At 44.7% G+C, this 72,089-nt stretch overlaps 1 protein-coding gene and 2 long non-coding RNA genes across 3 annotated transcripts; 2 read left to right on the top strand and 1 right to left on the bottom strand.

Annotated features, from left to right (window-relative positions):
- Positions 1-24,631: 24,631 nt before the first annotated feature.
- LOC135896772 (uncharacterized) lies at positions 24,632-38,933 on the top strand. Its single transcript, XM_070534695.1, has 7 exons — positions 24,632-24,775; positions 25,366-25,463; positions 25,654-25,833; positions 33,821-33,905; positions 36,430-36,582; positions 36,667-36,879; positions 38,928-38,933. Exons 1-7 carry the CDS (start codon positions 24,632-24,634, stop codon positions 38,931-38,933), a joined length of 879 nt encoding a protein of 292 aa, XP_070390796.1.
- Positions 38,934-40,442: 1,509 nt separating this feature from the next.
- Positions 40,443-45,787, top strand: LOC135904305 (uncharacterized). The gene is made up of 3 exons (XR_010565083.1): positions 40,443-40,560; positions 42,139-42,215; positions 45,654-45,787. It is a non-coding gene; the product is annotated as an uncharacterized lncRNA (long non-coding RNA).
- A 12,836-nt stretch (positions 45,788-58,623) lies between these two features.
- Positions 58,624-60,179, bottom strand: LOC135904304 (uncharacterized). Its single transcript, XR_010565082.1, has 4 exons — positions 60,073-60,179; positions 59,855-59,954; positions 59,520-59,695; positions 58,624-58,934 (listed from the first exon to the last, which is right to left on the bottom strand). It is a non-coding gene; the product is annotated as an uncharacterized lncRNA (long non-coding RNA).
- Between the last annotated feature and the right edge of the window lie 11,910 nt (positions 60,180-72,089).

Raw genomic sequence — 72,089 nt, 5'->3', positions numbered from 1 at the left:
TTCTGCTGTACCCACATTGGTAGACCAGAACGATAACTCTAACCTGTAGGTCTATCTTTGCTTTCAGCACAGAGGCTATCCACAGATTGAAGAAATAAAGAAGTTTAATAATCCTGCATAACTTATGGTATATATCATTGATAAGCAATTTGCATAACTACACAAGGCAGACGTATAGCATATCCATAGGCTAAATCATAAAGCATAACCATAAGCTAAACCGTAAGCATCCATAGGCTAAATCATAAATCATAACCATACGCATCACCGAACCTTTTCGCTTCGAGATATCCAGGTTTAACCTTAGCTAAGCCCCAACCAATTTTTTATTGCCTCTTTATCACTGCCATTCAGCGTGTGAGCCGTTTCGCCGGCTGCGATGCACCGTGGTCACCGCGACATTCGAGCTATGTTCTTGCTGTTACAAAATATGTTCGCAAGCTACAAACCGCGATATATATCCGCGATGTGTCGCAGCGTTGCTGCGTGTAGAAGTGCTCGTTCTACGCGATGTGCGTGTGCTCAGAAGTGAAATGTGCAGAAGTGTTTCCGATCGCGTTTTCATATTAAGTACCCTGAACCTGTTTGCCCTATCATACCGGCCTTTTATGCTTCGTGCATGTATCGCTTGTTTCAGAAGTTGTTACTGCACTTTTGAACGTCGTTCTATTGTGTGTGTGGGGGGGGGGGGTGGGGGGTAGGTAACATCATAATAGCTGCGTGCGTCAAGACGTACAGCCTTGTCCTGAAATGTGGACATGCCTGACAGCACTAATGTCGTGAATGAAAATTTCGGGCAGCCTTGCTTTTTATCATTTCGGCATTGGTGTGAATAGCAAGAATTTCTACATTTCGTGAAGCAAACTGCTTCATATTTTGTGATGCAAGTAGCTTACATATAGGAGGTATTCACTTGACGTCATCCGCAAGGGGCGCCTGCCGCGACGATCGCCGTTTTCGGATGGTTAGAGTGTCCTTTCGTGCCACGTGCTCCCACACGTGCAGACGGATGGGACGTTGAGTGTTTGTAGTCTTTAAATGGTAGCTTGGAAGTGGCAAGACAAATAGCTATTAAGGTTTTACTGTGCATGCTTTGGTAGGAAAGTGAGGGCGTGGCCGCATGGTTGAGCGCATGCGAGAGCGTGTCATACCTTCGGTCTCCGCGGCATTGATTGTTGTTGAAACAGTGGTTAGAGTTGCTTTGCGACATTTTGAGAATTTGAATCCTGTGCGTATCAGTCTTTGCTAAAAGCTACGCGTTCCGCATTGATATAGTATTATACTATTTGCATCAGTTGTAGCATTATTGTAGTATCGTATTATTTGCAAAAAGCCGTGAAATAAATGGACAGAAAGACGGGAAAGCAAGCATTGCGCGGCGGGTCCCTCAAGGCAGATGAGGAGACGGATGAGAATGGAGGGGGGCATCGAATCGATATTATTCGAATCGAATGTCGATATTAGGCTGCAGAAAATGGAGGCTTTCCAGGAAGAGCTTCTCAAACAGGTGCAAGAGCTAAAAAATGAGCTAAACAGGGAGCATGATGCACGGAAGGTAGTTGAAAAGAGACTTGGAGCAGCCGAGGAAAAGCTGAACAGGTCCGCCATTGTGAACGAGAAGGTGCGTGACAATGGAATGCAGACCCCCGACGCGACAGGCGAGGGAGTGTCAGGGAAATACGTGGAATGCATGCAGCGTGAAGGGTTAGCTGTAGAGCGGCAGCTACCTTGACGCCGCCACGCAGAAAAAGCAGGAGCCCAGGGGACAATGCCCCTTCTTGAGTCCGCATCCCGCCGAAAAGGACAAAGGGAAGCAGGGCGAGGTAGGAGAGAGTGGAAGGGTGATTATCGATGAGGATAGCAATAGGGGCTTGTTGGTACGGCATATCGCCAGCCGTTGGTACGGCTGGCGATACGGATGGTACGGCTGGCGATACCAACCGTTGTTGGTACGGATTATCGCCAGCCACTCAAACCTGGCTAGGTGCTCAGAAACAATTGTGGAGAGGGTTAAAGGCGACAAAAGTGGCGGTAGGGACATTTCGAGGGCGGATACTGAGTTCTGTCATGGAGCGAGTAAAAGAAAAGCTCGCGGAAAATGGCCTCAAAATGCCTTGTTGAGTTTCGAGAGAAGATCGTCGTTCATTTCGGCGGGTCATTGACACGGCAAGAGCTTATCGGAAACCTGCAGGCATCCAGCGTCCTGGCGAATGTCGATACAGCGCAGCTAAAGCTCATGGTACGTATACACAATGCGCTTGATCATACATATTTTTCTCATTGTGGTAAGAATTCTTCATAGTATCTTTTTTTTATTATGGGGTTTTACATGCCAAAATTACTTTCTGATTATGAGGCACGCCGTAGTGGAGGACTCCGGAAATTTCGACCACCTGGGGTTCTTTAACGTGCACCTTATCTAAGTACACGAGTGTTTTCGCATTTCGCCCCCATCGAAATGCGGCCGCCGTGGCCGGGATTTGATCCCGCTACTTCGTGCTCATAGTATCTTCTCGCTCAGTGTACATAATTATTGACCAGCACAGGAACAAAGACGACTACGAACGGTTTTTGCACCATCCGTTGTCATCGTCTTTGTTCCCGTCTTCGTCATAAGTACACAGCGCAAGAAGAAACTATGAACAACCAGCAATTAGCCTAATTCATCGCTCTTTCAACGTATTTTTGCACTTGGTCTGGGAGGAGCGCCGTGTTGAGTTTGTGTGCGTGCAGTGTCGCGGTCATAATCGAAGAAGCGTCATATAATCAAAACGCATGCATGTATATAACCGCGCTCCAGCCTGTAACCTTCATTGAAGCCGATTCCAATGAAATTTGTTGCAGTGAGATGAAAAAAGAGAGTCCTGTAGTAGCCATAAAAGGAACTTGAACCATAATGTAGTGCTGAAGGGTAACACTGAGCTTAGTGTCACACACACGGAGGAAACACTTCCCCCCTCTCCTTTGGCTTCTGAATTGAATTGGCGCGGCTCGCTACGTACTTGCGCGCGCTTTTCCGAGCGCAGCTTGGTTCAGATACTGGTGCAAGGAAAATTAAAAGGTGACAGTGAACGTTGGTTCTCAGAAATACGCGAGAAAAAGAAGGCCGCACCTACAATATTTTGGAATCACATAAAATAATTAGGCAGGAAGTCAACAACAATACAACAACATATCCTAGACGAAGATGAAAACAGACTGGTAGGAGGAGCGGCAATAAATTACATCAAAAAAGTAACAGCCGAATCTTTCCAAGGCAAGGACGAGGTTGTATTTGAAGAAAAAAAGAGCATGAAAGAGACCCAAGTGGAAAAGGAGCTGGTGCTGAAAAATTTAGACTGGAAGAAAGCAGAAGAGAGAATTCCTAAGCGCACAGCCACAGGGCTAGACGAGGTTCCCGTTAGGCTGATAAATGAACTGGGACCAAACAGTAAGGAAGCTCTGGTGAAATCAGTGGAAAAAACTTTAAAAGATGGACAAATACCAGACAGTTTGTGGACGACAAAGTAGAATTAATTTAATTTATAGAGGTAAAGGGGAGAAAGACAGAATTCACTTGTGTAGACTGTTGACCATTACATCGGTAATATACAGGCTAGCAATGCAGGCAATCGAATTAAAGCTTCAAGCATGGACAGAGAATAATGGCATATTAGGAGAGCTTCAGAATAGGTAGGCATTTGGATAACTTGTTTGTTCTTCCTCAGTGTATTGAAATATCAAAAGCAGAAAGCAGATCGTTGTATGTGGCCTTTTTAGACATTACAGGAGCCAACGACAACGTAGACCGCAACATTTTGTGCGATATTCTTGAAGGGGAAGGCTTAGGGAACGATTTTCTACAGCTTTTAAGAGAAATTTACCATGAAAATACTGTTTGCGTTGAATGGGAAGGGATGAGGAGCAAGGAGAAAGTTCAAATCAACAAGGGACTGAGGCAGGGGTGCCCTTTATCCCCGCTGCTGTTTATGATGTACATGGTGAGGATGGAGAGGACACTAGAAGGAATTAATATCGGGTTTAATCTCTCATACACACAGGCGGGTACAGTAGTAGAGCAGCAACTCCCAGGTTTATTTTATGTGGACGACATTGTGTTGCTAGCTAACAAGCAAAGTGATTTGCAACGTCTGGCTAATATCTGTGGACAGGAAGGCAACAATTTAGGTTTGAAATTTAGTGTTATGGTATTCAACGAAAACAGTCAACAGACAGTGGAGATACAGGTAACAGAATAGAAATACCTTGGTATATGGATAAACGGAAGCAATAGATATATGGAAACAGGAAAAAACCATAACAGTAAAGGGGAAGAGAAATGCAGCCATAATGAAGCACAGACCGCTATGGGGATACAATAGGTACGAGGTCCTCCGAGGTATGTAGAAAGGTGTAATGGTTACAGGACTTACTTTTGTAAATGCGGTTGTTTGCTTTAAATCAGGGGTACAATCAGGGCTCGACCGGAACCAAAGGTCAGTGGGTCGCCTCGCATTGGGCGCTCACGGGAAGCCTACAAATGAAGCTGTGCAGGGCGATATGGGCTGGACTAGTTCTGAAGTGAGGGAAGCTCGCAGTAAAATTGAGTATGAAGAACGGCTGAGGAATATAGAAGAAAGTAAATGGGCTGGGAGATTGTTCAGGTATCTGTACATGAAAAACATTGATTAACAGTGGAGGAAAAGAACCAGGAAGCTTACCACCAAGTATGCGGTCTGTAGGGTGGGCAACACAGCAACAAAGGTCAAGTGGAAAGTCGGAGAGGCTGAAATAATCACATGGGTGGCGGCAATGGAAAAGAAACCCGCCATGAGCAACTACTTAATAGGAAAAAACGAAATCAGGAAAGAAACCATTTATGATAACTCAAAGGGAAGCTTATTACTTTTCGAAGCGAGATCGGGATGCCTTAGAACACGCACCTATAAAGCGAGATATAAGAAGGAAGAAGAAGCATGTGCTTGCTGCGGTAAAGCTAGGGAAACGACGGAGCATGTTTTCATTAGAATGTAAAGACGTCTACCCAGCGGTCAATTTAGGCACCACTGGCCTCCTTGAAGTCCTTGGGTTCAGTGGGAGCAGTGGTAAAGCAAGCATGTCCGCAATAGGCAATTAGTAAGAGGCGATTGGAGGATTGGTGAAAGTAGGAAAACAAAAGACGGAAACGTACAAAAGCACAGTTCGCATTAGGGGATCAGAAAATTTGGGCGTGGTAGTTCATAGCGTTTTTTTTTTCATTGTTTAACCTAGATAGGACATTATGCAGTATAATAGCAAGAGCTTTATGGTGAAACCCACCGCCCCGTTCCGAAGGGGACGCTCATAACATCCATACTCGTGGTTGCGAGCGCGTACGCCACGGTACGACTACCACCAGTGTACTAGGCTGTGCATATTGTTTTCATCTTTTTTTGCCAGTGGACGGCGCAATGGGGTGTTCAGAAGATTTGCTTCCATCGTGGTTCGCTCAGTATGCGGTAAAGCGCGTAGGCCCGTGGACTGAAAGAGCCTGAAAAGTCACGCTATGAAGAAAAGGTTAAGACAGATGTTTGTGCGAGTTGGTAAGCCATATTTGAAACAGAACAGCGCCGTTTTCACTGGGAGAAGCAGGGAGAAACGACTCAGCAGCGCTCGTCCATGTCGTTTCTCCCTGCTTTTCCCAGTGAAAACCGCGCTGTTCTGTTTCCAAAAAAAAAGAAGAGGTGCACCCGTGCGGCGGTATTGACCCTCTTGACTTGAACGAATCAGAAGTGCGACGTTAACCTGTTGCCACGTGTAGATTTCACAGACATTCAGGATTACCTCGTCCATGCAACGAGCTTCATAACTCGAGAGCAGCTGAAATCTTACAAGGCATCTTACCAGCGGTTGGGTGCAGGTACCGTGCCTCAAAGCCCTCGCCGAGAGCCGAGTGGTCATCGTTGGCAGGGTAAGCTCATTTATTTTCTTGCAACACCGTCAAGTGTTGTGTATTGAAGTAGTGGCGTGATGTCGAGCGCTGGTGTATTTCGAGATCGTCGCGTTACCAGAACGATTTCATTACTCTGTGTAGCGTCATAGGCAGCAACGCAAATGTGTACGCACTCTTCGATCAAAAAACACGCAATCTCTTCGCATTTCTTTGCTGATTTAAGCACTGTGTACCGCAGCGGTCGCGCAATGTTGAGAACTGATGTTTTTTTTTTTCAATTTTCTCCTTAAATTAGCGACTTTTGACTGAGCATCGGCAGCGGAGTAAATGTGTCGATTGTTCGATCGCAAAACGAGCAATCTCTAATCATAAAATTTACCTGCCGAGACATTAATACTCATGCATTATACCAACATGTTCGTTTTAGCATTCCTCACTCTAAGAAGAACGCCGGGGAAAATGGGAGCAACTGGACAGTTACTCCTAAAAAGGGCGCTTTCCTCCCACACGGGACGAACTGCAGAGGTATGCGTGCCGTGTGCAAATTTCGGGGGGTAAGTGTTTAGTCCCTCGTCAGAAAGAGAGCAACGGGAGGATGAACGGCCGCACTTACTCCCCGTGCACCTCGAGGAAGAAAGAGTGAGAGAGAGGAGGAAATTTGTTTTCATTACTACGCACTTCTTTACTAGAAGCGATAGATAAAACACTGCGTGTTTATTTCTTCTTTAAATTATATATATATATATATATATATATATATATATATATATATATATATATATATATATATATATATATATTTTCCAAATAACGAACGTTTTATAGACATTTCTTCTATTTATTATGCAATTGTACAGCAAAAAAACGAGACGGTTATCAGAGAGATTATCTTTAACGAACACTGGAGGTGGGCTAGGTTTGCCTACTGTCGGTGTATGACATGAAATAGAACGTTCAACTAGCCCATTATTACGTAAGCACACAAATACGTGATCCGTGTTCATAGCGTGATACGAGATTTGGGCCCACTCTCGATCGATTGATCTGTGCCCGCTTTGTTTCCTTGATTTTCACTTGCGCTGCAGTCGCGTTATATCTGTCTGCTGTAACATTGTCTATATTTCATATCAAAAACCATCCGAAATGCCGACTCGGCGGCTTTATTTTATGGCTCACATACGCCCCTGTGAAACAAGATATGCTACCCTCGCTATACAAGTGGCCGAGGCTTCTCGTGTTGTGTAATCATGTACGCGATGCATGCCTTCGTGTCTGTGCTTATGTGTGCATGCCAAACGGACATGCGCACATGACGAATAGGCAGTGTCTCTGTAATTCCGGTTGCACAGGGAAAACACGCTATCCCTCTACTGGAAGCCTGCTGGCTCCCAACTTAATCAAACAGATGCCGCAAAGATCGAGGGTGGAAATGTCTGCCAGGTACAGGTTGGAATATGCCACAGAATCGGCACTCTTGCAATTACATACGTTACTGTATTTTCGCCGCTGCTACAGTCAGTGCACCCGCCGCGTTAACGCAGGCGTATACGTTGCGCTGCTGAAGTCACGCAGGTAAATCCCGGCGGCGGCCGCCGCCGCATTCCAATGGGGGCGGAATGCGAAAAAACTCGTCAACTTAGGTTTACGTGCACGTTAAGAACACCAGGTGGTCAAGATTATTCTGAAGTCACCCTCTGCAATGTGCATCATAAATAAATCGTGTTTAATTTTGACACATTATCTCTCCGTTTTTTTTTAATGCAGTCAGTCGTGCTGTTGTTTTCAGCAGTATGCACATTGACATACCAGCAGCCTGCAGTGGCGAAGCCAGAAGAGAGAGAGGTGGACACGTGCTTCAATCACCCCCTCCCCTTCTCAATTAATCTGTGTACATGTAGCACACAGCCGCCTGCCCAGCCCAGCCCCCCCCCCCCCCTCTCTCCAAGGGAAGAAAAATTTCTAGATTCATCCCAAGAACCTTCAGTATGGCTTGATCCATCCAGTAAAGAGCCAATACCAACTTCATGTGAACAGGAAATGTATGCAGAGCATTCAGGACATACAAAGCACACTTTTGCACATACTTACCTGTTCAAGTTTTTGTTTTCTTTCCTGAAGGCCATGCATGAATGGAACTGTTTTACTGAATCAGATGGTCAGACTTCGAATTACTATTATTGTGCTTACATTGCTGTTGTTTATTTTGTTGTTTCTTGATGTTTATCTTTATTTGTATAGTCTGCTCTACTTGGGCCTTGAGTCTGCAGTATCTAATAAATAAACTACTCACAACAATCCATTTAACACTTGCATACTTAGTAATGTGCAGTGAAAAATGCTCACAAAGAACATAGATACCAAGAGAGAGAGAGAGAATGAAGAGGAAAGGCAGGGAGGTTAATAGATACCAAAAATGTAATGTAGGTAGTGCTCTGGGACATTCCATGGTGATTTGATGAATACTAACTTTAACTTTTCAAGCAATGCATTCGAAATATATCAGGAGATTTACAATTAAAGACCTACAGCAAGATCTTGGAGTATTGATGTAGGCCTAGCTTGCAAGATGCTCTGTACAGGTACCTACACACTGTTTCAGCATAGTGAGCATTTATATTGATGACAGCTCGTTATAGTTGACCATGAAATATCCAGTGGGGGGCTTCGTTCAGCCCTCGCTGGATATTGCCACACTCCAAGCAACCTAACACACAGTTGCCTTGGAGTATGGCGATATCGTCATTTCTTTCTATTTTAGAGCAGTCAGTTTTTGGGTGAATTTTCCTCCTGATTTATGTGTCTCGTGTAAAACATGCCTGCCGCAATGCTTAAACAATAGACATGCTATTGCTAGATGAGAATTAGCAGAATATGACCCCCTGAGGCACTGCATCTAAGAGCTCACACAGTAATAGTGAAGACAGCAGCCATTGTCATCTGATATACATTGCTCTTAACATGGCTTTCCCTCGCCAAGGCCCAGTATGTCTAGGAAGTGTTTCTGATAGGGGTACTGGTCTTCTGTAGGCCACTTTATTTTGGTATGAACAGGTCAGTTAGGCTTAACATAGAAGCAGTCATGCAGTTAATCATTATGGCTAGCCATGTGTGAACCCTGGATCACCAATACATGACAGGTGCAAGAGTGAATGACTATGGAGACCAAAAGACCCTCTACTTACTGAAGTGCTGCTAAATTCACATACTGTTCACAGAACCAGATTTCCCTCTGTGCTTTTGTAGGCACCACATGAGGGCCCTGGATCCTACTTAATTATCAATGCAGCAACACATTTCATGACTCAGACTACGCATGAGCACTCAACAAGCAGGGGGAGAAAATGGCAGGATGTAGTGCAGTCATGTCCATCCAGAAGGCACAAGTCTGCAAGACATCTAAGAAGGGCTTCAAATGAAGCACTGGTTGAAGATGCGAGCAGCGTTCTCAGCATCACCACAAATTGACCAGTAAAGCTTGACCCCCAGAAATTGTGGTCCGAGTAAACATATTACTGTGAATGGAGCAGCAACCCCAAACAAAACGGTACATGAATCCTGCTCTCTTAGCGCTATATTAGTGGAGCAGGGAGGTTCACCTTTGGCTCATTCACACCTCTCTCTCTTAACATTAGCAGTGTTATTTATTGCTTTCTAACTTAGTCAGAAAGAGAAACATCTCACCAGAGGTAACTGCAGACAGACAATGAATTAAACTATTGACGAGGTTATCAATGGAGAAAAAAGTACATCGATTAGGTGTAAACCTGCTCGAGATGTACCAGCGAATTAGCCACCTTAACATAGAATAGAGAAGGAGATTCTGCATAAGGGCCAATAATGAGGGAGTCTGCTCTGTGAAAAAAGTCAAAGGGGCTGCATATGATAGGAAGTTACAAGTGAGAGACTTGTGCGCGTTCAACACCACCTGCTTCAACTTGACATGTAGCACTCCGACCTGAATGCCCAGGTTGGATATGCGCAGGCCTTTTTGTTTGGGCAGTTCGAGAATTGGCCAAGCCACAAAATTTATAGTTCGTTTCCAAAAGAGGTAGAAAAGCATCCATTTGAGGAGGAACGTCGAATGGAGTCGGCACAAGCATTAAGTGAAGTCACAGCGCAAGTGACCAGAGCACGGACAAGACAAGCACTCATCCAGCTTATATGTCTTTATGTTGAACTCATTTACTCAGCAAATTCCTTTACACCGATAACACAGAAACTATCTGAACAAGTCACAGGTGTGAAGTAGGTAGTGCACATCAAGAACGAGAACTGGAGGGAATGAAGGATATAGTGGTTTGAGTTGTCAACAGACATGTCAATGTTGCATAATATCGGACCATGGCTTCATCTTTTTGCTAGCTTGCAGCCAGCCAGCCATACAGCGGCCATCTAGATCAAAGCATGACCCAAAGAGTCTGACTTGTTTATTTCATAAATGCACGATAAATGGGCTGTAGGCCACCGGGTTCACTGTTAATGTTGAAGCACTCTAAAGCAAGCTTAGGCTTCATATCCATATCCGTGATCCCCAACACCTCTCTTCCTGCATAACAATGATTAGTGACTGCAGGAGATACTGGTGGAAAACAAAATATCTGTGCTGACACTATATCACTTGATGGCTTAGCTGTGCAGTAGAGGCCTCATTGCAACTACACTGAGTGCAGAGCAGGGGACCTCCCTGCTGAGTCCCCATGAACCACACTGTTCAGCTCAAGCAGCATTTTGTGTTCACATATTTCAATTAGACTGGATATCAATGCAAATAATAAACATAGACTGTGTATGTATGCCATGAGACACTGCAGCAAAAATTGGTACAGTACATGACAAAACACGAGGTGAAGTATGTTTGCTCACAAACTCTGACATCCCGTCATGAAGCCTCAGATGTCTACTGCAAGGATGAACCCATCAAAAGGTATTTCCATCACTAATGTAAGGATGGATTACATCATTGTGTTAGGTAGAAAAAGAATATTTTTCTACCTACTGAAGAACAGTTATGACTTGTGGAGAATGCATTCTTAAGTGCAGAGATTTTTGGCAATGTTTACACCATGTAAGTGTGTGGGTATGTTTATTGAACAGTACTGAATACACAACCTTTCCATGAACATCTTAATCACTAACTTTCAGTAGCAGATGCTTTTTTAAACCATGTATCTTTAATGTTAAAAGCTTTTACCTTTCATAAAACATGTTTTTCACAGTTGCTTAATTTATGATTCCAGCTAAACCATACAATCTAAGAGCGAAATCTCTGTGCTCAATGTTGCTTTGCAGAACAATGTGCTCTCACTGGAAGCAGATATCTCAATGAGAACACAAGAATCCTACATGTCACCACTGCTACCCTTGCTGAATTGACTCAGGAGCATGAGGACACCACATACGTTGCTCATCAAGCCCATGCTAAAATGAAAGCCCATCTGAAACCAGATCTCCAATAGATTATATAGTGGGTGTCCATGCAAAATACTACAACCACCATGATGCCAGTCAATCCATAAAGCTGCACTGGGTGCTTCAGTAATTGCAACATATAGTACATGACAGTATCAAATGAGGGATAACACAAATGTGCACTACAAGAATTGTGGAAGTGTGTTCATTCTAATGCTAGGAATAAAAAAATGTAATCAATTAAGACGTGTGCCGCGCTCAGAACTACTAACCTATTGTATGTTTTGCTTCATTGTCCTTGATTAATGTGCCTTAGTGTTTAACACAGTTTGAGGACAAGTGCAGACATACTTCCTTTCTTTGGTGTCATGTGGGAAATGTAAAATTGAAAGTATGTTCAAAAACTTGTTTAGGGTTACTTTATGAAGGCATAATGAACAGAACTGCCTGCATTTTAACAATGCAAGTGGCGTAGGAGAGAGACAGGAGCTCCGTGCACATTTTATACTACAAGAATAAATCCCCGGCCTGTTATGTAGAACTACCAACCAAATAAACTGTGAACGTAGCGAAGTAAAAGCAAGACTGCATTGTGCTATAGCTAACAAGAGAGAACACAAACAGGAAATGATAAATATATGTACACATCAGGTGCTATAATCCTCTGTTTAATGACCTTTCACCAATTTCATGAAAGTGCAGTGTGTCATCCTTATTCTGAAGTTCTTGTACTGTCTCTTTCATGTAACGATGCATTGGAGGTAATGCTTATGTTTGCTTGCATAGGGACATTAAAGAGGGACTGTAGGAATTTTATGAAAAATTGACAACACTGCTAAAGAAGATACATTTCATAAGTGTTAGTATTTTAAGGACACCATCAGATGAACTTCTAGAAGCTCATTATACAATGCTCATTAGTCTCTAGGTGGGCCTAAACAAAGCTTTGCCACCTGTGATCACAGATAATCTTGCTGCATATGTTCACTTGAAAGGTAGGCATGTATAAGTGAAATTTTCTATAATGAAACAATGTATTATGGATACTAAGAAAGATCGGGCCCTGTCCATCAAATAAAAACAAATAACTGCTGCATTTAACAAGAGAATAAATAAAAGAATAAGAAAAAATGTAAACAACCATTCACATATGTACAATTAGAAACACAACACATCAGCATCTAGCCAACATGGTAAGTGAGCATTGTGAAAGGTCAAGAGGTTTATGACTATTATAATGGCAATAACGAATCAGAGAAACAAGAAAGCTTGTTTTGATATATGTACTGCTTGAAAATTTATTCTGAAAACAAAAGGGTAGCAGATATAATTGCACTGCACAACAAGTTTATAGGAGTAACACACAAACTTTGATTAAGTTAGAATGGTTTCTGTTGTCTGATGTAGGCATGGCATGCAAGCTTGTAATTTTCCTTCACATAACTGATCAGTTGCAAGTCTTGTGTCCACCATGCCACCTTTTTTATCCCTGTCAATGTATTTTCTGGGTTAGCTTTACAAATTTGCACATACTGTGCCGGTCACACAGACACAGAGGGCTTCTACAATTATCTGTCCCTGACAGTCTTCGACTGTCCGACACACTGCATATATGCCACACTCATTGGCTGAAAGCACCACCTCGGGTAGTCTGGGACTGTCAGGGGTGGATAATCGAAGAAGCTCGCTGAGTTAGGTAAAGTCTCAACTTCGCAGCAAAATTCAAAATAACTTTTGGTTTGGTCCCTGTATTTATTATGCCAAAATGAGTGCACTGTGTCCGCTAAGAACTCCCTGTGCACATATGATGGCATCTGCAGCAAAAAATGTTTTTGTAATCAGGACAAATGCTACACTAATCGCCAAGTTCTTCTGAGTGACTTGGCGGGACAATGGTGCTCTTTCATTATACATGCCCAACAATCCTGGACTGCTCGAGGTGGTGTTTTTAGCCAATGAGCATCGTATATGCAGTGTTTCGGACGGTCCTGAACATTTCAAGATAACAAATTGAAAAGGCCCAGAGAGTACCTAAAGAAGCTGGTAAATATTTGCAACATTCATCAGCATCTACTCCATTGACCCTATAATTGCATACATCACTGATATTCTATACCTACAAACACAGAAATATTCAGCTTGTAGTATAACTTCATTACAACACATCTGGTTGCAACATATATTTGGATATAACATACCAAATTGCACTGTTTGTTTGGTATTCCTATCTCTGTGACTGATTAGGCTTTATTTTGAGCACATTCTGGTACAAGATGCATTCATTCATAATGGACTGAATTGGAAGGCTAATAATTTAGTTTGCTATCTTTTTCAGTGAGTTTTTGTCAACACATGCCTCAGTTTCAAACATAATAAGGCATACATTCATGATGGCAAAAACACCAATATCAGTAATAAAAGATGATGGCTACTTTTATTATCATGAATATATAATTAAGTCTCTCTGTATATGTAGCCATATGCATGACTTGTGAGGAACACCAGATATATAACTGACTTGCACTCTTGTGAACAGGTCAATATCTTTGGTAATAGTACTTCAACCCTGCATACTTATTTTATGGTACACTAAAATATTGGTCATAATTAGGGTATGCCTTAACAATTTATTTGACATTTCAATTATTCACTCAGCTTTACCGAAAATTATCCATTTGGTGACCCAACACTCTTGCATCAAATAAGCAAGCGAGCCTCATGTTTCACAAACGAGTTTAACATGGCCTAACGCAGCACAACTCACAGTGATTTGCCAAAGCCTGGTGATTCAGCTACCCTATATAAGTTGATCCCAGTCTGCCCTAGGCAACCTTTTTTAAGTTGGCTTTACCAGGCGCGTGAACATACCTGAATTTTACAAAAGTAAATCCCAGAATAAATCAATATAATGTCGCTTAACCACAGATCAGCTAGTGCTAGTGAGACCTGGCATCACTTATGCTGAGCTAGCCTAAACCAGCTAGAGCTGATATACGGTAACTGTAACTAAGGTAAGCTGCTGAAACATTTTACAAACATTGATTATAACCGCATAAACTCAACCTAGCACAATGTACAGTGGGCCCACCTAACTGAATCAACTCTGAAATGATTCATAATTAACTAAAAAAATTCGGTCACATCAGGATGCCTTACTTTATGTATGTGTGCACATTAGACTTACCATAGTGAGATTTTAGCTTTAGAGAATTCATGCAGAATGATAAGTGACAATGTTTGGCCTCCAAAGTAAGCACTACGTCCATAAGGGGTCCCCAAGTGCGCGGCTGTGGAATAATTATGATCACCTGTGGTTCGTTAATGCTTAGTGCACCTGAATATAAACATGTCAGCATTCTTGCATTACGCCTTTATCGAAATGCAGCTGCTGTTTAGATTTGATCGCATGGCCTCATACTAAGCAGCAGAATTTCATGACCACAGAGTTACTGTGGTGGTTAAATTCATACATAAAAGTAGCAAACAATGAGCAGAGCTATTTTCTAGTAACCATAATTATGAGCAGCACTGTACATTGTTTATCTTCAAAAGGAGCAAATTGTGTGAGTTTTTTTCACTGCAGTGTTCAGTAAAAAGATGGCAATATGCAGCATTGATTATATCCGTTTCAGTGAATTTGACTTTACTGCCCAACTGAATGGATGCTGTAAGTGAAATCTTCATAAAACCACATGCTATATAGAGGTAAAAAAATGTGTTCATAGAAACAAGGAACTGCAACTAGCTTATCTGCTGTATGTTTGAATGTAGCTTGAATATGCATAATCCATATGACATTCACCTTAATCCTATCTCAGTTTCGATATAGGAGACAAACAAAAATGTGCAGCATGTTTTATATATATCCTCTCAGTATTCCAGACATGTCAGTATTACTGAACTGAAACAGACCCCCTTCCTCCCAACACTTGAATCCTGTCGCATAAAAAATAGCTTGTCTCTGCCTGCTTCATTCTTTTTCCTAGTAATTCAGACACCAGCCACACACTACTAAACCTGCCACTGAGGTTGTCCTTTAAATTAACACACAACTGATCCATTCCACAAGTACAAGTTCAAAGGCAGCTATGAGTAACTTCGTTTACGTAATAGTTCTGCGGAAACCCATCAGCACTTAGCACTTGTAGCACTTAGCTACGTTTGGGTGGATGTCTCATTTTCCCTTTATTATTTACTTCTCTCCACCTTGCGGGTTTCCGCTGAACTATTACGTCAAACTCTTGCCTTTGCTTCCGAGTTGTTGATAAATTCAACTTTGCCTGCCGTCTGCTAGCCGCCTGGTTAGCTCAGATGGTAGAGCGGCTGCCCCAGAAAGGTGGTGGTCCCGGATTCGAGTCCAGGACCAGGATGCTCTTTTCTACAACTGCGAAGCTTTTCTTTTGAGGGACCCGTATGGGTTTCCTTTGTAGCACTTAGCTGCGTTTGAGTGGATGTCTCACTTTCCCTTCATTATAACTTTATTTACATAAATGATAACAATCTAGAACGTTTCTCCACAACATAGTTTCGTGATCAAACTGAGTGAAATTTCTGGAGAAACTAACCAGCCATTTCATACCACAAGAAACACCACAGTATGTATTTGTACCTTTTAAACACCTACAGGAAGAGCTGTGAAAATTCAACATGGCCGGGATTTGAAGACTGATTTTGCTGATTTAGCAGTGGTGGATTACTTGGTTAATTATCAAAAGTTATTAAATGAGAAAAAGAAGGTCAAAGTTGATTTTTTGTTAATTTTGTGCTGAAAGCTTAGCGACAGCATGTCAGCGTGAGGTCACGGATCTCAAAGTATTGTTTTTGCAAGCTTCAGGAACTTTTACCGAGGCATCCTCGATTTTTGGCTCCTTTATAACACAATGTAATACAGTTCTACCGATTAGCATTTAACTCAGCTAGGTCCAAGAAGGCACTGTCAAAATCTATGACTTGACGGTGAACTGGTGCAAGAACTTCAAGGCTGCATCCATCTTTCCTTTTTGAATCTTCTCTCGCTTGCGAAGTCCCTTCTCATAGTAATATTGGCAGTTCCGGAATTGTAGACAGGTAATTTAGTAATGCACGTGGAATTATTCGTGTCTACAATTACAGTGCTGGTGAGCAAGAGGCCATGGGTTCTCTTGCAACTGCGGCAGCCATATTTCCTTTTTGGGGGAGGAGGCATGCAAACATTTGTGGATTCGTGCTTTAGATTCATGTTTAGGCGACGCCAGGAGGTCAAAACTAATCTGGAGCCTACTCGTAAGGCATCTCTCATATTCTACTGGACAGTTTCAAGATGTTAAAACAGCATAATTTAGTATTTTAACTATCGATCATCACCATGCAAATGCACAAGACACACATTATTATGTAATTCACTATAAGCAGTAACATTACTGCACCCGATACCTGTAACATGTTTTCTGCATCTCTTTGTATTCAACTTGCAACTTTTTTTTAATCTGCATAATAGCATAATGATTGTGCCGTAAAAGTGTGCCTAACAAAATTATAAACAGGAAAGTTGATTGCTTTACTTTGGATCCATGACGTCTGCTATGAAGGACAAATGAGTGGATCAGGTTTCGTGCATTCCCTGTGACGAGATGCATGCCGGTCAAACAAAAAGAAGTTGATTGCTCCCAGAGAATGCTCTTTAAACGTAACACCCGATTTTATTCCCCGATTTTTAAGAAATATAAAACCCACAAATAAAGGACCCTGCTTATTACACAATGTTAAGACATAACCAAGGGTGGAAAGAAGTTCAGGACAAAAAAGAGCACCACTTGCAACTAAGTTTATTGGAAGCAGATGGGATCTCTACTCATAACTTCATAAGATCTCTGCTCATAAGAGGACTCTACTCATAAGTGAATAGAATGTTGCAGTATTAATGACGTCACAAGTTTGTCACCAAGGGAAGTATTTTATTTTAATGATTGGAAAATGTAGAGAGGTCGGCCGGATAATGGAGCATCTGGCCTGCTACTCTACGTAAGGGAGGGGGAAGAGGGGAAGAAAAGGGGTCACAATGATGGATGATAATGGGAGGAACGAGGTGAATGACACATTACACAACTGGTATCACAGGCGTGAGTCCAGGCCCGTGTCACCTAGGAAACGTGAAAGTGCACACATTGTCTCTGTCGTCTGCCAACTCTGTGGCCACGCGCCTAGCAAGAGGTCCTCCGACAGTGGTCCATTGTGGAAATGTCTCAATGTATCTGCCAATGTCAGTCTTTCTCGCGCATACTCAGGGCACACCACGAGCACATGTTCTATAGTCTCTACAGCGCCACACACTGAACAGTCCGGGGAGTCTGTCCGTCCAATAATGTGCAAATATTTGCGCGTGAAGGCGACGCCTAATCGCAGTCTGTGTATCAGGCATGTATGAGGGCATGGAATTCCACGCAGAATAGGAAATTTCATATCGGGATCCAGGCTTTTAAGGCGGACGTGACGAGCGTCTGGCTGGGCCCAGTATGTTCTCGTCGCACTCTTCATTAATTCCGACAGGAGGCATGTGATGTCCGGTCTGGAGAATGGCACTACAGTTCGCATGCCATTGCTGAGGGCGCGCCTTGCTGCAGCATCGGCCATCTCATTACCGTTGAGCCCACAGTGTCCCGGGATCCATTGGAACACTATGCGGTGGTGTTTTTCTTGAGCGTATAAAAGTAGCTCGGTGATCTGCAGGGCCAGAACCTGATATGCGGTGTGGCGCAGGAAGCATCCCAAAATTTGCAGCGCGGGTTTGGAGTCCGTGAAAATGCACCACTCTTGAGGTCTTTCCCCGCAGATGTGGCGAATCGCTTCTCGAATAGCCACAAGCTCTGCAGCGGTTGATGTTGAATTATGGTCTAGTATGAAACCTCGAGTCATCTGTTGGGCTGGTATGACCACAGCTGCTGTCGATGCCTTAGGTGACACGGAGCCGTCTGTGTACACATGAACATATGTCTGGTATTCTGACCAGATGTACGCGAGAGCAAGTTGTTGTAGTCCACTGACGGGAACCAATGATTTCTTTAGTATGCCGGGGACATGTACGCATACGGAAGGTTGAACCATCACCCATGGTGGTTTGACGGGGTGGTATGGAAGGGCATAGCCTGATGTTATGTGGGGTAGATGGCAACGGAGTGCACTTGTGAAACTGCTGTCCGGTCGCTCATGTAGAACCGACGTCAATGGATGACAATGGTGTCGCGTCAGTAAGCGTAAATACACACGAAGTGGTTCGTGGGACAGGTATATCGGTAATGGGCATACGTGGGCTTCCTCAATTGCGCCTTTGTTGGAGGCACGCCGTGGCAACCCGAGGCATATTTTGAGTGCCTGCGCTTGGACACTCTCTAATGTCCGTAAGCAGGAAATGCTCAAGTTTGAGAGTATCGGAAGGCTGTATCGAATGTAGCCCACGAAAAGAGACTGATAGAGTCTTAGTAATGAGCCTTCCGTGGGGCCCCATTTCATGCCTGTTGCGAAGCGAAGAACATGGCAAAAGAGATTAAGTTTTTGCTTCAACATATTAACATGCCTCGTCCATGACAAATCGCGGTCGATGATAATGCCCAAGAATCTGTGGTGGGAGACATAAGGTATTATGACACTGTTAATGGAGATCGGGTAGCGGCAGACGGATTTGCGCGTGAATGCAACCACAGCACATTTTTGGGCAGCTAAGCGCAAACCCTGACGCCGTATGTATCGTGAAGTAGATGACACAGCCCGTTGTAATTTCGCACGTAGTTGTGGGCGTGTTGCACCAGAAGCCCAGATGCAGATGTCATCTGCATATGCACTGATGTGGATGTGAGGTGGAAGCTCGCTCACCAGGCCAATCAGTGCCACATTAAATAATGTTGGGCTGAGAACTCCTCCCTGAGGAACTCCACGGCATACCTGATGACGGTTAGTGTCTCCGTCAGGCGTGGACATGTAAACGAAACGGCCGCTGAGGTAGCTCACAATCCACAGGTAGAGCCGGCCGCCAATACCAAGTTTCCACCAAGTTTTCACCAAGTTTCCCATTTGGGGACCAGTTCACCACTTCCATAGACGTCCAGCAGGTATGGCTCGTATCTCTCACTAGCCTCTTGAATTTTCTGTTCACCTGATCTTTGGGTACAATAGCAGTACCTGTGCCTGTCAAAGTACTCCACAACCAGTGTTCTCGTGAGTGTATAGAGCACTCCTCTTGCCACAAGTAGTCGCTCAATCTCATAAAACTCTGGACTATCCTCCGTTTTCATGACTAGAACACTACCAGCCTTGTAAGTGCGTCGATCAACCATTGCACTTCTGACTTCATGGACTGTCGGTGGCAGAACTGCTTTGGCACAAGTTGGGAGTGTGCTCCATTCAATAGGCCTGCTTCCTGCTGTTTCGAGTTCTTGGTACAATCGAAATGTGTGCAGTTTGCAGCTCTGTTTTATCTGGTGCCTTTGGGCTAGAGTATGCGTCAAATTTCGAAAATTCTTGACAGTTGCTGCCTGTCTCTTGAAGCTCTGGTGCTTAGCCTCAAATCTCATTGACCAGAAGTTTTTCAGAGGGCCAACCTCACGCACAAACCTGGCATAGTGCACGATGTAATGCAGCTTGGGGATGAGCACTTCAGGGCCATACCTTTTTACAAACTCGACCAAAAAGCTTTGTACAAGGACATCCAAGTATGGAAGGCGTGAAGATGAGATTTCTGAGGCAAAGATGATATCAATGATCTCACGAAACTTCAAAAGTACCTCCCAATCTTCATTTCCTTCCGGGACTCTTGCTCCAAAGATCAGTGGGAAAAATCTCAACAAACACCATTTGCTCGATGCAGTTCCTGCCAAGACAGAATTAGCTTTAAGAAATGAGGTGTTTATCGGTGGATGCTTGTTTTTTGCGTCATTTTGCCCATACTCAAATGACGACACTTCATCAAGATCTTGCTTAGACAGCAATTTACAAGATAAGAGTGATTTTAAGACTTGTCGAAGGACACATTCTGCTCCACCTTCCAAGATATCGTGCATGATATCCGGAGGTAACTGCCGAGTCACGTCAAAGTACGGAAGCTGAAGTAGAGGAGAGGCCTCATTGACACCATAAAGCCGTCTGTTGGCTATGTTTACAGCAACAGCTGCTAGGTGCAACTCATGCCTGCCCAATGTGCGTGCTTGACACATTACTTCACTGGTCTTTTCTGCTAGGTGCTTTGCTGATATCATGCAGTAACGACAAACTCGTCCGTTGCTGAAGCAGCAGGAGAAACCACCTAGGCGGTTCAACGACAGATTGTCTCCACAAAAGGCAAACACAACTACTCTGGCATTTATGTCATGTCCTTCAACACTTAATGTGAGGCCCTCCTTGTGCATCTTCTTCAAATCATCCAACAATGGCTGCAGTATGGTGCCTAGACCATGAATCTTGACATGCACATAGCGCACAAGCATGACCAGATAGATATTGTCAAGCTGGGATCTATACTTGACGTGGAGGTTCAACAAGCCACAGTATACAGCAAGGAGCTTGTGCTTGCCTCGTTTTGCTCCGAGGGGATTTACCACTTCTATCTCATCTGTGTAAAATAAAAGAATAATACTGTGTGTGCTGGTCTCCGGAATGACCGATCGCAGGTGGTCCCTGTACACCAGGCCATCTGTGTAATCTTTGTACACTGAGGGTTCATGCCTCTCAATATTTGGCGTGGTCAAATGAGCTGCAACGTCAGGGAGCTGACAAATTACAGTCAGGAGCTTTGGCAATGGGACGTAATGATACTTTGCAGCATTGCCTACATAGTGCTCTTCAGCTGGCACAAATGGAAAATTCTGCATTACATATTTTTCCTGTTTCCATTTGCTGTCAATTCCATCAAACAGTTCAGCCAGGAATGAACAGTCAAGAAGACTCTGCAATTCAGGGCCCATTGCTACTGCCTTCATTGTGTGCACAAGCTCTTTGCCATATGCCTTCAGCACAAGCTCAAACACTACTTTCAATTCAGCAAATATCTTCCCAGCTGCAACATGCGGCAAGCTATGTTGTGCTGTAACGGAAAAGAAGAAATTCCATATGGTGGATTTCGCTTGTTGCAGAAAACACTCAAAGTTATTTGGAGCTGTCCTCTGCTGTGTTGGCAAATTTTTCGCGGAGGCTTCTTCCTGCGGATTACCGCTCTCATTGTCTGACATGTCAGCGCTGTCCATTTCTTGCAGAAACTCTTCGCTTGATGGCAGTTCAGCGCCACATCCAACACTTGGAAGCTCGAAGGACCGCTGATGACAATTGCTGCCATTGTCTTCAAGCACGGCTGTGTGGCGGCGATATAGGTGTGACCTATACGAGGAAAAGTTTCTGTAGGTGTTGGCGCAGCCTTCGATCCCGCACAATATGCTGAAGTTTGGCTCTCCACTATGCACTAAACCTATGTGCGCTATCACTCTTGTTAGCTGGTAAGAGAAGAACGGGCACTTCGGGCAGTACTTCACATTCATCGTTGTATTTACACACCCCCAGACCGTTTCCGTGCGTTAGAAACGTGCTCCGTTGCTCTCGGGAAAGCCACGTGTCCTTGCTGTTCATCCAAATAACGGGCGAGAGCCGTCAGGAGCGTGAACAAGTTCTTGATAATCGGAGACTTCACACACATCCACAAGCAATACGAGTATTACCATCTGGCACTCGGAAGATACGAACACGCCGCAACGCCGCTGAAAGCATGGCTGAGTAGCTGCACCTTTCGCTGTAGGCTTCGTGAACAGAACAAACAAACAACGGACAAGCCAACGTTACTAGACTAGTAACGTTGGGACAAGCACGGGCCGCTAACATGTCATTTAACAGCGCGTTTTGTAACACGACGGGGTTGGTTAGTGATTTTCAAAAGCAAATCATGGCAGAAAAATCGTTTCAGTTACAGTATTCTTCTTTATTTACGTACCACAGAGTTAAAAAAACAATTATTTAGTCTGTTTGGTCCGTCTGGCCGCGCGATATCGCTGTCGCTGCGCGGACTGGGCGAAAACTAGTTTAAGGCGAAGGGGAAAAAAAAAGGAGGGGGAGCAAAAGGCTAGGTGGCGCCAGCCACCGCCCGTTTTAAAGGGTGTAGCCGCCATCTATCCATCCACCCAATCCACGTGTGTATACACCAGAACACCGTGAATTCAAAGGGCGCCGCCATATTGATGAGCGCCGGTCGCGCCATCTATCCCAAGCGCCGCGAAGTAGCAGGCCTGGGCTGCCACGCCGGGAGATGCGACCCGGCGCGAAGGCGAAACTTGAGCTTTTTAGCTGGGCGGAAGGCGTGTTTCGCGTTTTTTCTAGCCTGTCATTTTCGCTGTCTCGATTCAATCAAACTTCAAGACCTCATGCAAGTCCGCAATGGCCACACTGAGTGATGTGCAGACTGCAGAAGCGAATACATCGGGTAGGTACGCTATTACGTTTGTACAAACCGCGTGCTATATGCTAGAACACGTGTGAGCTTTTTGGTACGTAACCTGTGAAGGAATTTACAGCAGTGTGTTGGTGCCATATATTATTAAAGCACGCAGAACACTGTCATCTGCACTTTCAGTTTGGTCTTGTTTGTCATGGTCTCTACTGGGTTGGCCGCGTTTGGCAAGCAACTGGAGAGGTCGTTTGACTGCCTGGTTAGCTGACGCCTGCCCTTCACCACCTGCACATTGAAAACAAAATAGATGGAATAGTAAGAAGGGCTGTAGTTCTTTCCCATGCCATCACTGTTGCGAAGGTCCTCTCAAAATGAAATAGAAAATACACCAGGCCAATTGTATCCTGCAACCACTTAAGAGTACAACATTCAGAACAAAAGCCTATATACAGCACTCGAACAAGCAGCATATGATGCTAAACCTGTACTCATTGGAAAATGAGGTACTACAGTAGTTATAATGTTCAACTACATGTGCAGTCAAAGCCCGTATAACAGGGCGAGCATGACAGATGCAGGTGTTGTACAGTTGCACAAACCATGATAGGACACGTAAAATTACCATCCCTACTTAGAGCTGCATCATCAGGACCCCTTTGGTACAAGACAACAACTGCACCTGCATTCCAAGAAATTAGCCCCACCAACTGCAGCTACCTGGTAGCAGACCTGTTTCGCTTGTGTGAGGCCATAGGATTGTTGGCGCTCCCTTAGAAAAGAAAACAGTAAAAAAACTAGTGAGAACGATCAAAATTTTGTTACAAAATAAAAGAATAATTAAGCACCTTATTTTCCTCGCCATATGAACGGAAATATTTTGCGCTTTGCCCCGCATAACAGACCGCACGCAGTTTAGAGCTCAGGAGGCTCAAATGAATTCGTTACGAATGACACCTGCAACACTAGCTCGTAAAGGTAGGTGCGCTGCAAGAACACCTTCGGCGACGAGTAGTCGTCGTTTACGTTTTTGTGAACGCATGCTACGTGACGCGCACACTTCGGTTTACTTTCACTAGCAATAACGCTCACCAGCAAGGCCTACAACTTGTAGTTCACGCTTAATGGTCATTCCGTGCACCAGCTGCAAGTATCGCTAACACCAAACTCAACTGTTCCGCTTAACCGTCGGGAGCTCTGCCTGAATGAAAACACGAAAAGGCTTGCCTTTTTGTTATAGCCAAGGCGAAGCACCGGCGCGGGATTCTGCTCTGTAGGCTTGTTGCCCAGAAAGTGCTCGGAGCAAACCTGCGTGTTACACGTATTACGTTCGTAGGGCGCCAAGTTGAACGTGGCACCAAAATATACACAGATCGAATACTCACTCGTGCATTTTCTCTGGGTTGGTAGTTCTTCCTATTCACTGCAGCTATCCACCGGTGGCGCAGCTTGGCATTCTTCGTTGCGGATGGAAATCGGCGCAGGCTGAAAACACCGCACCGGCACGATTCCCTACGTGTGTTGTGCTCTTCGCAAACAGCGCTAAGCGACCTGCTCCATTTCCGCTGGTTGTTTTGGCATCCAAACACGACGCAACGATGCCCAGATGACTTCTTGTACTTTGGATCCGCGTGAGCGGGCACATTTCCGCACTTTGGAGTCCTAGAGCTAGCGCTTGCCATGTCCGCTGGCCGCCGGCGAACACACTTTGACAGCCCAGAACAAAGCGGCGCAGGTCGACCGGGCAATCCGGGTGCGAGAGTATGCGTTCGGTTAGTCTGGGTGCGAGTCTAGCGTGTTCTGGTCTATATGTAGAGCCATGTGTACAGCACATGTGCTGCGGTAGGCTTGTGCGAAGCATTCTTGCGACTTGACAACGGCGCCACGCTTGTACGCAGTCCTTGGCTGTAGATAAAACTATGGGATCCAAGTGTCTCTTAACCTACGGTGACAGAAATGTCGTCGTCGCTTTCGACGAGCCGTGGACGGGTCGCCAGTTGATTGAGCGCATGAAGGAACTGGATATGTTCGAAGGAGTTTGCTTCTCTGCCCTCGTCTTAACGGTGAGTGCTTACTGGTTAACTTATGTGAATAATACATGCATGGTGCACAATCGTTTGTATTTGTTTCCCTTCTAAATCGTCATGTCGCGTTTGCAGCTGCGTTTTTAATTGAGTTTTGTTCGTCCTAGTGCCTCGTTCTTGTGCGTTTCACATTAAAACCCGGCAGCGCTAACTTTTACATAATGTTCCAACTAGTTTGCTTTCAAACCTCGTTGGCAATCATTGATGCACCAAATTTCAGCCTCAGTTCTCGTCATAGCATCCGCGGAAGGAATTTCCTTTGTGCAGAGAAGCCTGCTTCGGGGCTACGCGAAGTGTTAATTCCAGTAGTTTTGGGCCTCTAGCTCGGCTACGCGTGTCGGAGCAGCCTGCGCTACTAGGATTGGTCAGATCGCGTTGTTAGTGTGTTAACTTTAACTGTAGTAAAACGTCGCACTTATTACTTGCTATTGTGCTAGTTCGAGATATAGAAATAGACGCCGTTGGCAACAGAAGGCAGCGAATATTCATGTTGGCTAACTGGACTTGCAAACTGTGAAGCTCTGTGTAAAGTAGTTCTTTTCTTAGTTGTGGCATTCTTATTTTTGTAGCGTTTTGACGAAGACTTTCAAGTCTATGTGGACGTCGCGGAGGAAGACGCAATTGAAAATAAATCAAAAATAAAAGTCAGAGAGACCAGCCAGGTCCGGTGAGTGGTTTTTCATATTTATTAGTTCATTTACAGGCGTCTTGTAACACACTGCATTGAAAAATCCAGCGGTGAAAGTTTCCTAATAAAAGAGGCTTCTCAATTTAGAAGCCTCTTTTCTCAATTGGTAGTTGCTACTGAAACAGATGAGTCAGCATCACAAAATATCTTTTCTTTATTGCCATCATAGAATAGCAGATGTCCTACAAGAACCACAATCGACGCAGCCAGCACGAGGCAGTGTGTACTGCCTTCCAGCTGTACCACCAGACATCCTGATGATGGCACAAAGGCACCAGGCTGGGAAGCACTTTGCAGGTCGCCAGAGGATTCTACAGTGGCTGCACCATGACCTCTACTTATATGATATGTGAGTTGCATCTAAAGATACATCCTTGAAAAGCATGTTTGAGGTGTCCTGAAAGTTCCTTTCATGTTAGCATGTTCACTGCAGCTTGGGTCATGGCACTTATTCCCCATGTAGCAGTGTAAGGCATTCCTACAGTGTACAAGTAATATATTCCCTAGCAATCAATGGAAAGGAATAGTTGAGCATGGATGGACGGATGTTATGAGCGTCCCCTTTGGAACGGGGCGGTGGCTTGCACCACCAAGCTCTTGCTATTATACTGCCTAATGTCCTACCTAGGTTAAAAGAGAGAACAAGAAAAAAAAACACTAACTCCCACAACCAAATTTTCTGACCCCCTATTGTGAACTTTGCTTTTCTACGTCTCCATTTTATGTAGTTTCCCTACTTCCACCAATCTCCAATCACCTCTTACTAATCCCTTTTGCGGACATGTTTACTTTTCCCCTGCTCTCGCTGAACCCAAGGGCTTCAAGGAGGCTAGTGGTGCCTAAATAGATGTCTTCACATTCTAATAAAACATGCTCTATTGTTTCGCTAGCTTTCCTGCTGCAAGCACATGCTTCTTCCTTCTTATATCTCTCTTTATAGGTGCGTGTTCTAAGGCATCCCGATCTCACTTCGAAAAGTAATGAGCTTTCCTTTGAGTTACCATAAATTGTTTCTTTCCTTATTTCATTTTTTCCTCTTAAGTAGTTACTCATGGCAGGTTTCTTTTCCATTGCCGCCATTCATGAGATTATTTCAGCCTCTGACCTTCCGCTTGACATCCTTTGTTGTTGTGTTGCCCACCCTATAGGCTGCACACTTGTTGGTAAGCTTCCTAGTTCTTTTGCTGCTTTGTGAGTCAATGTTTTCACTGTACAATTATCTGAGCACTCTAGCAACCCAATTTACTTTTTTCCATATTCCTTAGTCGTTCTTCAAAATCAATTTTACTGCGAGCTTCCCTCACTTCAAAACTAGTCCAGCCCATATCACCCTACACAGCTTCATTTGTGGTCTTCCCGTGAGCGCCCAATGCGAGGTGTCCCACTGACCTTTGGTTCCCATCTAGTCCCGATTTTACCCCTGATTTCAAGCAAACAACCACATTTCAAAAGCAAGTCCTGGAACCACTACACATTTCCACATACCTCGGAGTACCTCGTACCTATTGTATCCCCATAGCGCTCTGTGCTTCATTACGGCTGCATTTCTCTTCCCCTTTACTGCTATTGTTTTTTCCCTGTGTGTCCATATAACTATTGCCTTCATTTATCCGTATTTATATTCTTACCCGAGGTATTTACTGGCCCTGTATTGCCACTGTCTGATCACTGTTTTCAATGAATACCAGAACACCCGATTTTCTAACACTAAATTTCACACCTAAATTCTTGCCTTCCTGTCCACAGATATTAGGCTGACGTTGCAGATCGCTTCGCTTGTTAGCTAGCAACACAGTGTCGTCCGCATAAAATATACCTGGAAGCTGCTGCTCTACTGCTGCACCTGCCTGCTTATATGAGAGATTAAGCCTGATATTACTTCCTTCTAGCACTCTCTCCATCCTCACCATGTACATCATAAATAACAGTGGAGATAAAAGGCACCCCTGCCTCAGTCCCTTGTTGATATCAACTTTCTCCTCGCTCCTCATCCCTTCCCATTCAATGCAAACTGTATTTGCGAGGTAAATCTCTCTCCGGCTAAGTTTCCCTCCCAGAATATCCCACAAAATGTTGCAGCCTACATTGTCATTCACTCATGTAATGTCTAAAAAGGCCACATATAAGAGTCTGCTTCCTACTCTTGATATTTCAATACACCAAGTAAGAACAAATAAGTTATCATCGAAACGCCTACCTACTCTGAAGCCATTCTGATGTTCTCCCAAAATGTCATTATTCTCTGCCCATGCTTGCAGCTTTAATTTGATTGCATGCGTTACTAGCCCTGTATATTACTGATGTACAGTTGCCGACCATTTATTCGAACCTCACGGGGACTGTGGAAATGTCCGAATAAACAGGTGTCCGAAAAAGCACATTAAGAAAAAAAAAAGAAAGAAATACTTTATTTCCATGCGCTTATTCGGGCTCGGCAGTAGGCTTGAATAAATTGGGAATGCGCCGTTGCACGCTGTTCTGTTTAAGCGCAATCAGATAAGCCTGAATCTCGGAGAGGGTCGTACGGCTGAAAGCACGGTCACTGCTTGTACACGCTCCGCATGTGACGGCAGTGTAGCAATGGTGCGTCATCTTCCGACTCGGAGTCATCATCCGGCGGTGCAGCAGAAACCTGACGAATGATCTTGCCGTCGCCGAGTGCTGCGCATGTCAGTACAGCAGTGTCGTCACCAGTGAAACTGTCAAATGAGACGGTGTCCGGAATCGCAATGCAACCGCTGCACAGGTCTGCAGAACATTTTCGGCGTTCACGCGTTCAAGCAGCGTTCACTTTCACCTTTTATCTTTACCCGCCGTGGTTGCTCAGTGGCGATGGTGTTGAGCTGCTTAGCATGAGGTTGCAGGATCGAATCCCGGCCACGGTGGCCGCATTTTGGATGGGGGCAAAATGTGATAACACCCGTATAATTACATTTAGGCGCACGTTAAAGAACCCCAGGTGGTCGAAACTGCGTGCCTCATAAGCAGAAAGTTTTTTTGGCACATAAAACCCCATAACTTAATGAATTTTTTTAGCCTTTTATCTTTGCTTGCACCAGTATTTGAACCACAGACTTTTTCTCCCGGTATATTTCTTATTTACTGGCTACTTCATCCTGCGGCAACTGCGCCTTCTTTGCCTACCTGTGCTCTCGGGATGCTTTCTGTCGTTCGGCGATCGCTTCTCGTATCTTCCTGTTCCACCAGCTTTTATTTTTTTTTCCTTTCCAACGAATGTGTTGTTTTTTTCCATATTTCTGTCATTATTACACTTACGCCCATATGCAGAGATCTAACTTGGCTCGAACTTGACTGCTGGCAGTTTCAAGACAGCTTCGCCGCCCGTCTTAAATCGTGCTTGACTTTGCGGACGACTTGCGAACGACTTGGCTGGGTCGAAGTCCGTTCAGTCCGAAGTCCTCTTGCATCCGGTTGCCGGCCCAGACGGCGCGTGAACAGCTTGCGGCAATCGAGAACAGAAGCCGTTGAAAGACCACCATACGAACCAACCATTTCGTTCGCTTCTCTACGGTCAGTTATACAAACGCGCAACAAGACCTTTAAGTTAAAGAGAAGGTAAAACCGCAATAAATGTTACTATAAATTTATTTTCACTCAAATACACTGTCATGTAAAAGTCGAGCACCGGCTTGAAGAAATTGTGAAACCTGCAACTCAAAAAGCGCGCCAAAATACCGAATTGAAGACAACTTAAACCCGCCGGTAGTGGGCGCTTTCCTCAAGCAACACTGCTCATTGCAGCGGCAGACGTCGCCAGATGGAACAAATTTACCCAAACTATACTTATGCCCTGCTAGAGATTTGGAAAGATACATACTTTTTTGCTGTACAACGTGCCTTACGCTAATAAATTTATTATTAACCTCGAACACGGACAAGCAACCAGCTTTTGCATTGAAGCACAGTCTTCACGAAGCAAGTCAGCTTGAGCATCTATGAAACGCGAAAGCAGACTTGGGTGTTTTGAAGTCTGCTTCTTGCTTCGAGCCGACTTCATCAAGTACAAGCACGATTCAACTTGGATCTCTGCATTTGGGGGTTAGAAGCTCACTATATTCCCTCTCCTTACTTGGCCATTTGCCAAGTTCTTCCTTGATTCTAGTGACTATATTTGTTATTTGTTCAGCGTTCAAATTTGGACTGGCCATTTGGCACTTCTTGCCCTCTTTCCCAACTACATATCCCATTCTCAAAATGATGCGTTTATGGTCACTCCCTATGCTGCTGTACCCTTCCTCATCAGTGACCATTTCTCTTAACTTATCATAAATTCCTTGTCATCAGACAGTAATCAATGGTTGATTGCCGGTTTCCCACTTCCCATGTAATCTGCCCTTCACACTTAGGCTTCGACTGTTCGTCAGGTGCATCGAGGCTGGGCGCTACATGATGAAGGCTACTGGGCAAATCAAATTATAAGCTTCCTCATAGCATATTCAGAAGGTGGACTGACTGGTACGAGCGATGTGCTAGCCATCCATGAAGATGGGCAGCGTGTACGTGGTGTCGGCGTGGTATATGGCGGGAACCTGTATTGGCAGCTCCTGTTCAGTTTATACATAACACAATATGTTATATATAGCCAAGCAACAATGTTTACATACCTTTAGGAATTGTGAAAGTAATGTCAAAAATTCTGTATACACAGATCATTGACTACTCTATTAAAATAACACACCTTTGCTGCCTTAAGTTTCAGGTCACGATAACTTTACAGTAAGTGGAAATGCTAGTGGGCCACATTGTTGCACAGCAGTGTAATGATGTTTCTATTACAAGCAAATACAGTTAACTGCTCAATTTAGTACGTCAGCTCCATGAAATAACTTGCGTGCTGCGTTTACATGAGAAAATAACAGCAGTGTAGCTGCATTCAACTCAAAGCAGCAGTGCATGCACAAAAAAAAAGAGAGGGAAAAGAGGGTGGGGGTTCGGCTCGCGCTGTCCTGTTAGTGTGCATACCAAGGAAACGTACAAAACACGCCCAGCGATGGTACATGCGTTAAAGCACGCAGAATGTGAGTGGCGGATAACAAGCTAACCGGCGTGACCCCGAACCACATTCACGTCGGCACGACAACATGTTGTAGACCTTATGCAAGCATCTACGATAACAAGGCAGCCAAACTAGTGACAGCCATACAAAGATTGAAAGCTGAGCAACTCAAATAAACACAATGACAGGATCCTACACTCCTTTCGCAGTCCCTATGCATAGTGACGTAATATTGTGACCCACAGGGCAGCAATAATAATTTTCTTCCCAGCACATTCGTCTCTTAAGAGTTGCAGTCCCTTTGCCTTTTTCATGCAGCAGTTGTGTCGCTGTACAGCAGCCTGCCGACAGTGCTCTATGTGAGCACTGTTGGCACATAGTCCGGATTATTTATCAGCTTCGATGGCAGGTGTACGTTTGGCAGGGGAAGGTTACGACAGAGGTTTTTTCATAAACAAAACTTGCTGGTGAAACGCACCCCACAGATTCGAGAATGCTCTGCTGGCTGCCACAATGACCCGTCCGGGTTGGCATTCCTCGCTGCAGATATCCACAGAGCCCTCTTTTAATACATTTTCGCTGGTGGAAATCGGAAGAAGCTCACGTTTGCATTTTTATAGTAGTAGTTCTTGCACCCAAAGGTGACACAATGAACTGGCATACTCAAAAAAAAGAAAGGGAAAAAAAAGCGCAACTTCCACCTGTTTCATAGCAATACCGCCCGAAGCAGCCGCGTTGATTTCCAACCAAGTCTAATTACGATAACCACCGCAAGCGGAACACATGCCGTGCCTGTTTGGCGCAAGCGCAGAAATGTTTCTGTAATCGGTCGGTTGTTGCTTATGAGGATGGTGCCCTTTCATTGGGCAGGCATTCAGAAATGCCCTAGCCACTGAAACTTAAAAAGAAAAAGAAACACTTAATCTGTCCACTGTGTGTCAACACACTACAGAAACATCATTCCAACAGTATTGGAAATAACTGAAGTGCCATGGTTCCTTCTGTGCACTTTGAGGAAGTTTCAAACGAGCACAGCTCCCTGTTGACACACCGTGGGTCATGATTAGAAACCAGAACTTTAGGGAAAATGCCTATTTTTTGCCTCACATCTTTATATTATCTAACATATAAGCACCAACTATGGGTCTAGAAACATTAGTGGCACCTTTATTGTGCCTTTAAATGTTTCTTTCAATGCATTGGATTTTAAGAGCCTACAGATCCTTTTTACTTTCTGTCCTAGCCTTACTTTGTGATGTTATCACCCACTAGAGAACTTGGCTGAAGGCAACCGATATGACTACATATACTTTGCCAGCGTAAAATCTCTTATTAATAGCTTTGTAGCAACGAGAACATCGTTGTGGGAAGGGCTCAAACTCCATTATACACTATGATATACTTAAAGGTGACTTAGTGCTCACTTCACATATTTAGCTGATATCATTGAGAAACTTGTATGCTTGGGTGCAATGTTGACCTGGAATGTGGGGCTCATTTATGATTTCCGAGAAAGGTTTGCCACCATCTCCAATGGACCTGTTGCCGATTTACTTAGTTAGAAAGTTAAATTTGCCTCGTACAAAAAAGCCTGGCTTTTTGGTACTGAAAGAACTATGAAAGGTTCTGACCCATGAACATTCCAGAATGCCATAGAGCATTGGATCATCGGAGATTCTAGTACTGTATCTACTTGCATAATGATTGCACCCCTTAATTTTGTTGTCAAAATCATATTTTTGTTCTTTCCCGCGTAATGATCACACCCCGAACTTGCCGCAGTGATATGTTGTGTGCCAAGTCTAGCTACTAATTATGATCGCGCTTACCATCTGTCGAATGCTACGCGAACGACTCTTCAAGACATACCATGTGGTCTGCACACGCGAAACAGATTCTTGAGCAGATGCCCCATTCCATCACTTTCCGCCCTTCCACGAAAAAAAAAAAATGCTACCGCCAAATTTGCCTTGGCTTTATTATTTGTAGGCTTTGTAATGGTTGTGGTCAACAACAAAAGGCACCGTTTGATTCCTCTCATCTGCACTCTGTGGGCATGCAACAAATTGCAAGCGGCAACAATAATAGCCACGTTTACACTGATACGTTAAAGGTGTACCCTATTCATACGCTCACGCTTCTAACACAGCTAAGATATTTGCCCACCCTTGACGGAAACATGCTGTATTAGGATAGTAGGGAAGACAAATGCTGCAGTTTTTGCAGCATGCGTGGCATGTGTTTCTATGTCACTGGCAGCTAAGCGTGCCCATCTGTTTCTGTCCCCTCAAATGGGACATGGCTATGTTATTGCCTCAAACTTGCCAATATTAATGATAATATTCATTACTGATACGGAAGAAACTGTTTCAATGCGCGAAATGTACTTGCAAGAAGGAAAAAACCGTGTTAGGCTTGCTTTGCCAGCTGCCATTTTTTCTTGGTGCCCCACACTGTTACAGCGGCAGCCGGCTGTTTGTTGACCTGTTGTGATCCCACAGCAAATGTGGCATGAAAAAATTTTCGCAGAAAACTTAACTCGGTAATGATCGCACCCCTGAATTTGCGTGAATTTTTTTTACACAAAAGTGTGATCATTATGCGAGTGAATACAGTATACAAATATGTGCCCCTAACTTTGGTGGTTGTGGAGCATTTCCTTTCTTTACACAAACCAATACTCAGTGAAAAAAGGCACGGAAACCCAATAACCTTGAGATCATGTTTGTCAACACTTTCACAACTTTTCTCGTGGTGTCTTAGGCACAGTAACTTTCAGATAAATCTTTTATCCTACGCAACTTACCTAAATTTGTTTTGTCGAGAGAGTGAAGTGAATTTCACTAAACAGGGATTTAGTGAGCTGTTTTTTAATAAACGAATTTATCCTCAATTGCCCTGCAAATGCGCTTATTTGTTACTATACATTCTGATAAGTTGGTGCTTGGTGCATATATACGCTTAAAATGACAGCTTTAGTGCCTGTTCTAGGTGCCTAAAGGAGCATTTTTCTTTAATGCTAAACATTGGTTTCTAGTCATGATGCACAGAAATCAAGAGTTCAGTAAGTGCTGCTGCAGTGAACATGTTAAAAGGAGCCTAATGTAGTGTGTGTTTACATTTAGCATTTGATCTGAAAGCTCTTTAAGACAGTTTTGGTGTACTGGGAAAGGTCCAAGTCTGTCATAATTTCATGTGTTTGCGAATTATTGCTGCCTTTGCTCTCTTATTCTTTCCTGCCAAACTCTCAATAGATAAAGTTTGGGTCTGCTAGAAAGTGCCTTGCATTATTGTTTTTGTAATGTATGATTTCTACCAGGTACCCAGGGAGGTTATATACCGAGGCAGCACGGGCACTGACTACCAAATTCCCCAACCTGGCTGATGCCACGGGGACCGGCTATGTGAGTGACATATTATTGGGAACTAATTTGTACTGTAAAGCCTGCCTAATGAATACCTACTTTAAAGGACCAACAGTGAAGCAAAATCTGTTATGACATTTGAATGGAGATGAGAAGATAGGTCTGTAGAATTCGTAGAATTGAACACGGCACTACCTGTTCAATTAGCTAGTCTAAATCAGCAAAGGCAGTTGCATACGTGTGATTGATGCAACATTCTATGGCGAAATGCTGCCACCCCCCACCCCCCCCCCCTCCTGTAACAGTAAAGATGCAGACATAACTTTGCTGTTGCACTTTGGTAAAAAAGCTGTTTGTTGTAATCTATTAACAACTGTACTTCTTTCATTCTTCAAATGTGTTTTTTGATGTAAACAAAGTTGCACTGTCTTCATGCCACAAAGTGAACAGGCAGGTCACTGCACGGCAGCTTGAATAGTGATTTTGTATGTTCTAGCTTCGATGTGTCCCCCTGCGCTACAAAAGGCTATCAGGTTGTCTAAAAAATATGTACTTGTGGCTGCAACAGCCTTTTGCTTCCTCATATTCGGTAACACATAGCACTAGTGTGTAGCCACATCTAATTTTGTTATTTCAGTTGTGAAGACTTGCTTGCATAGCAAATTACCAATACTGTTGCATGCCAGAGGATGACCTCTGGGGTCCGTGGTATGGTGCAACCATGAGACACCTCGCTTGTCACAGGCAATTTTAATTGAGGGAGAGTTGTGTGGCCCCTTTTATTGCAATATTTTTCTGGTACTGAGTGATGTCTTGGAATGAGCAAACATTTCGAGCTTTCATGAATGAGGTTGACAGTATGCATTGATTCTATGTTTACCTGCAGTTTCCTTTTAAAATCATAATAAACCTTGTATATCAGCACAATAATTTGTTCCTGAGGGCTTGAGCTGTAATGGCAATTGCCTTGATAAACAAATTCGCTTCTTACGGCTTGCTAAGCACTGGTGCTACTATTTGATTTCTCACTTAAGCCAGCTTGCGATACTTATAGAATTCGCGTATAACTTTTACAGGATTGTATTCATAAATACAATGATGCCCACAGGTTTAAGTATTATGTTCTTCGAAGTTTACCCATAGTGCTTTTTATTTGACTATGGGAATGGGCATTAGATAAAATAAGCCTTCATTTGCATTAAAAATAAATTTTCTACAAAAAGTCAGTTGTCATTTTAAGCCATGTCTTGACTTATTTGGAGTCCTCTGCTTAACTTATCTAGCTTAAGTGTCAGAATTTTTCTTTAGCCTGCTGTGTGTGCTCATTAAATGGGTGCAGTGTACTTGAAGTGTATGTGCTGGGTGCATTGCTGTCGTTAACCATGTATGATCTTGCTATCTTAAAAATTAGGCTACAACACAGTGGTTTTGGGACAAGCTAAGCTATAGCGATATCTACCTGTTGCACCAGTTTCACTTTGTTGGAACGGGGATGTAAAAACACTGGTTTAGTGGCCATTGGCTGCACATTAAAGAACTCCATGTGGTCAAAATCAGTCCAATGCTCCCTCCCCCCTTTCCCACTACACCACACCTAAATGTCTTGGCACATTAAACAGTGCAATTCAGTAGTCATGTCTACACCACAGAAACATTCAGGAAAATGAAAACTTACTTATGGTGGATAACTACATTGAAAACCCAGTTGTTGGCAAGGAATTGGGAGTTCTCAGCCATCAAAACCATGCATATTTGGTTGAAGACCGACGTGTTGTCCTGCTGCAGCAGTGTGGAGGACACCACAGTTCTCAGAATTATATGGAGGCTTTCCTAACATGTCGTGATTACCGAGTCATTCGCTTCTGGTACGGAAATTCACAGCTGTGGTCTCCTAAGCTTATATAGAAATTTTCTGAGGAATACAAATTAAAAGTAACATCTTTTACCACAGCATAAGCATGTGTTGATGCAGTAAACAGGTGTCATTAAATGATTGTACATTCTGATAATTTGCACATTCTTTCCTGTCCCATTTAATATAAAACAAGTTTTCATGTAATGGCTTAAATTATTGTGCATATATGCAGGCACACCCTGGCAAGCCACCTGTTGACAATAAGCTTATGCGCACCATTGCATTCATTCTTCCATCATAACCTTCATGTTTCATATAAGCAGTCGCCACTCAATTTTCATATTCTCACATAGCCAGGATATCTGCAAGCAATGTTTCACTCATTAAGTGAATTTGCGTGAGATCATATAAAAGAAAAAGAAAGAGTAGGTGGGAGGGGGTAAATTTCTTTTTTTTTCTTCTTGCTTCTTAGTGACGAGGGCAGTGGTTGTTTTTTAAAGATGGAACAAGCCTCCTAAGCCATGTTCATTAAGTGATCTAACTTTCAATCCAAAGATGACAGCAGCGCCTGCGCTTTGAGTGGTGGCACTCATGCCTTACACTACTTGCTGCTGGCCAATAGTTTCTTGTGTGATATGATGAAAAGTCGCAGAATTGCAGTTGCCTATTTAAATAACACATCTATTAACTCTCTCTGGTGCCTTACAGGATTCATGGCGAGAAGCTTTAAGGTACAAAGCTAAATATGAAAGAAAGAAGGTCCGAGCACTGACCAAAGAAGATACCGAAAATTTGCAGCCAAGAAAGAGGGCTGCAGTGGAGGAATGTGCTGGCCCTGTACGGTGTGAAAGACCATGTACGGTACGTATTTCAAATTTTGTGTAACCCTGCAGGCAGCAAGCCTGCTTTTGCCACCTGGCCAACAAAATTGATGTTTGCTTTCAGGCAGCTGCCATGGCCGAAGGTGAAGATGTGGAGTCAATTGCCTCTCACATTTCGGCCATGGCGAAAGAATCTTCAAAGGCCAGGCCAGACATGGCCTACATTGAAGATTCGATGAAGAGAACATTGGCCACCAGAAGAGAGTGGGTGGCGAAAGAGAGCCCGTCTGTTGCGGAGATGCTGGAGAAGTATCCTGTGCTCTCCATCAGCTCCATTGTAAGTTTTTCAATGAATACATCTTGGAATCAAAAATGACAGAAAAATTTCCAGAGGAACTGAGTACTACGCTGTTTTGCTCACGTCGATCCATTTTTGAGATCCTCATTTTGCATAACACTCATGCATTCATGCTAAGTTTATTATTTCATCATGCTTTTTTAATCCTCATTCTGCACTTTAGGTGGCACAAACTATTGAATAGTTATATTGCTGACTGTTTGAAATGCTTATGCTCCCATGATGCATAGAATGGCTTCAATCGCAATACAGCAAACTTAACCCTGCAATGCCAAGCATGGTTTGTGTGGTGCGTTGAATTACCAATCCTAAACATGTGGCATTTGAGGCATACAGCAAGTAAATTACAGGGATTGTACTAAAGCATACCACCTGTACTTGTTCATGCATTCTAGTGCACTGAGTTTAAGTAAAGCCTTTTAAATTGTTTTCATGTCAGGAATTTTATGTATCACGTGTGAATTGTACAGTGGTATTATAGGGTTAACCACTGCAGCCTTCTCAAGGTAATACCCTTGTCATATGAGCACCCGCAAACTAGTTTTAACTTCGTTGTCTTTATCTCGAGGGAGATGCACTGGATATCTCACCATATCGCCGTTCCGATAGGGGAGTTTAATGGAGCTTTTAGTCTAGGGATATCGGCAATCTCTCGGCGGCTCAAAAGAGTTTTCACATGCCAATACTTGTAACACTGAGAATTCAATTATTGGTTGCATTACAATTAATTCATCTTAAAGCTTTTTGTGTGCAAACAAGCAGGGACGAAGAATAAGAGCAACACAAGGATGAGCGCTCGTCCTTGTGTTGCCCCTATTCTTCGTCCCTGTTTGTTTGCACACAAAGTTTTAAGATGAATCTGTTCCAAGTAGGCCAACTTGCAGTTATGTTACAATTAATGTTGCGCGTGTTTAGAATGTTTATATTTAACGATATAAAAGTTAAAGCCCAATTCAGCAAAAGTTGTGCTCGCTGCTGCACAATACTCTCGGCCTAGGCGACTTAGCGTCACTTTCAGGGTGTTTACATGAATCCGACAGCGTCGGCTTGAGTTGGCTTGTTGGGCTGAAATATGCCTGTAAAATTCATATAAGCACTAGCCGGTTGGGCTGAACAGGCATCGAGTTGGGCTCAGTCAGCCCGACTGCATGGGGTAGCTTGATCCAGCCCAACCCGTTTGCAGCATGCATGTACGCGCAGCCTGCACTGAGACTTGCACGGGAACACTGACATTGCAATTTAAGTGCCGGCAGTGGAAATAGCATTAGGACGAGGCCAAGACAAGCACTGTGCAATACAACCTTATAGCAGCGATAAGACCCACGAAATAGAGCTGTTGGCAGATGGCATCGGGAACCAGAAACCCAGTTCAAACGCATTGATGTTTCAGCTCGACGCTGTGTACAGTCGTTGTCGAGGCTTGCCAGAAGAGAGTTCATCTGAAAGTAGTCGTGTTGGGCTCGATCCACCTGATTTCTGACTCAACTTGGTTGTGTCAGGTTCATGTAAACATAGCCTTTGTCATGCTAGTTGTGCACTGGTTGGCGTGGTCACTGATGACTGACACGGGCAAAGTAGACAAAATAAAAGGAACGCTCACAAGGTCACCGTGTACAATATGTTTAGTTTAATGTACTTTGCAGCAGTTCGGGTGGCAGAATGCAGGGCCTACTTGTCTAGCCTCCAACGAAAACACATAAGCACAGGGTGGTTAGCATCGCGGTAAGCACTGCTATGTTTAGCGAGTGCACTTTGATTTTGAACGAGGTGTATGTTTTTCACCTCAATATATTGAATAATGTTCTTTATCGAATGAGCGTTAACTATAATAGCTACAAGCATGATTAGAAATTACATTCTTGTACTTGTAGAAAAACCAAACACCACTGAATGCACCTCTGGCTGCTTCTTTTAAAAACTCGTTATTTCCTGCATGACATGACCAAAACTTCCTTGAGGCCAAACTCCCTTAGGAAGTTTCGTGCTCCCTTATCCTAAAGGAGTTTGTGGGTGCCTGCGTGATGCAGGTATAAAGCTGCCTTGGTCTGTTAGCCTTCATTTGCACATGAGTGCCTGCTTCTGGCAGAGAGCTGTAGTACTGAAATAATGTCTTCCACGTGAACCCAAGAAAAGCAATGAAACTTTTAAAAAGGAAAAACAGAGAAAAAGCTCCTTGATGCACCAATAAATGAAATAGCTGCAGTACAGATAGATAGAAAGAACAGAATATAGAGATCAAGTAAAAAAGAGGTTTTGGGGGAACGCAAGACATTTCACCTGGAGAAATGAAAACATGTAAATCCAGGTTAGGGATCTTGGCATCTAGTTGTTTCACTCGGAAAGTTTAAACCCGTTATAAGCGATCTTGTGCACGGTGGCGACAAGCAACGTGATCGAGATGGCTGTCATGTCTACTTGAACCCCACGTGAGCACTGACTTTGAGGGATGTTTCCCTGGTGTTGCTGGTATGAGGGCAGGCAGCAAATATGCACAAAGACTGGCATGACGCATGGTGTAATAATTTAAGCTGATTTGTTTTGCTGTACAGAGCAGTTTAAAATATTTGGGGAGGTGTTGTAGTAAGCTTTTTATCGTTGCATGTATAAAAATTCGGTCATTTGCTTGTTCTAAGCGAGAACTGATAGTATGTCATTGATGTACATCCTGTTCGGCTTCACGCTATTGGCTAGTCGCTCATAGCACTTATGGGTGATGAGCTATGAATTCAACATTTCCTGTTGAATTTTCAGAACCAAGCAGCAAGAATGAGTAATCTCTTTGCACGGCAGCTCATTTCGTCGCTTGTTGCAGCCGTGCACAGAATTGCTTGGCAGGGCTATTGGAAGAACATGCCCTGCTGTATTTTTAGTGTGTGAATGTGGTAGATAGTAACCCTGGCATTTAATTTTTTATTTACTCTTTTCCAAAGTAGAAGTCATATTTAAATGTGTCTCTCTTGGTCCCTTTGTAAACTTGAGAAAGGGTTGGTGTTATAAAAGATTGGCAATAAATAGGCAGATTTAGACAGTGTAACAGCATTCCATTCCATAGCAAAAAATGACAAGAATGTTACAAGGAAGTATAGGTGGAGCCAGATCAAATATGTTGGTTAGCAGTTTCATCTCGCATCTATGGCATTGTGGTGCTAACCTGAAATGTGGCACTGCTATGTCGCACATTGATAAAAAGGTTTAGTTACCCTGAATAACTTGCATGTACACTATTACAAGGTCTGAGGGTGGTGTTTCAAAGCCTTTTTACAGGTACTTGAGACCCAGGCTCTTTATCTGAATTTTTGTATTTGGTGCATAACTTTGACTGCATACATATGTGAGCACATCTGCAACTCCCTTATCCATCTTAGTGAAATCATCAACCTGACTACACATCTTGCAGAGGTGCTGCTCTGTGCGATATTGTATGGTAGATGAAGCATGACTACAGAGCTCAATGTCATTAAAGTGCTTTATGAATTTTTTTATAGGTGCAGGTGGAATTCAGGCTGTTAACAAACACTCCCATAATGCCCAAGCTGGAGCAAGTGCTGCAACCTGTTGCCGAAAAAATAATCAAGACAGCGAGGAAAAAGCGGCACACAGAAAATATTTTTGAAGAATTTGATACCCTAATGAATGCTTCCACCGAAGATGCTGCAGGAGGTAATTTTCATTATCACTAAGCCAACATTAGGGCTTCACTCTGTGTTTAGTTTAGTTCATATGTTTTTCACCGGACCGGGGAAAGAAAACGTAACAGCCGGGAAAACGCAAGTGAGGAAAGCTCCGACAATGAATGAAAAAAGTGCAGCTTTAACTATAGACAATTTATTTCCACAGAGTGCGCTTAGGGCTTCAAAAAGTCTACAATGGTGCCTTGCCGTTTCTTTCGCTCGCTAGAAATTGCCACACGTTTCTCAATAGCCTGGAAGGCCGCATTGCTGTCAGCGTCACTGTGAGGTGCGACGTACCTGCGGAGGAGGTCCAGAGCCGCGACGGCTTCTCCAAAGCTAGGATTTTGCAACTCCCCGGCATCATGCAGCTCGTGCGCCTCATAATCACCGCGCCACGGCAACGGACGAAGGAATATCCGCGGGAAATTTTGCCCTCTTTGGCGTAATCACGTTAACGTGCTAACGATTGTTTAGTATTGCTGCGGAGCGCGCTTGTCCGAGCAGCCCGGTTGCGCGCGGCGCGGCATGGTTTCACGAGAAATGTAAACAAGGGAGGAGAGCTGGCCCGATAGGCGGAGCAACGCCATGAGCAACGCCAACTTCCGGCTTCACTTTAGCTTCACACAGAGTGACGTCAGGGCCTCTCCCGAATTTCCTTCCTCCGTGAGTCGGCCCGTCCAAAAACCTTGCAGTGACTGTAATCACTGATGATAGTGAGAGCATTTTTCAGAATGGCCACTTAGTGGCTGCCTCTCGAACTGGCGTGCGGTTTCTTGCAGCCAGTTCTATAGCCAAGCCCGGCCAAAACTAGTCAAAAGCCAGAATGGCGGTCGGAGCGCGTTGCCTACTTTAGCCCAGGCGGGTTCGGGGTGCTAAGTTGCGACGTAACAGCGGGGTTCCTTATACATTGGATCCTATGGAAGCTATGCCGGGACCGGATGAAAACGACGTAGCAGCCAGGATAACGCAGCAGTGAGGAACGTAACTGCGGGGTTCTACTGTACTTAGATTTAGGTGCAAACCTGAGAATAAAACATTGAAGCAGTCAAGATGGGTGCCACAATGTTTCCTGAACTTGTTCTTGAGTTTCCACATTATTTCTGTGCATTACAGTTATGACAATAGCAGGGATGAACATTCGTGCATAATTTTTTCACATCTGAAAATATTAAAGTGGGACCTGACTGCGTCATTTCAAGATGCAGTCAAATTTGAGCTATGTCTCGTATTGCTATCGCACGTGTGGATTTGGTCCTGCCGCTTTCACTGCAGTGACATGCAGAAATTTGTTCACATGTGTTTTCATAAGTCCATGTATACTTTCTCGCTTCACATGTTGTGTCAGGAGCAGGTGCGTGGTGGGCTGTGGCAGTGAATATTGCTTGGCTGGGTGTAGTTACCGTGACTGCCCCACAAAACATCATGAGTTGTGTGTTTTGAAAGGTCTCTATATGCTGACTGCAGTGAATAGTGGCTAAAACAAGGCTTTCAAACTGAAGCAAGCAGCATTCACTTTTAGTTCAACTCTGTCTGCTTTTTGAGACAGTGTAATTCATGTCTCTTTCAGAGCTGACGCTCACTGCTGCTCTTTGTGTTCTCCCTACCCTGGTGAAAGAGAGAGTTGATGCATTGACCTGCCATTTTGTAAGTCCATCACCATATCATTTATAGCTTGTAGATTACTGGCCATATGAACTGGAATTATGAGGATGCCCGCTGTATTAAATTTTTACAATCTCTTTCGCATGTAAGTTATCGAAAAGCGTTCAACAGTGCATCCATGTCCAGGATGAGTTTTAAAAATGTACAGTGCACAGCTTACCTAGTTTGTAGAATGCTAGCATGAAGCATGAAATATTGCCTGAAGACAGAAAATCTCTAGCTTTTCACAGGGTTTCATAAACAAGACAGTTGCTAACCTGTGGATAAGTTCGTGGCCTTCCTGCGAGCAGTATTTAAATCGAGCAAGTTCCCTCCAATGTAACAAAAATTAAGCTGTTGACTATTGTTGATATACAATATGCAGATTGTTTCAAGTGTATTTAAGGGGAGACGCTCCTCAAAACAATTTTTAAATATTTGTGTTGGAGACATGAAAATTCATCCACTTATAGGGCATTACAAGCACATTTTGAATATGTCATTAGTTTTTTGTGCAGCCGCTATAGTTGAGTTATGTCCTACACAGTGGCAAAGTAGTGTCATATTGTGAGGGCTTTATTGTGTAATAAATTTTTGCAAGAAGCTTTGTGCTGTAGCTTATTTAACTCTTCGTAGACTGCTAAGTGCCGATATATATTCAAACAACATCTACAGTTACTGCAACTATGAAAAAAATTCGGACATTTCAACTGACTTTTTCCACAATCACATGAAAATAACCTTGTGCACTTCTAATTGTCTTATACTAACGAAATTTGGCATACATACTCTTGAAGATATGTACAGTGCTGATATTTAATTGAAATTGCAATATCTTCCTGCATCAGTTGCAAAAGTACAAGGTTATGTTTCATAGAAGGGTTATGGTTCGGGCTAGTTTGTTTTCCATTTTAGATTCGGTGGTACGGTGCGAAGCGGGACAGGGGACAGGAAAAACGAGGACAAGTGCTTACTGCCAACTGAAATTGCCTGGTGCAAGGTGTTAATAGAAAAACAGATGGAAAACGACAAAAATATATATATGCAAAAAACAAAGATGAAAACAATCGAGAAATAAAACATTATGAAGATGCCATCACTGCTCACTGTACGCGCCGCTGCCCTTGTCCAAGAATACCAAGTCGCTTCGTGATAAGGCCAGGGATGGTTTGCTTATGCTCAGGCATTCTTCACGTGCCATGCTAGCCAATTCAATGATGATATGATGATGCGCATTCGTTTATCCCTGTGTGTGTGAAGATTGCTTCTGTTTTTTCAAACGGAGAGGTGCAACCGCATGCGCTACAATGCAGGGCTAAGAAACCTTCATTTCCTATTTGCACGTTCACGCAGACGATCTTTGAGGTACCTGCTTGTCTGACCTAAGTAGCATGCGCCGCATTTCAAGGGGATTCTGTACACAACCCTCTGCACATAATCCACGTAACGGTTGCAAACTTCACACTGGGCTTTGTTTCTTGATAGGGGTGCTTTTTCTTGGTGACGACTAAAGCTTGTGTGGGGCAGAAAACAGCACATCCACCAACCCGCCCACCGATTTTTTAAAGACGATGGCCGATTTGATGCTTCCATGTAATCACCGCAACCTTACAGTCTTTTTCTTTGGACTGCTCTTTCGTGGCCATGGCTTCACTCTTAGGTTTTCTTTTTCTGTGGATTGCCTCAGCTACTGAGACGAGTAATCCGTCAGGATAACCCGATGCTTTCAGGCGTGTAACTTGTGCTTGAAAGTTTGTGGGGGCAGGACCAGTCTAAAGCGTTAGAGAAGCAGCCCTGAACAATAGCCCTCTTTACTAGTTTACCATGTGCTGATAAGAAGGGCAGTAGTGGTTTGTGCACACAGGGATCATATGTCCAGCAAACATGAGAACACGGGCTTGAGGTCAAGGAAGACGGTTCCTTCCGTTACCTCTACCTCAAGCTCGTGTTTTCTAATGATCATGTTTGCTGGACATATGAACCCTGTGCGCTCGAACCACTCCTGCCCTTCTCATCAGCACACGGTGAACTAATAAAAAGGGCTATTGTTCAAGCCTGCTTCTCTAAAACTGGTCCTGCCGCCACAAAGTAGAAGTTTTCAAGCACAAGTTACACGCCTGAAAGCATCGGGTTATCCTGACGGATTACTCGTCTCAGTAGCTGAGGCAATCCACAGAAAAAGAAAACCTAAGAGTGAAGCCATGGCCACAGAAGAGCAGTCCAAAGAAAAGGACCGTAAGGTTGCGGTGATTAAATGCAAGCATCAAATCAGCCATCGTCTTTAAAAACTCGGTGGGCGGGTTGGTGGATGTGTTGTTTTCTGCCCCACACAAGCTTTAGTCGTCATCAAGAAAAAGCACCCCTATCAAGAAACAAAGCCCAGTGTGAAGTTCGCAACCGTTACATGGATTGTGTGCAGAAGGTTGTGTACAGAATCCCCTTGAAATGCGGCGCATGCTACCTAGGTCAGGCAGGCAGGTACCTCAAAGATCGTCTGCATGAACATGCAAATAATGTTATGAATGGAAAAGAAGGTTTCTTAGCCCTGCATTGTAGCGCATGCGGTTGCACCTCTATGAAAAAACAGAAGCAATATTCACATAAAGAGGTGATTGAATGCGCGTCATCATTGAATCGGCTAGCATGGCACATGAATAATGCCTGTGCATAAGCAAGCCATCGCTGGCCTTATCATGAAGCGAGTTGGCATTCTTAGACAAGGCCAGCGCATACAGTGAGCAATGATGGCATCTTTATAACAGTTTACTTCTCGATTGTTTTCATCTTTATTGTTTGTTTTTTACACAATTTTTTGTTGTTTTGCCCCTTTTTTCTACATTACACATTGCACCAGGCAATAAAATTTCAGGTGGCAGTAAGCGCTTGTCCTCATTCTTTCCTGTGTCCCCTGTCCCCCTACGCACCACAGAATCTAAGTTATGCTTCAGGGAACTGAGAAAAAAAAAGTTAGTTGAAATGTTCTAATCTTTTTGCATAGTTCTAGTAATTGCACATGCTGTTTGGCTAGACATCGGCACTTTGAAATCTACAAAGAGCTAAAGAAGCTAAACAATGTTTTTTGTGAAAATTTAGTACATAAAGAAGTACCCACAAAGGTGAGTATATTTTGCCATGGTACATCACATAGCTCAAAAACAATAACAGTTGCACAAGAAGTAATGACTTATTTGAAATCTGCATAGCGAACTCTTATCATTGGCTGAACTTTGAAACCTCTAGTACAAGTAATAAAAAAAAGTTTCGAGGACGTCTCCCCTTAATAGTCGGTGCGTTGCAAAGCATTAGGTTTGAGACTGGTTTGAACACCCCACAGGTCTTCCTTCCAGGTGGTCAGTTGCTGCTGGTAGCAGCTGCTCTAATAACGAAGCAGCAAGACTTGTATTACAATCATTGTATTTAAATATGCGTTCTTTCTTGCAGGACCCTGCCAAGGTACATTATGTACCTACGGTGACGTTTGTTGGGAGCCTGTTGACGGCGAAAGAATTCACCGTGCGTCTGGAGGGCATTTCCATTGAAGAAAATACGCTGTTGGAAGCCATTGCGACCCAAATGGCCCTGTACTCGGTGCTGAACATTGCTTTCCAGAAGAAAGCACAAAGAACTTTTCATCTTTTATGTGAATTACTTGGAGTTTCAAGTGGTCTACGGGCTACACCACTCGTCCGTGTAGCTCACACACTTTTGAGCCAGTGAGCCTCTCGTGCCAGTGAGAGGCTCACTGGCTCAAAAGTGTGTGAGCTACACGGACGAGTGGTGTAGCCCGTGGTGTAGTGAGCCTCTCGTGCCAGTGAGAGGCTCACTCTTTATAAGTGGTCATAGTCAGTCATACTAGTCGTAATACTAGTCAATAAAGTATTTTGGCACTTTTATGGATTGTTTTTGCACAACTGGATATTATTACTGCACTCTACACAACCTGATGAAAAATCAATCAAGGAGTTTTAATGGGGGCCATCACGTTCCTTGAAACATTTTTTCGGTTGCCACTTCGGAGATCTGGTGGTCCCTTGGGGAGCACTCGAAGCAAGCAACCATTGCTTCCTTAGCAAGCATTGTAAAATATATACTGTTACTCCTTTGAAAGGCATCGGGGAAAAGCAGCTATTGCTCTCTAGGGGAGTATTGGGAAAGAGTAACCGTTGCTCCCTTGAAGAGTATCGGAAGAGAGCATCCGTTGCTTCCTTGAAGAGTATCGGTAGAGGGCAACCGTTGCTCCCTTGAAGAGTATCGGTAAAGGGCAACCGTTGCTCCCTTGAAGAGTATCGGGAGAGGGCAACCGTTGCTCCCTTGAAGAGTATTGGGAAAGGGCAACTGTTGCTCCCTTGAAGAGTATTGGGAGAGGGCAACCGTTGCTCCCTTGAAGAGTATTGGGAAAGGGCAACCGTTGCTCCCTTGAAGAGTATCGGGAGAGAGCTACCGTTGCTCCCTTGAAGAGTATCGGGAGAGAGCATCCGTTGCTCCCTTGAAGAGTATCGGGAGAGAGCATCCATTGCTCCTTTGAAGAGTATCGGGAGAGAGCAACCGTTGCTCCCTTGACGAGTATCGGGAAAGAGCAACCGTTACTCCCTTGAAGAGTAACCGTTGATCCTATGAGGAGCATTGGACAAGAGCAACCGTTGCTCCCTTGAGGAGCATTGGACAAGAGGAACTGTTGCTCCTGAAGGGAGTAACTTCATGGGGAGTAACAGTTCATCCCGTCACAGTTACTCCCGAAAGGGAGGAATGGCTGTGGCAGATCAGTTGCTCCCCTAAAGGAGTAACCTCAATACCCCATTTCCTCCTTTTCTTCTTAGAGTGCTGATGCATGCGTGTGTACTGTGGGTTTGCTAGTACTCATTGGCAAACAGCCTAGTTCTGGCTGCTGCGGCACAACTGCGATGTTTGCGCGCAAGCATGTTTTTTTCTGAACGAGCTCCGAAGTAACAATCCTTAGGAAAACGCTTTCATAACTGTTGTTCTCTAACCAGCTTTTTCTCACTTTTATGCGGGTTCTGAACTCCCAGTCACTGAGTGAGAAACCACTGCACCCGTGGCTCCTTGTGGAAGATGGACTGGTGCAAGCTGCACACAGCACATGCAAGGCAGGCTTAGGGGAAGCCTGTTCCCACATTGGTGCTGTCCTGTTTTACATACAGGCTGTTGTGCAGAGACGGGATGGACAAGCCTGCACTGATAAAGAAAATGCATGGCTGTCGCCACCTGCACGGTCCCTTGAAGCAAAACCTGTATCAGGTGTGAGCTTTTCATCCTCAAAGATGAAGAGGAAGGTAATGGACGGTGAAACACCATGTCGTGGGAAACTGCGCCGGGTGAATGTTCAACCTACCACAAATGAAAAGTGGTCAGAATTTTTATCGGCGTGCCACCAAAGTGGGAGCACACCATCCCTGGAGCCAAAATATGCTCATCACTTCAACCCTGCTGCGACAAAATTTCCAAGTGCCATCCTCACCAACATGCAGCAGGATGATCAACCCACCACATGGAGTTCCGTAATGGAGCGATGCCTAATAAAGAATAATAGAAAAAAAGCAAATGAAGAGTGTGCATAACCTGTAATATTTTGCTGTATGTTGCAGCTTGCAGAGCTCTTCGAGGAAAGCACAAGGGAGCAGGCTAAATGCACAAAATGGTTTGCATTCAGGACAGGCCGTATCACTGCATCTATTGCAAAGGCAGTATGCCGAACGTCACTGAGTGATCCTGCAATGTCACTTCTCAGAAAAATTTGTTATGCTGAAAGTACACAGTTTTGGTCACCACTAACTGCTTGGGGAAAGGAACATGAAGGAAAGGCGAGAGATGCCTAGAAGGCTATGTCACAGGATATACATAAGAATTTTGTATGTAGGGATTCTGGACTTCAAATCTCCACCGAGCTGCCATTGCTGGCTGCCTCTCCTGATGGCATAAGTTGCACCTGCTGCAAAAAAGGAATCTTGGAAATAAAATGTCCATTTAGTGGCAGAGAGGACCATGCACGGGTGCTTGCCACACAAGAGAGCTCCTGTATAACCACTTTGGATGGGGCTGTGAAGCTCAAGCAGCACCATCCCTATTATTACCAAATAAAAATGCAGATGTTTGTGTGTAACATGAACTACTGCGACTTCGTATTGTGGACTTTGAAAGATGTTATTGCAATCAGAGTGTACAAAGATGCACATTTTTTGGCAAGATGGTGAAGCATTGTGAAGAATATTTCAAGTTGATCCTTCTGCCTGAACTTTGCTTCCATAACTGAACTGGCAGGAGCAGTGGCAATATGCTAGAAACTTCCGAAGACTGTGAGACCTCGCAAGAGGAGGTGTATTGCTTGTGCCAAGGGCCAGAGTCGGGCAAAATGGTCATGTGCGAGAGTGCTGCTTTCAAGTTTGTGTGGTTCCACTTCAAATGTGTGCACATAAAAAAGCACCTAGAGGAAGTTGGTTCTGCTGCGAGTATAAAGAAAAACATAAAATGCTTAGCATGTTTCATGTACAAAACTGTTTATTTTTCCTCACAGGAGCTGTTAAAGCATTAAACGTTTGCAAAAGCTGAATCATCTGCCTTTTCTATCACTGGGATCAACCGAATGAAACAGATGAGGTACTCAAATTGCATAGTGCCGAACAAACAAAGACTATCTCTTCGAGCACAGTGGGTCTGTTCTCTTCTGATGCAAGCATCTCCAGAGGAAGTGTGTACTTGAGTATACAGTATTTATTACGGAGCAGTCCAATCACTCTCAACAGGAATCCGGACATTACAAGCTTTTGCGTCTTTTCTACTTCACAGGCTGAAAGTTGGGGCTTGCCTTTGGTGAAAGCAGGAATTGCAACCTTTGCAAAATGAAGTCCAACACTGTCGCGAATTGTGAAGCCGCTATCTGCCAAAACATAGTCTCCAGGCTGGAGATTATTCAGCAGACCACACTTCTTTGTAATGACTTTGTCACTCGAGTGTCCACCCCACCCACGAGAAATAAATGTAATAACGCCTTGGGGAGCAATGCCGATTAGATATTTGACTGTATTGCCATGTTTATAGTTCGACCACGTGTGCGATCTAGGCAGGAAAGACGAAGGTCGCTCTATAAACAACAAAACAGTCAAGTATTACAGCTAGTCGTGTCCCTAAGCACTGCCGAAATGCCATAGGCATTGTTCGCTGTGTAATATGTTTGTATGTGTAATTTATTACGAGTCACTAGGCAGTCTAGTTGCACCGGCAGTCCACGAACGCTGATTGCACGCACAGCAGCACAAGAGCCGTCTTCTTCATCCTCCTCTTCACTACAATGGCCCCCGGAAGAAAAGAGGAGCCATCCTGGCGACTTACGGCGTAGGTAGGATGAGGGGGTCATAGTACGGCTTAAGTCGGTTGACATGAATTGTGTCACGCCCGCGATGCCTAAGGTCGGGTGATGGTGTCACAGGTTCTAGAATGTAGGTGACAACGGAGGTACGGCCTATGACGCGGTAGGGGCCATCATAGCGTGCAAGGAGTTTAGTCGAAAGGCCAAGCCAATGAGGTGGGACCACGGTGTAAGAATACTATATTTAGGTGTTGACACTGGCCGCCCGCCGCGGCGGAGAGCGCGCACAGATTGTGTTCGCCCTCTAGTACATGCGCCGACCGCAGCGGCGCGGGGGCGCTGCGGAGCGGAGGCCCTTCGCTTTCGGTGCGGAAAGCGGCGTGCCCAGAGCCGTATATTCCCTTCTCCGGCGTGCCCTGCTTTAGGTGCCCTTTTAGGCTGCGTTGGTCGATGTTTTGGGCTGAGAGAGTGCATCACAAGCTGTGAACACCACGATCTCAGCTTCCACGTCGTCAGCTTCCATCGTGGACGAGCAAGTTTAGCGAGAACTAGCTTTTTGTGTCGCGGTTTGGCACAAGCCGGATTGATAGTTGTGGAAACGCACGTGGTGGCGCGGGCCGACGCCATGGACGGTCGTCGCGGCCTATGTGCATTGTGTCTGTGATCTGTTGTTTGTTGCTGTGACACACCTGTCAACTTCAGCCGGGTCCAGAAGTCTGCTAGACGCAATTATGGGTAAGAAGTGCTTCGTACCCAACTGCAGTTCGGGCTACCGGAGTTGTCCGGATCAAGTTTCACTTTTTAAAGCTCCGTCGGAGCCTGCTCGCTTAGAACTTTGGCGCCGGGCAATTCCCAGAGCAGATAGGATATTGCAACCGAGCGACCACGTCTGCGCGAAGCACTTTCCCGAGCATATGATATCAAAATCGTACTATGCCGAGTTCAATGGCAAGGTACTTTTAAATGTACCGAAGAAGATCCCGGTGCTGTCGGCGAATGCTGTGCCCAGTATTTTTCCCGGGTGTCCGAAATATCTGACAAAACCGACAAGGTCAAGAAAGCCTCCTAGAAAACGACAGTCTACGGCCACGTGTGGCGATCAGTCAAGCAAGCCGCCCGCTCCCGCCGCTGTCGCACTGCCCGTTGGGACGGTCTGTGAAAAACAAAAAGGCACCGATCCATCATCGAGCCCTCAGAAGAAACTGCAGACATGTGAGTGGAGTGATCAAGGAACGTGCCCTTCTCCCACCATGGAACTTGGAGGCACCTCCTCAAGTGCCACCTCCGTCTTCCTTGGCGTTCATGACGTTAAGGTTTGTTCTCTTCTGCACTGCTCCGGGTACTTAATATTCTAGGTGCTTAGTGTTCCCTGTACATAACTTTCTGCTAACCGTATCGGTCCTCCCGGCATGCCATAGATACCTATAGGTGCCCCTGGATAACGAGATACAGTTGCTTGCAATACAGGTTAATAGTAACTGCCCAGCCCAGGACATTAAATAATTTAGCTGTTGTTAACATACAGCATGATTAAGCCCTTAGCTTATGAAGCAGTCCGCGAAACTTTTGCCTGTAGCTTTTTGGGTTTGGCTGCTTTTGATAGTAGCATATGTTTTATAACAATACCTTAAATCCATTTCCACTGATATAATTTCTCTCATTTTTCGTCAGGACAACCGCACGAGTCCACATCAGGGTGGTCCAGATGGATTGTGTCACGTCCAGACTGAAGCACCATTGGCAGCACGCAGCAGCCTCGGATTAGTCGAGGAAAGTCACGAGGGAGTGTCTGTCAGCGGCCAAGATGAAAAGGAACCGCTCACATTTTCATGTCTCTCGAGTTATGTATCCAGCATTCAACTTCCAGGAACCTCGTGGGCAACACAAGTTGTTGATAGCTTTGGTGTGGAGGCTGTAGTCTTCACGGAAGTGGCTTTGGCGAAGAAACGCGACCAGACACCTTTCCTGAGGAAGTCATTAGATGCTACAGTTTCATCCAGCGGAATGCTGTCACTGCGTGCCTTCATTTATGGTCACCCTATAACTGTCAACGCCATAAGCGGCGATGTTGTTCCATGCGGCCTAAGCGACTTGGAGAGTGTGATTCACAAGTTTCACAACCTGCACGTATGCGCTGGTGGCCCCGGTGGCGAGATGTACCACAACATCCAACCCGAGTGTGCATATATCGACGCATGTGGCGTGTGGCGGCACAGAAACTGCATGTTATTTTCTGAACAAGCAAGTTGCGACCGTTGCCAAAGATTGAAAGACACACTCCGGATACATTACTCCCGTATGAAGAAGAGAGGAGAAATGAAGCACATTCGTCTTTTAAGCAGCCCTTCCAAAAAAGCCCGCATTGACCTTTTGCGGAAGGCAAGAATTTCCTGCTACAGGTCCAAAGTGCGACTTCTAAAAGGAAAAAAAAAGCTTGAGGCGGAACTGAGCAAATGCAAAGCCAAGCTTAAACAATTAAGTGATGAAACACTTGACCGCATTTCTCGTGATGCGAACCTTACTGAGGCACAGCAGCTTGTGTTAAAGGAATGTGTGGCTGCTGGCAAGACTGGTTCTAAGAAGGGACGACGATACTCGGACAGCTGGATCCTCCTTTGCTTGCTCCTTCATATCAGGTCACCAGCAGCCTACAGGTTCCTGATGGAAAACGAAGTGCTCGCATTGCCGTCAGTCCGAACAATACGCCGGTATGTCTCTATGGTGGGATTTAAGTCGGGATTTGACAGCAAGTTCTTTTCTGCTCTGAAAAGGAAAATAGAAAAAATGGACGACTTCAAGCGACATGGGATTATCATGTTCGATGAAATGCAGGTTAGAAAAAGTAAACGTGTCAATTCTCGCACGATGACATATGTAGGGCTGGCAACAGACGCTGGAAACGCTGATGAGCTCGCTGATCACGCCCTCGTTTTCATGTTCTGTCCTTTTGGCGATAGCTACGCTCAAACTATAGGGGTGTTCGCAGCAAAAAATGCAACCAAAGGCTCCATTCTCGCTCAGTTGCTTCTCCAAGCTATTGTGATGCTCGAAGAAGCCGGTGCAAAGATTCATGGGTTTGTCTGTGATGGCGCGTCAACAAACAGGAGCATGTGGAACATTCTAGGTGTTAATGGAAGCCTCAAGGAGCTGCAACTCGTTCGCGCACCCAGTTGACCCTGAAAGAAAAGTTTTTGCGTTTTCTGACACTCCACACTTGTTTAAGTGTGTGAGAAATAGACTTCAGCAGCAGCGATACTTGAAAAACGAAGGACAGTGGATCAAGTGGGAGTACTATGCTGAAGTCTACAAGGAAGACGTTGCCAACGCGGGGGGCCTAAAAGTCTGCCCGAAAATAACGCACTCTCATATATACCCGAGTAACTGTGAGAAGATGCGTGTGAAGTTAGCCACCCAAGTCTTTAGCCGCTCCATGGCGGCGGGTATTCAGTTTTATCGGGAACAAGGTATCCGCAAACTCATAGGCAGCGAGAAAACTCAAGAATTCACGTTGTTTTTAAACAATTTGTTGTTTTAAACAATTTGTCCAAACTTAGACCACATGGGATTCTTCACATCACACAGCACACGGGCACCTTTTGCGTTGTTTCGCGGCCACCGCAGCCGGCATTACACCTACGTTCTCGGGCCTAGTGCTAGAGACAACCACTCAGCATCGTCGGTGCCGACCTGAGGGATAAGATTGGCAGAAACAACGCCAGTGGCATTTCCAGTAACTATTTGCGTTTCGCGTACCTAATTGTGGACTGCACTTGCTATTAAAAAGCCGCAAATGCACACTTGGATTTTTGTTTTGGTCCCGGCGTTTATGGTCCCGGCGCGTGTATAGCGGCAGTGGCGTTCTGCAATACAGCACAAGAGCGCGGGTTCTATTCGTGGCTGCGGAGTAAGTATTTCTGATGCAGGCGAAATGCGGAAACGTCCTTGAGGTTTCTGTGCAAATTAAAGAACTCCAGGTGGCCGAAGTTAACCATGTTCTCAACACGGCGGTCATCTCGCAGCATTGGTGCAATACACTGCTCAAGCAATGTTTGAATGTACGCGTAGGCTCTTCAGGCCAAATGTGGGCGCGTTAAGTCCGACCTTTTATATTTAAGAGGCAGTGTAGTTAACTATGCTCACAGCAGTCGTGCGGATGAACGAAAAAAAAAATTTGCTATGAACGCATTTCGATAACGAGCTCGGAAGCAGCACAGGGCTGCGTCCTCGCTGCTGTTTTTGCGTCCTCGCTGCAGCGTCCTCGCTGCTGATGCAGTCTCAGCAAGAAAAACACGAAGTAGCCCAAAATTATTTGGTGCCGACAGCAGTTTCAATCCTTCGTTGTCTTGCCGCACTTCACAAAGCACGCGTACACGCAGCGGCACCGAAAGATCCCGTGGCATCTGCATTACGGCTGCCGAAGCTCGGCGACTAGGGGCCCCGGGTGCGTAGCGCCATCTGTCAGCGTTCGAGAGAAGCGCAGGGAGCGGCGAACAAGTCCTGGTCGCGCCGCCGAGCGCAGTGTCAACACCTAAAATGTATTGTTACACCGTGGGTGGGACCCACAACCAAACAAGGGAACCGGTCGGAAAAAGCGGTGTAAGCATGCCACTGTCATGCCGCAGCTTTTGACGACCTTGAGCAGCAGTCGTAAGGGTTCGCACAAGCTGCCTACAGTCCTCGGCGTATTTGGCGGCTTCAGACACAGGCATGCATTGGGAAGCGTTGGTCGGTATAGTAGCAGTGTGTCGATTGTCCATAGTACACGAGGGCTCTCGTCCATACAGCAGAAAAAAAGGGCGAAAAGCCAGTGGTAGCTTGTGTGGCCGTATTATAGGAGTACGTGACGAACGGCGAAACAGTGTCCCAGTTACTGTGGTCCGAGGCGAAGCACGTGGTCAACATGTCACCGAGTTCTCTGTCAAGCCATTCGTTTGCGGGTGGTAGGCTGTAGACTTGCAGCGAACGATGCTGCATGCAGCGAGAAGGGCTTGGATTACTTCGGACAAGAAGACACGGCCCCTGTCGCTGAGCAGTTCGCGTGGTGTGCCATGTCGAAGCACGAAGTTCCGCAAGATGAAAAACACAACTTCGCACGCAGAGGCTGCCGGGAGTGCGGCAGTCTCAGCATAGTGCGTCAAGTGGTCGACACCTACAATTATCCAATGGTTACCCAAGGAGCTGCAGGGAAGTGGCCCCTATAGGTCTATGCCGACGCGGTCGAAGGGCCGAGACGGGCAGGGCAGCGGTTGTAGCTCACCAGGTGGCCCTGTGGGATTTTACGCCGTTGGCACGGCATGCAAGCGCGTACGTACTGGCGGATGAAGCAATACATGCCGTGCCAGTAGAAACGCTGCCTTAGCCGAGTATGCGTTTTTAGAACGCCGGCGTGACCATTATGAGGAGCAGCATGAAAATAAGCGCATATGTCAGAACGCATGTGTCGTGGTATCACGAGGAGCCATTTGCGACCATCAGGCAAATAATTTCTGCCGTAAAGGACGTTGTTGCGTACCACAAAGTCATCAGCTTGGCGACGAAGTGTTCGAGAAGAGGGTGTGGCGGGAATTCAGTATAGTTGAAAGCAGGGGATCCTTACGCTGCTCGTCCGGCATATCAGCGACGAAGGCTGACATGGATGGGAAGAGCGGAGACACTGAAGCCACATCAGAAGGTAGCGGTGATCGGCAAAGCGCATCGGCGTCAGAGTGCTTTGTGCCCGATCGGTAGACGACGTGATGTCATATTCTTGTAAGCAAAGTGCCCATCGGCCTAGGCGACCTGACGGATCCTTCAACGAGGACAGCCAGCAAAGGGAATGGTGGTCGGTGACAATGTCAAAAGGGCGACCATATAGGTAGGGATGAAATTTGACGAAAGCCCAAATAATGGCCAAGCACTCTTTTTCTGTTGCAGAGTAGTTAGCTTCTGCCTTCTTTAAGGTGCGGCTCGCATACGCCACGACGTACTCATCATAGCCATCTTTCCGTTGTGCGAGGACTGCACCAAGTCCGACGCCGCTGGCCTCCGTGTGTACCTCTGTAGGCGCTGTGGGATCGTAGTGTCGAAGAATCGGTGGCGAAGTGAGTAGTCGACATAGTTGCTTGAAGGCGTCGTCACAGGAAGTTGACCACGCGGCAATACCGTTGGTAGCGGTAAGCAAATTGGTTAGTGGTGCGATGATAGTTGCAAAATTGCGCACAAAATGCCGAAAGTAAGAGCAGAGCCCTATAAAACTGCGGAGTGCCATAAGAGTAGTGGGCATAAGAAACTCTGCGACCGTGCGAAGCTTGGCTGGGTCAGGAAGTACACCATCCTTCGATACAGTCCCAATATTGTTAACTTACGGGCAGCAAAACGGCACTTTTTGATGTTGAGTTGGAGGCCAGCAGAGGTGAGGCAAGTCAGGATCTCACGCAAGCGAACCAAGTGCGTCGGGAAATCTGGCGAAAACACCACGATATCGTCAAGGTAGCAGAGACATGTTTTCCACTTGTAGTTACGAAGGATGGTGTCCACCATACGCTCGAAAGTAGCAGGCGCGTTGCAGAGTCCGAATGGCATTACGGTAAATTTGTACAAGCCGTCGGGCGTGATGAAAGCTGTCTTCTCACAGTCATCTTCTGCCATCGGCACTTGCCAATAGCCGGAGCGAAGATCCAAAGATGAAAAGTATTCCGCACCTTGTAAGGAGTCGAGGGCATCATCTATCCGAGGCAGCGGATAGACATCTTTACGAGTGATCTTATTGAGTCGACGGTAATCTACACAGAAGGGTATTGATCCGTCCTTCTTGCGCACTAATACTACAGGAGACGCCCAAGGGCTGTGGGAAGGGCGAATGACGCCACAGTGCAGAATATCGTCGACCTGCTCGTCCATGATCTGTCGCTCAGCTGCCGACACGCGGTATGGTCGCTGGCGTAAAGGAGGACGGGAACAAGTGTTGACACTGTGAGTGACGGTTGCCGTACGCCCCAGAGATGGTTGTTCAATGAAACGACGAGCGAAAATTCTGAAGAAGCGCGAGGACTTGGTGGCGATACGGAGGTGGCAGATCGGCGTCCACGACAGATTCAAAAATTTCCGATGACGACGACGACAATGATGATGATGATGATGACATGCACAGCACGGGAGAAGTGAAGGCGTCGAGCTCATACCAGGCCGTGTCGTCGGAAGCGTCAAGAATGTGAAGCGGGTCAAGGGGCCGAACACGACCTAGTGATTCGCCGCGCAGTAAGGTCACAGGGTAGTGAGACGGGTTACACACAAGCATAGAGAATAATCCAGATAGTGGTGAGGACAGCAAACGGGAGAGGTAGGGCCTTGCGACGTATGAAAATAGGCGATGGTGTAAAAAGTACTGTAGCGTTTGGCGCGGTAGAGCAAGAGACGGGCACAAGCACAGACATTTCAGGTGGTATGTCCATATCGGATACAATGGTGTGCTTGGAGGCTTTATTTTCAGAAGGAACAGGCAGCAGGGAATCGGCAAGCGGGAAAAGCGCCACTTCGGCCCGGGCACAGTCAATGATGACACGAAGGTGAGACAAGAAGTCCCAGCCGAGAATTATGTCATGTGAACATGAAGACAGCACAAAAAAGTCAACAACATAGACAATGCCGTCTATGACCACCCTTGCTTTACAATGAGCAAGCGGGCCTATATGCTGCGCAGATGCGGTGCGTAGAAGCATACCAGACAACGGCGTTGTGACCTTGTGGAGGTTACGACAAAGCTTTTCGTCAATAAGGGAAACTGCAGCCCCAGTATCAACAAGCGCAATTGCGGCGGTTGCTTCCACCAAGACGTCCAATAAATTTCGTGGCAACTGTGCAGGCCTTGTAGAAGTCGCGAAGCTTGCAGTTTGTGGCTGCGGAACTGCAGCAACTACTTTCCCTCACTAGGTGACTGGCGGTGACGTAAGGGGGAAAGCGAGCGACGACGTGGTGATGGCGACCGATGGGTGCTGACAGGGCGTCGTGGAGGCGGCGAGAACTCTGGGTTGGGAAGAGTCGTATGCCCGGTAGTATCGTCACAATAGCCATATCCAGGCGTTGCAACAGCAGCGTTAACAGGTGCAGGGGACGATGGCAGAAGCGCGCGACATGGCCGGCGATACTGCAAGTGAAGCATATGGGCCAGTTGTCACGTGTGCGCCCAGGGGTCTGAACTGGGCGTCGAGACAGAATTGGGGGCAACGCGGGAGGAGGTGCAGCTTGAAGTCACATTGGCGCAGGACACGTGAAAGTCGGTGGCACAGGTCGCGCGGCAACTTTGGCACAGGTCAGAAGTGCAGCCATGGGAGGGCAGGGTTGAACTAAAGGTAAAGACCTAGCAAGTTTCTCGCTAATGGCCCGCCTAATGGGAGCAGGCAGAGATGTGTGAGGCTGGGGAGGTCAATCGTTGAGAGGCAGCATAGACAGTTGGCGCAACACCTCCTCATGAATGAAATCTTTGATCGCAACAGAGAGTGATGCTGCTGGCATGGACTTGGAGCGAAGCGCGAGGCCCGAGAGAGAGAGTAGCCAGGTGCAACAGCGCTGTGTGCAAGGACCCTTTGTCGACGCAGCTCATCGAAGCTCTCGCTAAGAGTGACGACAGCAGTGACAGAAGTAGGGTTTCACGCCAGGAGCATTTGAAATGCGTCGTCCTCGATGCCCTTGAGGATGTGCTTATGGGGAATCGACACGGGCACAAATATCCACAACATCCTTTATGTAGCTGGTGTAAGTCTCGCCGGGCTGTTGAGCGCGCTGACGTAGGCGCTGTTCAGCCCGCAGTTTTCACAAGGCTGGGCGACCGGAGACTTCCGCGAATGCTGTTTTGAAAGCGGACCAGGTTTGCAGTTCCCTTTCATGATTGTGGAACCAGAGGTTCGCTACGTCAGCAAGATAGAAGATCACGGTACGCAGCTTCGTCAGGTCATCCCACTTGTTGTGATCACTGACGCGCTCGTATGTAGAGAGCCAATCTTCGACGTCAGTCTCACGTGACCCGCTAAAAACAGGAGAGTCCCGCTGTCGCTGGACGGCACCACACATGATAAGAGCGGCTGATACTCCAAGTGGATTGTTGGGAGCCTCGATCATAGTAGCGGCTGGAGCAGTTGTCAAAGTTCGGCTGCTAAGTTCCAGGATGAGGTCGGGGAGTGAAGCACCTCCACCAAATGTAATATGTGGATTTATTACGAGTCACTAGGCACAGTCTAGTTGCACCGGCAGTCCACGAACGCTGATCGCGTGCACAGCAGCACAAGAGCCGTCTTCTTCGTCTTCCTCTTCACTACAGCTGCAACTCTTCAGGTTCTGGCCACTTCACAGCACGGGAGAGGCGGACAAAGGCCACATCAATCCACTTGTTGACAACCCTAGGCACAGTTGACTGGGATACATTGAACCTGCAGGTGACAACAGATGTTGTAAACACAATGCAACACTTATCAAGCTAATGTAAAAAGGCAAGTAACTGTATGCCAAGTCCTGCAATGGTACATTCAAGCGAAGGCAGATGAGGAATATGAGCATCTCCTGGAAGAGGGTTAGACTGTTTCGGTTCGTATGTACCATTCCTTCCTTCAGCACTTCAAGAAGAGCCATCAAAAGACTGAAATTTGACAGTCCTGTGTAAAACTGCAACGTGTCTTCGTTTTCTCTCAGGCAATCTTCAGTCAGCATTTGCTTGTTCAGTTTGTTTCGCACTTCCCCGTGCTCTGAGAGCAGGTGCCGATTCTCGTTCTCAAGATGCTCAATTTGCTCTATTGTCAAGTCAGTAACATGTGAAAAGTCAGCCTTCCCTGAAAAGATGCAGCAAACAGTGCGCAACCTGCCTATCAATGCACAGTCAAAAAGAGAGCAGTCCAGCATGATAGTTCAAGAAATGTTTGCGCTTTTCATTCAAAGCCATATGAGCACTGTTTACAGTACATTAAAAATGTGCATAAAATCAAAAACAGTAGCAATCTTAACTCCATGCAAACACATACCTCCATCAGTGCATTCTTGATCAGGAGCCTCTTGGATATCAGGATCATCATCAAAAAGCGCTTCATCGTCTTCGGAGATCAATGGTGAATCCAGCACAGCACTACTTCCTTGTGCATTCTCATGCAGTTGCTTTAGGGGACTTCCCGATCACTCCGCTCGGCGCCTTTTCGTGTACCTGGAAGGGAACCCTGCATTCAGGTACTTGAGAAATACAAAATCATCAAGTTCCTTTAAAGTGGAGACGTTAAAAGCTTGTGAGAAATCACCAGTAGCATTTTAAGGGCGGACAAGTCATAACCGCAGGGGGACAAGTCATAACCACAGGCAGTCGTACCGAGATGACGAGCCGTCACCGTTCATTTCTTTCCCGTGCCCAAGATGAAGCGAGAGCGCCCAGTCCGGATAGGACTCATCCATTAGGTATGATGGACGACCTGCGTAAAGTACGAGTAGTTAAATCGCTGAGAGCTATCACCCAACCGGCCAGCAGTCGTTTACGATCATGTACCGTGGTCGCCAACAAGCGTGGTACTGTGAACTTTTAGGGCTTACCTGAAATGAAATGCTTATTGCAGATTCTGTAGTGGTTCGCACTGCGGTCCATATTCTTCTGGTTAATACAGGAAAACCATTCCGCCCTCCTCCGTGTTGACACTTCATTTGTCCTTGCGCACTGATGCGTGATCACTTTTGGAATGTGAAAAAAAAAAACTCCGCGACATTTTCGTCCTTCGCACTTTTCTGCGAGTGGGCACTGCACCCATACACCGTGCAGTTCACCATAGTGCCAGGAAAAAGTACAGTTGAAAGAAAAAAACATGTCGACAAGCACCAAACAGCGGCCGCCGAACGACCGCGGCTATGCCACTCAGACTCGCCGGCGGCGCCTGGCGGGCCAAGCTCATTGAATACCTCCTATACCCGAAAATCATAACTGCTTGTTTTTGGCTGGTGACTAAGCACAGAGTCCATTTGTGATGACACCAGTGGCATGGTAGATGAATACGTTATAGGTAGGAGCTGGGTATGTCCTTATTAAGTACAAATTTTACATTTGCTGACAAAAAGCAATATTAATGCAAAAATGAACACATGAGACAACTAGTAACAAGTGTCACAGGTATAGTGATATATGATATTCAGCTAGCAGCCAGCAGAAATGTGTGAATGAAATTTTGTCTACAGTTCTTCCTCACTGGCTAGCTATGGTCACGTTACTAATACAGGCAGAATTGGGTAAGCGAAAGTTTGCTGTTACTTTGAATATGCACCCTATTTGATTATGTGGTTCGCGTCACCTATTTTGGCATGAGCATTCAGTTTAAAGCAAACAATAGCAGAAGTACCAGTATTATGTGCCTGATAAGTGCTTTACTTCCTATCCCCGTGTTCATTCCGCTAAGAGTCATTAGCAAATATGCATTAAACAGACTTGGGCCTGCAAATACGTCCATTAAATGTTTTTCGGTGCGCTTTCATTTATCTGTAACCTTAGTGCTACCTATCATTCGTGGGTGTAGGATGTTGGACGCATATAAGTGGCTATTTCACTGATCTTTACTTTACACAGGCCATGGTTCCATTAATTAAATGAACCATTTTCAGCTGCACTGCCAGACTATGGAAAGAGGAAAAGTTGTTAAGGAATGGAATTAAGAATTAAGGAATAATGGAAAATTTATTAATTAAGCTTTTGCAGGGATAGCTGATAAAAGCCTTTTTTGTATGCCACATCATTACAGTTATGAAGCAACTGCTATCCCCTTGCATGAGCTGCACAGTGAAATTGGTATATACCAAGGAGTGAAGGAATGCATTGCTCATGCAAAAACCCTGACAAGTTGGTGCATGTCCTAAACGAGATTCTTGTAGGTTTTATAATGAGACAACATTTGGGCTCACCACAAAATATAGTAAATCTGAGGGTTTGTTCAAAACTAGTAGAGCCAAGCTAATGTCGTAATCTGGCTCTCTTTAGCTCGTATGACAAGAGCGGGCTGTGTCCTCCCCCCTTTCTCTTACTATGTAAAGTTCAGCAGCCTTGTAACATCTAAGAGGAGGTACAGGATTATTCCTCCACAGGATGAGTGAACTTGAATGAACTGGAAGCAATCTTTTTTTCTTCTGTATTCATGTTCCGAGAACCATTTATGTGATGCTGATTTAGGTCACTAAAGGACTGATTGTTCCAAGCAACTTTATATGAAACGCAATATTTATGCAAATTTAAGTGGCAGTTGTAGCATGGTAATGACCAAAGGTGCGGCCAACATTGACCCATTTCTTATGCTTATTTTAGGTAGCACAACTGTTACAACACCAGCAATGCATGTTGGGATATCGAAGGAAAGTGCAGCGCGTGTTGCATACAAGACATGGCAAGAAGCACTGGAGCACACACTTGAAGTGCATCAGAGAAGGCTCGTTTTGTGTGAGGAATTTGCCTTAATAGGTTGTTCCCCTGATGGTTATGCAATTTTTTCATGCAAATGCGGCGAGGGCATGGAAGTCCTCTTGGAAATTAAATGTCCAACGAAGCTGGACAACGCATTTAAGAACTATGATACCTTGGAGCTTAAGTTGGAGTATTGCACGCAACTTAACGTGCAAATGGCTGTGTGTCATGTAAAGGAGGCCCATTTTTTGTTCATTGTAGTGACATTTTTTGTTGTTGTGCTGTTGTACGCTACAACAGCTGTGCCCTTGCTGAGTTCAAGGATGCACTCATTAGCGTATACAAGGAGCGAGTGATACCGGAGCTCCTCTTGAGGCTAAGCTACTGATGTTCTTGCTGGTGCAGACTACTGATAAATTTTAAAGGGACTGTCAACCAGTTTTAATGTTACCTTTTTTGTCTTCTACGTCTCCAAAGTGTGACGAGAAGCTTGCCTGTCAGTGTGTCCAATTATACAGTGGCAACTCGTAAACAGCCATCGAATATTTTGTTCATCAGAATTTTTTTTCTCTGCACGAGTAAATAAGGCATACGCATTCAAAACATTGAGGTGAGCGCAATAGCGATTATACGCCGGGATTGTTGGAAAGCAGATGGCCCTAGCTGTAAAAAATGTTTTATCAAGCCGTTCTAGCAGTTCGTGTTTTCTGAAGTGTTTAATTATTTATACAATAATAGCAACATTCTTTCATAGTTTACAACTACATTGGATGTATACAAGTCATTGCTTTTTTTTTTAACCTTAGCCGAGCCATTAGTGCTGTTCATGTAGTGCCGGCATCCTTTTACAGCACATCTAGTTTAAAACTTCACATGAAACTCGCATAACTCTGGGTGCTCACTCACAAACTTTTGTGCATAGGAAAGCATTCATGTGCACCACCATGCATTGAAGGATGCCATGGCTCTGCCACTCTACTTATTGCTGCGAAAGCGGCACCACTCATTTGAGTGTACTTTTCTAAGCTCATAATACACGTAAAATAAAGGGCATATGTCTATAGTACAGAGACTGATCTTAAACAGTATTTGGAACTTAATAGCAGTTACAATAATTTCATTGCATACATGTGAAGTGCCAAGGTTTCACCGCCATTTCCCGCCACTTATCAGGTTTTGCGACTTTTCGTGCCAATTTGAAATTATTTTCACTTAAATTGCAAACAGCTTGGTCGATTCTGTCACTACAAACGATTGTCTTTTCCTTTCCACCTTGTCCTGGCACATTTGGTGTGGTTGTCAGTCCCTTCAATATTTCACCTCTACATTGCGTTTCAGTGCTGTTCATATTGCAAAGATTGTATAAAGTGAAATGTTCATGTGCATGCACCGTTGTAAGCAGAAGAGACCCTACTGTGTGCCAAACTGCAACTTAGCTTCACCTTGTGCGGTGGCGCTTGAGGTCACCTATCATCAAGGCTGGCACAATACATATTCTGTTTTTTTGCCGACATGACTGTTTATTTCCTATGGCTCATATGTTAAGGCCCAACCATACGCCGCATGGTATACGCGTCTCTGAGTGCGTATGCAGGTGACAAAGAGAAGGGCCCAGCCACACGATATGCATACCAGTGCCCGCTTCACTGCGCATGCACAGGACTGACACACCAGCGGACCAGCGATATTGGAAACGTTTGTCATTGGGTTTGACAAAAGTTTATCCTTAATTTCATTATGGCTAGCCTTTTCTATTTAATTTATCAATGTTAGAGCTAGTATATTGTTTTTAAGTTGAGAAATGTGTGCTGTTTGTATCTACACATCCTTATGGCAAGCAAAGCTACATCAATGATCAACATCACGCACTATAGTGTCTGCTTGCCCACGACTGCAGTTAACTGCGCGCGACCTCGTACGACACTGTGGTCGAGCTTTTGCTTAGCCGTTTGCTTCGCCGGCTTCAGCGTTCTTTGCCCGCAATGTACCACATGAAAAAGAAACTTTTGCTGCTGCTGCTCTTGCAAAGACGGCGAGAGCGCAGAAAGCGTCTGCAGCGACGTTGGTGGGTCCAGCCTGTCTTTCAACGGCGTAAAGAAGGACTTTATGGCTGTGAGTAACTTCTTTCCTTTCGATGAACTACAGTGGTAGAATTAGAAGCCAGTGTTTGGACATGGGGACTTATCTTCGTCGGGACGGCAATTAGTGTTTTTAACTGCGCACATATACGAGACATAAGTGAAAGGGTTAAACTAGTAATGTGGGGATCATACTGGCAGCGTGAGAATGCCACAATTCACAGAACGGCACCGCGTCGTCAGTACAAAGTCCATCCAGGTTGACAGCACCGATCGAAACGATAATGTGACGTATGCCAACAGAGGGAATGACGAGAGCAGGGTGCACTTCGGAAAGCGTGAAAGCATAGGTGAAGATTGGGCTGATTAGCCGCCAGGGGCACGCAGATCATATATTGGATATGTGGTGATGATACTTCACGCCGTTCCAACAGCCGTCTGTCTAACCCATGTATGCAGTACAACATACCGTCACTAATTCTTCAGTTCCAGAGGGGAAGAAACACTTCACTATATTCAACAGACAATCTGTTAATAAAAGAAGTATTTTCCAGACCTTCATATACTAGAACAGAGGTGTAACCACTGCTGGAATACTTATTTGGAGCTTCCTTCATTATTAACAGTAGGCCATACTGTTCATACAGAGCTTGTGTAGCACCCTCTTGCACAAAATTTGTAAGAATTAAGTTTTGTAATAAATGTTCTGCTATATGCGATATTTTATAGGATATCCAGCTTATTTTTTCTTCATTTGATTTGATATTTGATTCTACATCTACTATTCGGTATTAGCACACGCCTAAAATAGAAGTGAAGGACTGCTAGTTATGTTTGTGCCATTAGTATAACACAGATTCAAGAACACCTTTTTATACATGTTGGTCGTCATATATGAAGCTTGTGGACGAAATACGAGTTCCTATATTTCCTGTCTCTCGGAAGCGTGACTGCAGAATATGAAGTGTAATGTAATTAAATTGTGACCTGGCAGGTTAAAATGCTGTGCGACTGCTTTCGGAAGTTACTTAGCAGTGGCCGCACGGTTTTTGTTTAATATAACGTTGACTGGTTCTCCTGTTTTGCCGACACAGTGTGTGTATTCAAGCATATAAATGAAGCAGGGGGGTAAAGTTAATCATGGCTAGTGGCTATGCGTGTGTCAGTGAAAAGTGTACAGCTCCTGATACCTGCATGTTTGTGGGTAGGGCACAGGCCTTCTTGCAAGTAATAATACACCATTTTTTACAAATGCATCAGGATGACCATGGATTTTTCTACAAGTTCTTTCACATGATGCCACAGCTCTGTGACAAGCTATTGAGTTTTGTTGCAGAGGAGCTCACACAGCAGCGCCACATTTGAGAAACCCTGGAGCCTGGAGCATGACTTGCTATAGCATTGAGGTTTGTAAAGGATAGTTGCCCCTACAGTAATAATGTGCGATTGGAGGAATACAAAAGAACACTGTTTCTTTGTCATTTAATGTATCATTTATTTTATTTATATACATAATACTGCCCGCTGCATTTTGGCAGCCAAAGCAGGGAGGGGTCGCAAGACATTGAAGCAAAACAAAACAAAGAACGAAGCAACTGACAATGAGCATGGATAAAAACTACTAATACATAATCTAGTTCATTACACACAACGAAATATTTATTAACTCATAAAAACATAAAGGATGGGACAGAAAACACTGACACAAAACAAGAGAAATAGTAATGAAGCTACTGACAATGCGTGTGAAAAAACGTACCTGAAAAAAAAAATCACGTGATCACAGCGACTGAAAGTTTGCACTTAGTGCGTTACCAGTGTAGCAGTTCTAGCTAAATTAATCGAAAAACTTTACCATCGAGTGGCATCGCACAAAAGCTACCTCAACGCTTTTGACCTTGCGCAACTTGTAAAACATACACTCATGAATGCTTGCACATGTAGCATTAAATAAAGGTGGTAGCCAACCTACACAAAATAATTTTGATCGTATGTCACCCAAGAAGTGCCGCCACAGCCATCGAAATCATTGTCCAGAACAGTCATGTCATCATAATTAATGTGCAAACAATTGAGACATGGGTACAAATTTTTTCCAACTTGCACTCCAGCAACTTGGCATCTGGGCAAGACATCGACGCTGATATCTGTCCCTTCACTCGTCCCGTCGTTTAGCGCTGTTTTTATTGCTCGTAATCATGAACCAACCAGCCCAAATGCGTACTCTTCTGCCTTTGCTTACCGTAACGGGATTGAGACGGCTAGGCTCTGCAATGATGTGTAAGTCGTATTGTGATGATCGTGTCTGCAAAGTATTAAACTGCTGCACAGCACGATAGCAGCAGAAATTTCCTACATTTTTTTTTAAGCTCACATGCTCTTCACAGCTCCTGTCAGGTAGCCCTGCTTCCTGCCAGAGAAGCAAGGTCATATGTACAAATGCCTCATTTATGCATTGCCTTCAATGTCACTGATTACGTACAAAGACCTTGGCCAAACATCCAATGCAGAACATACTAAAGCAACTCTGGAAGTGAGCCATGCAACAGGAAAAAAACAACAAGAAATGTGGCTTGTGGTTGTCTATGTTGGCAGTGAACCTCATCTCCTGGCTAGGTGGTGATAAAAATTTTCACTTTCTCCCACCTCTTCTAATAATAAAACAATTTGAATAATACTTGCGGTGCTAGAATGCCTCGAGACAATGCTTTAAAACTTGCAGCACATAACCGAAATCTCGATTTGGCTGAAGGTCCATTGCATTTCTTTTTCTTTACAGGCATGTACAGACACATGTAGATGCATGCACAAACCCTACATGCACAGGTGGTGAACTCAAAAAGGTTAATTGCTGCAAGATAGGTTCAATGAATAAGGACAGATGAAAGCAATGAACACTGGTCTTGCAACAACAAACCTTTAGTTGCAAGTCAGTGCTTGTTTCTCTCTCAAAGGTGTGTTGCTAAAACATGTTTACGCATCTCTACAGCAGCAATCGCCAACAACCAGGCCCACAGATACCAGCTTTATGAAATTCTTAAATAATTACGCATGAAATTACAAATACAACACAAAGTAAAATGAACAAAAAAGAACTGAGGGGCTTTGATATGACATCAACAGACAAGGAAACGTAGTAAAGCATAGAGGAAACCAAAACTGAAAATTGTTCACATAAATAATGCAATATAAGAATATTCGAGTGTGTATCATGCTTGCAACAAAGAACATGCAAGTCACAAATTTGATGTCTCAGCCCCATTAATGTGACTTATTTTGCCATACAGAGACTAGCTGACGTGTATCTTAGTGTTACTGGTATTAAGATGAAGCCTGAAATTCTTGGTAAATTGTTTCATAAATAATGTAATCAATACTCAGAGGAAGACAATACTTCTGACAGGAACAACATGCTTTTAGTTTCTAATTAGCCATGCAATTACATTACCAGAGCTAAACCACTTGATCTGTAAGAGGACAACCAAACAAAGGTCTATTTCAAACGTAAAATAAGGGCAAGCGCTGGCTTCACCTCTGCTGGTACGGAACATGGCGCTTCCACTCCTGTAAAGTTTTTTTAAAACTTCCTTGCATGGAAAGCACCAACCACTTTTACGATGCACATAATACGTTTGGAAAATGTATTGATGCAGGACTCACAAAAATCTATGTGTTGCTAAAATCGGTGAAGAGATGTTTGTGATGCCCGCAGCTATTATAACAATGTCATCAAGTAGTCCCACTATGCTCCATGAGATGGGTTCCATGGATTCTCCATGGGTTCTCCTTCAAGTTCTTTTTTTCTTTATATACAACCTCATCATTGCCTTGGAAAGACTCCCCTATTTTTTGGATGTAATTTAATGCCATTTCCCCTTCCAATTTCCATCTTCGTCTACGATATGTTGTTGTATCGTTGTCAAACAGGTTATGAACACTTTATAAACAGACGAACATGATATAAAAGTGACACCAATGGTCAACAGTTGAACGACAGTGGCTGGAACTGGCTCCCGTATAAGCCGGATATCTGTGCAGGTCTAGAGTTCCAGTAGGTCGTGCTTTTGAGAAGGCGCAATGCTGGCGCCAAGCAATGCCGTGGGGCCTTGGCATGTTCGTTCTCGACGTGACTGTTCTCTGGCCTGCACGGACTGCATGTTGTTCAACGTTGCTTATGTGATTGTGCTTGCATTGCTTGTGTGTTGGTTGTTGATTCTGCATTACTTGGTGGAAATTCGTGAGTAGTGGTGTTGTGGAAGTGCGGCTTTTGCCTCGGTGAGCACTGGCAGTACAGAATCTGCGTTGTATGACTCGTGCTTTCTTGACAATCTGGCGGTGGTGTCAATTGAAATGTCGAAGTGGAATAGTTACCGTCATTGCAGTGCAGTTCAGCGAACCGCGATATGTTGTCGCCGTGTCTCCCTTTGCTAAATGGATATTGATGGGTGTGCTCCTCACTCCAAGTCACGTAAGTGCAACTGCGTTGACCACCCGCTGCTCAGCGCTGAATGTGTGGTTTGTGTGCTGTGCTTGAAATGAGTGGTGCAGCCGTGCAACGGGGGTGGTGGAGGAGCAGAGTGGCTTAGGGGGCTCCAGTTGCGCATTCACAGAAATATGCTACCGTTTTGGTCTCATTAGTGGCTGTCGCAGCATTGTGGTGTGTTCCTTGCTTACTATGAAGCTTACGATGCTTAAGCACAACTTATTCATTCTTCCGTGCTAGATGACATTAGCATGATGATCGAGTTGAAAACGAGGCATATGTCTGTGTTCATTGCGTTTGTGCGTTCTAATTTACTTTCCATTGCGGAAGTTCTCGCAGTCTTATTACAAAGTGAGTACGAACGTAAGTAAACATATTTTATGTGTCAAATATTGAATTACATATATACGGACTTTAAGAATGAGAAGAAAAACAGTGATATGGTGTAACAGGAGCTACTGTTTGGCACCTGGATCTGATCGAATTCAATTGTTGTACACAAGCTTTTTTTCGATAATTACTTTACTTCATTGCATATACTGCGTGCCCGGCACGAAAGAAAAAGATTTGCAGCTGGTACTGTATGTACAAACAGGTGTGAAAAGTGCCTGCTCATGAGTGAAATTGAACTAAAAAAAAATGGTTGAGGGTTGTCCCACAATATGAGCAGCGATGACAGTAAGATTGCTTACCATGGTGTCTAGAAAACCAAGCCATTATATGGCCTTGAGTATTATCAGTGTTCAAGTTGAGGAAACAGCACATCGCTGGAGCAAGGTGGACAGATGTTTCATCGATGTGAAATGCCCAGCTGTAGTCGGGGTGTGCAATTGCAGCATGGGAGGAGTAGACAAAATGGACTTCCTTGTTGCCTTGAACAGGACCACAATTCGCTCAAGAAAGTGGACTCTCAGAATTATTTTTCATTTTGTGAATCTGGCAGTTGCGAATTCTTGTTTAGAGCACAGGCATGATGCTGATGTGCGAGGAATTTCATCGAATGAGTGGCTTGACTTCGACTTCACTCTCAGAATCACTGACGCACTTGCAAAGACTACAAACGCAAAACAATGAAGCATGGCAGGCCATCTTTGTCTCCACAACAGCCCAGAAAGCAAGTTAGTAAACGGAGAGCAGGCCTATAGAAAATGTAAGGCACGTTGTCACTGAGACATTTGGCGTCTGCAGTGCTGAGGAACCTAGTTCTGCAGCAGCGAGATTTGCCCGGATAGCCCTTTCTATTCCGATCCGTCCCAGACCGCTTTTTGTGGCAGCTCCTCCCGATTCTCTCACCGCGGACCTTCCAAAGATGGCAGGCGAGTCTGACACGCTCGTTATGTTGCAGTCCGTCACGACATCCAAAATGCTCATCAAATTGGTGCGTAACTACCCCGTCCTTTTCGACAAGAACCACGTGAAGCACAAGGACAAAGTGCTAAAGGATTACCTATGGCATAAGATCGTTCTTGAGCTTGGATTGAGTGGTAAGTGCATGTTCTGCGATGTTTTTTTTCTTGATCATATTACAACCCCAGCTGAGCATTGCGATGCTGCAGCCTCGCACTAGGGTATCAGAAAAGTTCGAAGTGCCCATAAAAAAGTCGCAATGCTTGTTTGGCTAGCAAACGCATTAGGTTTTGTTGGAACGGCCTGCCAGCCGAGGGCACACGTAGTCATATTTATATTTTTTGTGCGCAAACAAACAGGGACGAAGAATAGGGGCAACACAAGGACGAGCGCTTTCTAACAACTGGTTTATTTTTGAAGAACTACTTACTTAAATACCCACAGAACTGCGCGATCTAGTCAACAGAGCACGCCTACAGCGCATATGATACCTGCTGATCTGCGCGATCAAGTCAAAAGAGCAACGTCAATATTACATATAACACTTGTGATAAAAAAAAGACGTGGACAAAAGCCACCCGGTCATACTAAAAACAGCAAAGTGCATAAAAACAACCACTTACAATAAAATGCGTTAAAGATGTGATAATAGAAGCGAATTGTATTTAGCCACCAGTGAAACAGAAGGATGGCTGATGCATTTTTCTTTTTGTTTTTCAATCCAGTATGCTTCCACGATTTCCCTAGCGGTTTGATTCCTATGCCTGTACAAAATGCCTGTGCTAGTAAGACAAGGGGAGAAACCATGTTCTTGGCAATGCATTGCCAAATGCGTACTAGGGCGACCTTTCAGACTAGACAAGTGCTCCCTTAACCTAGTGTTAATGCATCTCCCAGGCTGCCCTACGTACACGTGACCACACGTCATAGGAATCTGGTAAACAACGTTCTTCGCGCAAGCAACAAATTGGTTCTTGCACGGATGTTTAACAGTGCATTCTTTTTGTACATCATCCTTACTTTCGAACTTCTTTTTAACCTTGGAACACACACTACCTATTTTGTTTTTTGCCGAAAATACCACTTTTACTTCATAACTACCAGCCACCTTTTTAAGTCTGTGTGAAAGGCCGTGCACATACGGAATCACTGAAGCACTGGAATCCCCATCCTTCTGCCTTTTATTCTTTGTGCATTGTCCTTTATCCTTGTTAAGTTCTTTCATTAGTCTAGCACACGTTGCCAGCATCACAGCGAGCGGGTACCCAGCCTTTCTCAACCTGTCAACTTGCTCAAAAAAATGCAATCCTTACAGTTTGGTGACATGACTTCAACAACGCTGACCAGAAACACGAAATGACTATTCCATTCTTCACAAGCCTGGAATGGTTTGAGGCATAGTTCATTAGCAGTTTTCCAGCTAGGTTTTCCTATGACGTGTGGTCACGTGTACGTAGGGCAGACTGGGAGATGCATTAACACTAGGTTAAGGGAGCACTTGTCTAGTCTGAAAGGTCGCCCTAGTACGCATTTGGCAATGCATTGCCAAGAACATGGTTGCTCCCCTTGTCTTACTAGCACAGGCATTTTGTACAGGCATAGGAATCAAACCGCTAGGGAAATCAGGGAAGCATACTGGATTGAAAAACAAAAAGAAAAATGCATCAGCCATCCTTCTGTTTCATTGTTAGATAAAGAAAATTCGCTTCTATCATCACATCTTTAACGCATTTTATTGTAAGTGGTTGTTTTTATGCACTTTGCTGTTTTTAGTATGACCGGGTGGCTTTCGTCCACGTCTTTTCTTTTATCACAAGTGTTATATGTAATATTGACGTTGCTCTTTTGACTTGATCGCGCAGATCAGCGGGTATCATATGCGCTGTAGGCGTGCTTTGTTGACTAGATCGCGCAGTTCTGTGGGTATTTAAGTAAGTAGTTCTTCAAAAATAAAACCACTTGTTAGAAAGTGCTCGTCCTTGTGTTGCCCCTATTCTTCGTCCCTGTTTGTTTGCGCACAAAAAGTACAAATATGAATATGTTCCAACTAGGCCGACTCGCAGTTATTCACACGTAGGTGCTGCATTCTCTGAATGTAAATAAACAGCACAGGGCAAGGCTTGATGAGAAGTGGAGCAGGAGCTGCTGACGTTCTAACAGTGAAGTAGGTTTACTTCGAGGCAACGATGTCGCTAATGGGATCGGTGCTGCAAGAACCAGTGTAAGCTCAGCATGACTCTTTTGAACGACTTTTATTACTTCAATT

The sequence above is a fragment of the Dermacentor albipictus genome, chromosome 2, assembly GCF_038994185.2.
Source record: "Dermacentor albipictus isolate Rhodes 1998 colony chromosome 2, USDA_Dalb.pri_finalv2, whole genome shotgun sequence".
Classification (NCBI taxonomy): domain Eukaryota; kingdom Metazoa; phylum Arthropoda; class Arachnida; order Ixodida; family Ixodidae; genus Dermacentor; species Dermacentor albipictus.
This window is presented reverse-complemented; position numbering and strand designations above follow the sequence as displayed.

Bases quoted from the DNA above. Each gene is read 5' to 3' on its own strand.
- LOC135896772 (XM_070534695.1), top strand. From the start codon at position 24,632: ATGGGATCCAAGTGTCTCTTAACCTACGGTGACAGAAATGTCGTCGTC. The intron at 33,906-36,429 runs GTGAGTGACATA...GGTGCCTTACAG, and splicing joins ATGCCACGGGGACCGGCTAT to GATTCATGGCGAGAAGCTTT. The intron at 36,583-36,666 runs GTACGTATTTCA...GTTTGCTTTCAG, and splicing joins GGTGTGAAAGACCATGTACG to GCAGCTGCCATGGCCGAAGG.